The sequence below is a fragment of the Pogona vitticeps genome, chromosome 1 (assembly GCF_051106095.1).
Source record: "Pogona vitticeps strain Pit_001003342236 chromosome 1, PviZW2.1, whole genome shotgun sequence".
Taxonomy (NCBI): domain Eukaryota; kingdom Metazoa; phylum Chordata; class Lepidosauria; order Squamata; family Agamidae; genus Pogona; species Pogona vitticeps.
Genome location: NC_135783.1, coordinates 318,954,243 through 319,026,331, shown reverse-complemented (window position 1 = coordinate 319,026,331; position 72,089 = coordinate 318,954,243). Strand labels below are relative to the sequence as shown.

At 41.4% G+C, this 72,089-nt stretch overlaps 1 protein-coding gene across 4 annotated transcripts in view; it reads left to right on the top strand.

Annotated features, from left to right (window-relative positions):
- ISCA2 (iron-sulfur cluster assembly 2) overlaps window positions 1-1,902 on the top strand; it is an 11,881-nt gene extending 9,979 nt beyond the window's left edge. For all 4 annotated transcript variants that reach the window (XM_020793916.3, XM_072986420.2, XM_072986421.2 and 1 more), the window contains exon 4: window positions 1-1,902. This exon is cut by the window's left edge and continues 925 nt beyond it. The gene's annotated coding sequence lies outside the window, so the exon portion shown is untranslated.
- Window positions 1,903-72,089: the final 70,187 nt, after the last annotated feature.

Sequence of the window (72,089 nt, the reverse complement as noted above, 5' to 3'; positions counted from 1 at the left end):
AAAGAAATTCCTGGAAAAGGCACACTTGTGGAATTGAAGGCTTGAAGGATACAGGCTGAATGTGTATGGACTGCATAGGTTGGATTCTGATTCTAGGAAATGGTGAGGTTGTGGGGCTTTGGGGAGGAAAAGGAGAAGAGGGGAAATAAGAGGTACTTCAGAGAACAAGAAGGAAAAAAATGGAGCAGTCATGTGTTTGGAATTAAGTACCTGGGCTATAATGCCTAGGCTCCTGTTACTTTTGTTAGATATTTAGTTTACACTATAAACTATACAGCTTTCTCTGTTTTGCCAGCTTCTAGAGGAGTTTGTGTAGGAGGGAGGGTTAAGGCTCAAGGAGAGAAACAGGAGCTGCATTGTTTAAAGGGATCTGCTTGAAGTTCAGGGACTTCTCATCAAGATGGAGTGTAAAAGATTAATTTCCCCAAAAACAAAATGTCCACACAAGGACTCAATGGGGAAAGAGTGGGAGGAAACAGAGCAGGAGACTGAACTCTGCAATGGAAGAACTTCTTGAAGGTCAATCAGTGCTGCAAAGGTACTTTTCTTTTGAGTCTTACTACAGTATATCCTTCCTAAAGAGAAATTGGGAAGTGTTGAAACCATCTGATGTGTAGAAGGAGAGACCTTACTAAAGAGTTACGGGTTGGATTAGGAGGCAAAGCCCTGGGTGCTTTAGCTTAATAAGTGTTTTCTAGCTCAAGGTAAGGCTAGCCAGAGCTGCTGGTCTGTCAGTTATTTCAGCAACGGGGAACAGTTGGGAGTGGTAGAATTGTTGAAGTCTGGAAAGAACTGTAAATGATGGATGACACTCCTTGCCTATTTATACCTACATAGATGGTCCTCTGAATTCATCAGATGGCTGTCCAACTCCTGCACTGCATCTACAGTTTTTATAACATGCGTTTGTTGTGCCAGTTGGAATTCTTATATATCTCTGAAGACTCAAACTATTAGGGGTACCCTTTTGTGCCCGATTGTAGTCTGAACTACTTCTTACATGTTTCTGAAACCCAGACACACAATCCAAATTTAGCAGGATTGCTATTCAGGTTTTTACAGAGGCTGTGTCCAAGACAGTAATCTGGGACCTGTAAAATGGAAAAACAGGAGAAGTGTTCATACTTGTAAATTTCATGAACAAGCCCTTCTGAAGTAGTTTTATTGACATAAACTTGCCTTTCTCATTCTGGCTCCCTGATCAAGAATTAGAAAAGGTTGCTTATTGGTTGCTTTAAAGCAAAGAAATTTAGCTGCTAAAGGGTCACATAATTACCATGCTAATAATAATGCATTGACTCTAATTCTTCCTCAAAATCAGTTAGGTATTGAAAGTTTTCATATTTAGATTAAAACTAGATTTCGAGCAGCACTGTGTGTCTGAAGAGGAAATCTTTTGGTGGCCTTAGAGGAAATCCTATGTACAAGTTCAGTTCTAGAAGCTTACAAAGTGTTCAGCTGTGAAGGTTGCGCACATGTGTGTACATCACACATTGCATATTGTTCTTTGTACTGAAGTAGATATCAGTCAGGTGCTGCTCTGCTTTGAGTTGGAAAAGCCTGAGGATTTTTCCATTGCAGATGATTATTTTCCAGTGATTAGCTGTTTAAGGTAAACTATGTGGTTCCATGTGAGAGAACACCACATAAATGGATATTTATTTCACTTTGTTTGGAACAGTTCATGTACAGGAAAAATAAGTGGCTTACCAAATAATATTCCTAAGAACTATGGAACATGTTAAAAAAAGTTACCTTGGACTCTGTTTCTTATTGATTTTTGGCTACTTTGAAAAAATGCTGTGAAAATGATATAAAGGAGAAAACTGGAAAGGTTTTTTTTGTCATAACAAAATGAAGTATTTTGAAAAAGCAAAAAGCAAATAAAACTTCAGAATTCCCTCTCTTGAGTGGTGTCTTCAGTATAATTCCCCAACATTAAATCCACTTCTTTATCCCATCACCTTGGAATTCTGAACAGTGTCTTGTATCCATTACTATACCGCTGCATTCATGGGGTTGTCATTTTCATAATTACTGCTTTTCAAATTCCCATACATATGTGAGAATAAGTGGAACTCATAAATTATGAGATTGGGGTTGTAGGAGAGGTTAGAGTTAGGAACTGGTAGCAGCACAGAGTGGCATTATGCAACCATCATTTTGAATAATGTCATTCACAAGTGTTTCCTCATATTTGTTGTCATAAACAGCTTTCATTCCTGTTAGATTCACCAGGAATGTGTCTCCCCCCCCCCGTAGTTTAAAAACTCAAAAGTACCATTCATTTCAATGTGCGCGCAAGCACACCTTCCAAAGTAGCACACATTGTAATGACTACATACTGAATTTGCATTATTTTGCTGAGTTGTTTTGCATACACACACGGCATATAAGGGTGCATACAAAATAACACCAACATGCAAGGCATCTACTGTTTGCCTACTGTAATGAAACAGGCAACATTTTTCAGCTAATACTTGTTTGCGCAGAGGCAACGTATTATTATAAATGTTGTATCTTCGGGAAGGAAGGTGACTGTGACCTTTGTTATATTACTTTGAACCACAACACCTTTGATCATGGAGATCCCACCACTATCACTGTGTAGTGGTGGGATCTCACAGGTTGACCAGCTGAAAAAGAGGACATAGTTCCTGCACCTTTAATATTTTCTTAGAAGTTGAAATTTTGGGATGTGCTATTTTTCATGTTGAAATTTTCTCTACATGAATATTAAAGATAGAGGAACCATGATAACAACCTGTTGCTTCTATGTAAATCTTGCCTGTCTATGTAAATGTAGGGTGTAAGAATACTTTTATCACAATTATAGACAGGTTGGCAAGAATACTATACAAATCTCCTTCTGCCACCATTTAACATATATTCTTTTTGTTTAATTGTTTGTGGCCAGAATCCAGTTACTTGTGTATGCCAGCAGAAGTTAAATGGTATAAATCAGAGTGGCAAATTGCTGTTAAGAAGTCAACACTTGCATTTCTCACCATATGCTAACTCATAACCAATGTACAATGAAGATTACAAGCCTTGATTTCTCAACTACGGTAGGTGAAATTTGCTGCAGCTACAGTGGTGCCTCAACTTACAACCATAATCCTTTCCAGAAGATGGTCGTAAGTCGAAATGGTTGTACAGTAAGTCAAATCAGCATTTCCCATTGTAATGCATTGAAGCCTGTTTAATCTGTTCTGGCTGGGGTTTTTTGGTTGTATCTAGAGGCGCCTGTTGCAAGTCGAAGCATTCGTTCCCATAGGAACAAATGCAAAAGCGGTTATTCTGTCCTCTACCGCTAGGGGGAGAATTTTTCTTCTTTTAACCTAAGATGACTTAGGTTTAAAAAAAGGGCAGGAAAGGAGGAAGGGAGGGAACAATGGGGAAAAGAGGAAAGAAAGAAAAGTCATCATTGGGGCACACAGGCCCCTCAGACCCGGTGCTGGTCCGTGGGCTTCATGGAACTGGTCCACGGACGTGGATCTCCACCCCCCCGTGCCCGCATGGGGGGGCGTGTCGCGCTTGTAATTCGGTGGTGCCCCCTCCGTTCCTTGTCCCTTCCATGGCCGGGTATTCATTGCTGCCTGGGTGGTGCTCATTTCTTCCTTTTCTTTCTCCCTCTTCCTGCTCTACTTCCTACTTGCAGCATGGTGAAGCTCTTTGCAGCATGAGAGGGGTCGGGTGGCTGTTTGGCTGCTTTCCGTCGCCCTCCCATCATGAGTGCTGTGGTGGCCTGCCGGGTTTCTGCTGCCCTCCGCCTCCTCGCCACTGGAGGGGGGGGAGTTTGATGTGCAGTGGACGTCCCGGTGTTGCCTCTGCCACCAGGTGTGGTGCTCTTTTCCGCCCCTCCCCACCCCTTTTGCCTATCACAGCAGCAGGTGACAAAGGACCTTTTCAGCCCCCCCCCCCCTGACTGGAGCCGCCATTTCCCCAGCTTTCGGTGAGGGTGGCGGGGGGGAGACAAGGACATGGTCTCCCCCCAGGGGGGCTGTGAATGTGGATTTCAGGGGGGAGGGGGCGAGGGGGGAGTGCTTGGCAGGTGGCGCATCCCCAACCCGCACACTGTGTGATCTATCCCCAGCGGCTTTCCACACCCTTTCTGTGGAGGTGCTGGACAGGAGGAGACTGTTTGAGGGCAGGTCCCATTGAAGGGGGGTGCCCACCTACCCCACCCCTCTTCCACTCTCGGTCTGGTCCGCTCTCCCTCCCTCCTTGCGAGTGCTGGAGATTCCTCAGTGTTGTGCTGTGGTGGCTTTCCCCTTCTTTCTTGCCTCTCACCCCACTGGTGCCCTGGGGGGTGGTTCTCCCTCAGGGCAGAGAAAGAAACGGCTGCCTCGGTGCCCTGTGCGTCCTGGTTCCTCTGCCCCTTCGCTGCCCTGCTGCTGCCACTGCCTTTTCGTCCATTGTTTTTACACCTGGAGAGCCAGGTGCTTGCTTGGAGACTGAGGAACCAGCCATGGTCTTGAAAGAAAGAAAAAAAGATGCCCTTAAAGAGGAAAAGAGGGAATAATCACATAATATCTTCAGTTTGGTAATAATCAGAGCTTTGCATTCAGACGGCACCTTTGTCTTACTGGTGATGATGTGTACTACAATACCAAACAGGACATATAAAAAGCAGCTGCTTAGATATGTCCTAAATGTATTGATAACAACCTAGGAAATCCTATATAGGGTTTCCTTTGAGGCCAATGAAAGATTTCTTCTGCTAGCATGTGTGTGTATCAATAGACAGACAGACAGACAGACAGACAGACAGACAGACAGACAGACAGACAGACAGACAGACAGACAGATTTGTAATTGTCATCTGGGAAACAACATAGGTTTACCACAGCATCTGGAGAAGTTGAAAGCAAAAAATATTTTGCTGAAATATTTATTTGTTAGTCACTCTTCTTTCTGTCCCCTGCGACTAATCTTTCAGGTATGAAGAGAGGCTCAAGAGTAAGACTCAGTCACATAAAGGAAAATTGAAGGAGGCTTTAAAACCCTGTGAAACCTTCACCCATTCCAGTGAAGTAATTGTAGCATGCTATTACTATGCTTCTAATGAATGGTGACTCTTCTTCCCAACTTCCCACCTGCCAAATGAAATTGTCATGTTCTGTCCATCTCTACTGGCCTCCTGTTATAAACTATTTTGCAATTCCCCTCTTCATTCTGCTGCCCTTTCGGTTTAAGAATGCAGGTGCCCTTGTAGGAAGAGTGCATCTCATTTAGCAAACCCTCTGAACAAATTTGCCTGAATGACTTAATGAAGGAACCAAAATCTAAAGTGAAGGACAAATCCTCTCTGGGGAATAGTCAAAATGTGCTGGGTAGGGAACCTCAGCAGTTGGGAAGAAATTGAATTTGCTTGGTTAACACACTGAAGTCGAAAAGGATACAAAGCGAAATTTCTTTTCCTTGAAAAGTTGGTGGGTAAAGAAATATAGGCTTGCACAGTCTGAGAAAACTGTAAATGATAATGCTAACTCACCTTTCATTTACATAATGTCACCTCTAGCCATTTGTACGCAAATGTGAATAATGCTGGCTTGCCTTCCTGCTCCTCAGAGCTCCTCTGGTACAATGATAGAAGATCTGGATTTGCACTTCTCTGTGCTCGAAGTATAGCGTTACTTCACTAGAGGGCATCCTTACCTTTTCAGATGCAAATGGCAGAAGAAATTGATTATAAAAAGGGCAGAACAGATACTGGCTCTGCTTTTCCTCCCTGTTACTGGCTTTGAACCTGAAAAGTGGCGAAGTCTTTGCTTTGTGTTGGAAAATCTCTTATTCAGGAGGATATTAGGCAAATAGTTCAGCTCTTGCAAAATTGGAAAGCCTTATCTGCTGATGTTACTTAAAAGGGTCACCCCAGTAGTCCCAAATGCTCGGTGGATGGAGCCCGTGTTGCCAAGGACCTAAAGTCTAGCAATGGAAAATAGTAGCCTGGGGGAAGTTACTAGAGCTATTATCAAAGGAGCACAAATAGAGTTAAAATGTCTGATCACAAATTATTTTGGTTCCCTTGAGCTATCTAAATGCAGCAGGGGGGTGCGTCTGCTATAATGCGTTCATACACCCAAACAAACCTGAGAGTTTCTTGGTTGCTAAGTGAAAAGGAAGATACAAATAGTCTCTTAACTGAGATCATACAAGTTTGATAACTACTTTTGTTGGGAGCTCTCTGTGTTTTCAGATTCTGAATATCTGTTACAAAATATATCTAACTAATTTCCACTAACAAATATGACATTTCCCTTTTGTGGATATAGACTGGTGTAGATCTCTGCACCCTCTGAGGAATAGAGTGTGCAAATTGAGGCCAGTATCCCACTGAGGTAATGCAGAGCAAAAGGGCAAATGTGAAAACATCCATCCTGCTCTAGTAGGTTCCCCATTGAGTGCCCATTCTCGCATCAGCTGTGAGAGTAGTTGTGCAATTAGACACGTGATGAGGAGCCTGGTGGGGCAGGGAGGAATGCTTTTGTGATTGCTCTCCCACTTCATGTTTACAAAATAGAATACTAGATTATGTGCATATTTATTTTGCCATCCCTTTAGAATTTGGGGGGCTACTCTTGTAGGATTTTTTGGGGGGGGTTAGCTTAAAGTACATTGTTACTTATTGTTAAGTGTAATGGTCTCAGGAAAGTCAAAGAATTTCCTAACCTAGCACTTTGTACAAGGAAACCACAGACTTCTGCTGCATTTATATTCCGCATAGAATTGGAAGAAGAGTGACATCTGTTCTACAATTTTATATTCAAATTTTTAATAGTTTGCTTTGTTTTATGATGTCTTATTTGCTGGAGAGCTCAGTGGTTTGGATGAAGTTGAGAGTTCGATTCCCCATTGTGCCTCCTTGACAGGAGCTGGACTTAGTGATCCCATAGGGTCCCTTCCACCTCTGCAGTTCTAAAATGATGATGATGATTATCATTATTAATACTCTCCATGTGTACGTTAAGGGACGTGGTGGCACTGTGGGCTAAACCGCAGAAGCCTGTGCTGCAGGGTCAGAAGACCAAGCAGTCGTAAGATCGAATCCACGTGACGGAGTAAGCGCCCGTTGCTTGTCCCAGCTCCCACCAACCTAGCGGTTCGAAAGCATGCAAATGCGAGTAGATAAATAGGTAGCATCTCGGTGGGAAGGTAAACAGCGTTCCGTGTCTAAATCACACTGGCCATGTGACCACGGAAAGATTGTCTTCGGACAAACGCTGGCTCTATGGCTTGAAGAGCGGGATGAGCGCCGCGCCCTAGAGTCGGACACGACTGGACAAAAATTTCATGGGGAACCTTTACCTTTACCTTTATGTGTACATTATGGGTCTCTCAGTTTCAACTACAAAACTGATTTATTAGTTTTGTATTTCTTTAATTATATTCTGTAAACCCACAAAATGCACCATTGCAGTTAGAAATAAAAAGTATTTACTCTGTCTACAGTTTGAAGTACTGTACTGTATGGGGCCTTTTACACTGGATAGCAGATAAGGGAGAGTGTGTGGGGGGCAGATTGCTGTCCTCTGTTTTAAGAGATGAACCATAAATTCCAAAGTGCTATCTGAGAAGGTGCTTGAAAACAACTTGCACACTGCACTATCACCATATAAGAAGCAAACCTGGCTTCAACATAATCAGCCATGTGAAGTTGGGGTAATAACAGGATATAAACTGGAACTATCCACAACAACTTGATGCACAGCCTTGAAGAAGATGTTTTACCATTGAAGGCTTGCTGTTTGTGGTTTTCTGTTTTTTTGTTTTGTTTTGTATTCTTAATGGTCGATTAAAGGTACTGTATCACCTGTTCCTGTATTTGTATGTTTGCTTGGATTTCAGAAGAAGGAATACTGTATGTTTCAAGGTGGGACAGTTCAAATGTATGCGTATAAGATCTGACAGTGAAATTCTGTTTGGGGAAAATCTTAAAATGATTATTTTCTCTTCTAGTTCTTTACTTTTTAAAAATAGGACAGCTTAACAGCATTCAGCCAACATTAAAATCACAATAAGCACAAAGAGGATCAGATTTATTGTGTTTAGTATCTGGGCTCAATGTAGGTCACAACCTATATATTTTCAAACTTGCAAGAACTTATATAAACTAGCTTATTGGGCAACATGTTTTCAATCTTATTGCAGAATTATCAATATAGTAGATTCTTTTTATATATACTGTATAATACATTGAATAGAATGCTATATGGACACATTTCATATATTCAGGCCTTCCTGATTGAGCTTGAGTCCTATGTTAAAATGAAACCTCCCTTAGTCATTCTGAAGGTTAAAGTTAAGCTGGACCTTCTAGTATCAAGAAGTGGATTACAAATACAAGGTTTTTTGCTCTTGTCATATGTGTTTTTCATCCATATGCAATAGGACTTTAAAGCATGTGCTTCTGCCTCTTGTAACACATGCTGTTCTGTCATACCCATCATCTTTAGAACCCTTGAAGTTTTCTATGCTGGGCCCAAGGAAAATGATAAGAAATATTCTTGACAGGACTAATGGTAAGATTATTTTCTAAAACCTATCATCCTAGTCTTGATAGTCAACAGATTTTGCTCTGTTCCATTTGGAATAATCATTTTGATTGTTCAATTTGGAACAATCAGTTTGATTTGTTCAGTTCACCGAGGAACAATGTGCTGTTACAATGGTTCACCTAAGGCCTACCTTATTTGAGTTGCTCTACTACTGGGCCCTTTTCTGCAGCCCTCCCTCTCGTGTTTGGATAGTTTATTTTTAATGACTAGAAATCCTGGTTTCAGTCATGTACCCTATCAGCTTTTTTTTTTTTTAACTCATGTCCCTGTTTGGCTAATCAGGTCTCATTTACCTTTGACATCCTTTAGAAGAACAGAATGGGCTGTTACAGTTGCCTTGGAAACAGTGAGATTAAATGCACATCGCCATGGCAACCTGCCATGATCTTCAGTTTCTATCTGTGGGACTTATTTCTTCAAAATGGGGGGTGGGGCAAGATAAGAAGGATCTTCCATTGGAAAGACACAGACTGTCCTTTGGCCATGGGACAAGCACAGCTGGATTATACTTTCTACAGTAGAGTCCATAGTGGTTGCTATGAAGTTATCTTTAAGTCATTTTGCAATTTGTTGAAAGCTTGGATTAACGCCATGTCATGCAGAGCATGTCACGATGACATGTTCTTCCTCAATGGATATGTTATGTTCTGTCTCTAGATCAGCAACTCCTGACCATACCATAAAGGACCTGTAGTATGGAAAGTATAGCTTCAGTGACAGGAAAAAGAGGCTGAAGGAACTAAATTATAAGGCTGTTTCTTAGGAAATCCTCCCCTCTGGAGATATATAGAGCCACTGAGTAGGGTAATCAACTAGGTAACTCTCAAGATTAGTGTAATGCTAAGATCTTTGTCATAAGCACAGAAAATTGTAGCAGTCACTTTTGGTACCTCCACAGGTTTATATTGTCTGTCTCTCTGTGTCTATACTTTTAAAATGGAGAACACATGCTGCTTTTCAGAAGGTTTCACGTCCTCATAGTGATTCTGGCTGTGCCTCATAAACCAGAAGGGCAGCCAAATAAAACCTCTACCTTTTAATGCCACAAGTTTTAATTGTGCTCAGTATTTTTAGCAGCTATTGAATATGGGAATAGAAGATCTTGGTGCCTTGATTATTTTTCAGAATAAAAATAACAAAGAATCCAAAGTAAAAGAAAAATGCTATGTGGTGTTTTTACAGAATCTCAAAGCAAGGCTAGATAATGCTTTCATTTGCTTCATTTGTGGTACCTCGACTTACAAACGTCTTGTCTTGCGACCAATTCGAGTTACAGCTCTGGTCGCAAACTTTTGCTTTGAGATACGACCAGAAAAAAGGCTCCCTCCCTCCTTTCCTACCCTCTATTTAACCTTAGAGTTCATCTTAGAGCCTCGTGGCACAGTGGTTAAAACGCTGTACTGCAGCTAAAACTGTGCTCACGACCTGGGGTTCAAATCCCAGGTAGCCGGCTCAAGGCTGACTCAGCCTTCCATCCTTCCGAGGTCGGTAAAATGAGTACCCAGCTTGCTGGGGGGGCAATGTGTAGCCTGTATAATTAAAAAATTGTAAACCGCCCGGAGAGTGCTTGTAGCACTATGGGGGGGTATATACGTCCAATAAATAAATAAATAAATAAATAAATAAATAAATAAATAAATAAATAAATAAATAAATAAATAAATAAATAAATAAATAAATAAAAAAGACTCCCCCTAGTGGACGGATGCTTTTGCATTGCTTTGAGATACAACTAGCACCTTGAGATACAACCAAAAATGGCTGGAATGGATTAATTGCATTTCACTGTATTCCTATGGGAAATGGTGCTTTGATTTACAACCAACTTGAGTTACGACCATCATCCCGGAAAGAATTTAGTTTGCAATTCAAGGCGCCACTGTATTTAACCTAATGAGGATTCAAGTCTAAGATACATTATCCCACATTGGCTATAGATTGTGGCCTCAACAGCAGCTATTCCAGGAATTTTTCACAATAAAATGAAAAAAATAAAACACAGGAGAGATATATACCATCACTCAAGAAGGGCTACCCCATTTGAGGACATCATCTTCTATATCTGTTAGGTAATTCAGCTCCATTTCACAACTTTTCCTTCCTTCCTTCCTTCCTTCCTTCCTTCCTTCCTTCCTTCCTTCCTTCCTTCCTTCCTTCCTTCCTTCCTTCCTTCCTTCCTATCTTATCTATCTATCTATCTATCTATCTATCTATCTATCTATCTATCTATCTATCTATCTATCTATCTATCTATCTATCTATCTATCTATCTATCTATCTATCTATCTATCTATCTATCTATCTATCAGAGCATTGCATATACCAAACTACTATCTCTAACTTTTCTGATATGAGGATTGCTATATCTCTCTATGCCTTTACTCAATAGCCTTGTGGCACAGTTGGTTAAACTGCAATACTGCAGTCAAGACTCTGCTCACGACCTGAGTTTGATCCCAACAGGCTCAGGTACCTGGCTCAGAGTTGACCCAACCTTCCATCCTTTCAAGGTCAAGTTGCTCGGAGGCGTGGGGTGGGGGTTGCTATATGTAGCCTGCATAATTAAACTGTAAATTGAGTGTTTTGAGTGCTATGAGGAGGTATATAAGCAGCACACTTTGCTTTTGTTTTTACTCTCAGACAAACATATACAGTAATTGTTATATGATTCTACACAAGGAAATGGAGAATGTGTTTTGTGTTTAGCAACTCCTTGTCTTCAGAGATGGGAAAGACAATTCATCCTGCAGCATCAGAGGCAACACTCTGGAACTTTACTTCAACAGATCCTGAGACACTGACTGTAACATGATCAGAACAACTGGCTGACTTTTCTGTTTCTTCCCACCCTCCAGCCCTGTAATGCTCAGCCTAAAAAAGGGTTCCAGTGGATTCAGAAGCTTGTTCATTTCTCATACTTCAGTTAGTCCAATAAAGATCTTACTCACAGGGCCTTATTAACCCATGGCTGGGCCCCTAGGCTTTCAGGTATTTTGGGCCCTTTCCAGCACTTCAATCTTTCACCCCAGTACAGCTGATGGTCTGATCCTGGTACGGTTGGTACTAGACTGCAGTAAATAGCACTAGATTCATTTTGAAGGTCTCCTCAAGAATTCTATTGACAATTTAAAAAATATTTTTATTGCATGAGTAGAACTCTGCAGTAAAGCCCTTGTTTGGGGGGGATATAATTGTTCAATATTGTAACATTGCGATCAAGGTCACAACTAGACTGTATTGCTCATGGAGGTGGGAGGACAGATGGCGTAACGCCCGCAGCCCTGACATTAGCGCGCTGTTGGTCCACTGTCTCCCTCCCCATTGTCTCAAAACAAACCTCAGCTGACTACGAGTGTGCCTTGAAATTTCTCAGGGTCTTTTTGACATAATGACTGCTTGTTCAGCATGTGGCTGTACAAAAAGGGATTGTAGGGATTCTGTAACATTCCACAGATAAGATGTTTATAACAATAGACGTTGCATAGAAATGGAAGATAAATAATGGAAAATAAAATGGGTGGAAGAGCATATATGAAATGAAACGAAGCATATCCTACCTTTTATTACTCTTGCCTGGATATTGGAATAGAGGTATGGTCAAAAAAGGAACCAGTAGGCAATATGGCATTAAAGTACTATAATATATACAAATATACATTATAATATACTTTTGAGAGTATATATATTTGTATATACTTAGAGTATACAGTACTTATGAGTGTGTGTTTGTGTGTACACACACACACACACACACACACACTCATAAGTATACTATATATGGATGATATATATATATGGATAAATATTAAGTACATGTGCAGAGTGCAAAGTTTCTTTAACCATTGGAACCCTGAGGTGCCTCAGCAAAAGAAATTGAAGGGACCCCTAGTCCCTGTGGGGCCCCATAGGTTTCAGCCTAGTCTGCCTAACTAATAATATGGTCTTGATTGCTCACTTTGTTTTTGAACAGTCATATGACAACTTACAGACTGGCAAGTGCTGCTTGGCATACATTTTTGTGGCCTGTAGCCCACTTCTTCAAATGCATAACTGTAACAGAGACTTTTGTTCAGTAACATCTGTTTGGCTCTGAGCAACTTTCTTTTGTTTTTGGGGTGGCTATAAGGGCATTTGTCTTGCCTTTTGGTCCACTTAAGAGATGGTTCTGGAGAACTCATGGCCCATGTTCAGCCATTTGTCATTTTGTAGCCCAGAGAGCTATGGGGTGTCCCTTGATCACTTTTCTTTCCCATGCATGACACACCTTCCCTACGGGAGGTAGGGAACACATCTCTGGGTGAGGGGAGTGGAGAGACGATTCTGCCTCCCCAAATAAAGTTCATGCAGGTTTCTCATTTCCTGCTGGAAGTCTTAGGGAGAAGAAGGCCCCTTGATCAGGTTTGCTGGGGATGCTCTAACAATCCCGGCACAGATTACTCCTTACCTACTGGCTGTTAAGAAGCAAGGAAAGCTATCTTATTATATTGCTGGGATCAATGTGGACACATCTGTTTGGCTGACTGCCTCCCAGTTGAGCATCACCTTTGGCTATCAGGACCCAGAAGAAAGCATCCAATTTTTTAAAAAAAAATTACTTTGTGTATTTTTCTTTAAATATTTGTAGTTTGTACTACTGATACGGGGAGAATATGCAACTTCCAAAAGAACCATGTTGTTGTTCAAACTCAGACTGATCACTATAAACTGAGCAGTAATGAAACCTTGTTTCTGGAACTGGAATCTTTTAATTATTTAGAAACAGCATTTTTATGATGAGCATTTAAAACAGTTCAGTTATGTTGGGAATGAATTGTTCTGGAGCTCATATGCCACTGGGATATTTCCATGGATGAATTCAACAATAGTGTCTGAATCATTAGAGCGTGGTGACTTCCATCTTCTTACCCTATCTTTTCTGCTTTCTCTCACCACTAATAGACTCTAAGAATACCAAAGTTTAGCTCAATTTTGTGAAAGTATAGAAGTGCCCTTAGAACTTATTATAGCCTTGTGAGCCAAGAGGCGAGACGGTGTCACTGCTCGCGGGAGCGCCATACATTCTCACAAAGGAGACACAGAGAGAAGGGGGCTATGGACTCACGATGCCTCCAGAGGAAACCTCAGAGGAGTCCCTCCAGTGAGTGGAAGAGGAGGAACTGTCCCAAAGCTTGAGGAGGACGGGAGTAAGAGAAGAGCAGTTAGAAAAGGTGGGAAAGGGAAGTCAGGTGAGGAAGGAGACAGAAGCAGGGGAAAGAGAAGAGTTCGGAAGGGAAGAAACTTTACCTCCAGGTTGGGAATGGATCTGGTTACAAGATCCTTGGACCCACAAGTGGGAGAGACTGAAAGTACCCAGGGAGGAAGCCGACCATAGAAGAAGAGCAGTGATTCCCCGTAGACCATCTTCCTGGGGAGAAGCAGAGGAGAGACAGAGGAGAAAGAGATTAAGAGAGGAGAAAGAAAGAGTGGAACAGGAGAGAAGGGAAAGGAGTGAATGGCAAGTGTGGGAGATGAAGAAAAGGTCAGAGTAAAAAGGACCGGGAGATCTTGGAACCCGAGGAGCAGCCCAAGTGGGAAGACTTCCTAGGAGAGGCGTCTGTGTCCCTGTTGCCTATATAGACAGGGGCGATGATGAAAGAATGGTGACCTGTTGAACAGCCGGGCCCATGGAACTCGAGTTTTGGGAACCCCCTCGTTTTAGTAGAATGGAAGCCTCCTCCCACCCCCTTGGAGGGAGGAGAGAAAGACTATGTTCCAGTTTATGATAATTGTTTATTCAATAGTTCTAAAATAAATGTTCAATCGTTACCATTGCAAATGGTGTCTGTCTCTGATGAAGTTATTAGAGATAAAGAAGAACCACATAACCATCTAACCAACTTCTCACAATCCTCAGGATTTTGCACCAAAACAACTGGGAAGCTGTTGTCACTCACTGAATACAATGCTTGAGAGTCAGTCTTTGGGGAAATGCTGCCAGCTGGAGAACTTTATAATAGAATGCGATTTTTAGAAGCATACAGGATGAAACGACATCTGGGTGATACTTAAAACAAACTGACACCCACGCTTTGCACCAGCTAAATGCTTGCAGATATTAGATATGATTCTCTGGCGATGCTAAAATGTGGGGTAGCTGAAGTGAGTCAATGTTGAGTCGAACCTGACATCTCAGCTCTGTTTGTGACACGCAGAATGTTAATACTTCCACAGTTGGAAGGTGGAAAACAAGAGCAATGGAATGTCACAGGCTGGACAACTATTGCAGCCCAGATAGTGTACGTCTAACTCCAAAGTTTAATAAACATGGATCAGGGTGCATAATTATCCCTATTTTGTGATGCTATAGGCAATGAACAAAATTTATTTTGCTACCATCAATCTGTCGCATCACATGGTAGCTGCCTAGAATGGTCCAGTGGTTGCTCACCCAAAGTGTGGCACCTTGAAGATGCCTTAGAGTCCTGCTGTGATGTTGAAACAGGACAAGCCCGAAGTTGATAAGGCTCCCAAGCTACCCTTAATGCCATGATTACAAGAGTTATTACAAGAAAGCCTCCTACAGTGGCACTTCTGCCCTGAGGCCTGGTGACCCTAACTGCTACAGGCAATTTATGATGTAATAGCCAAATGTTTTAGGATACAGTATACAGTGGTGCCCCGCTTAACAATTACCCCACTTGACAACGAATCCGCTTCACAATGATTTTTTGCTTTTGCAAAATGATGTTTTAATGGGCAAAATCCACTTTGTGACGATCAGTTCCCTGCTTTGGGAACTGATTCTTCACCTTATGACAATCAAAACAGCTGATTGTCAGGTTTTCAAAATGGCCATTGGCTGTTCAAAATGGCTCCCCGCTGTGTTCAGGATGGATTTTTCACTGCACAGGCATCAGAAAATGGTCGCCCTGTGGAAGATCTTTGCTGGACACTGAGGTATTTTGCCCACTGGAACACATTGAACAGGTTTTCAATGCATTTCAATTGGCTTTTTTATTTCGCTTGACAAGGATTTCGCTCTACAGCGATTTCGCTGGAACGGATTATCCTCGTCAAGCGAGGCACCACTGTAAACTGATTTAGCTGGCTGAATAGCTTAGTGGTTTAGGTGTCTGGCTGCAGAGACTAAACCTGGGAATTTGATTTCCCATTAAGACTCCTGGGAAAAGAACCAGCCTGCGTAATCTTGGGCAAGCTGTACTGTTCCAGGATGACCCCAGAAGATGGGAACAGTGAATCACTTCTGAGTACTCTCTACCTGAAAAAGGCTTGTCATAAGTCAACATTATCTCGACAACACATGATGATTATTATAAATTGCTTTTCCTGAACACTTTTGTGCATTACCCCAATGCCTTGTGGTCACAGTAAACGTTTGGTGTCAAAATAAATTGACATCGCCTTTGTTCTTTTTTTTCTTTTCCTCTGTCTCATAAAAGAAAAAGAAAAGAAATCAGAACTACCAGATTAATGCCTATTGAGTAATTTCATGCTGAAAAGCGGGGGAACACTAATAATGTTTAGAAGGAGAAAGGTTTTTAAAAGAGAAAATTCTGCAGCTGTCTGTGACAACAAAGAGAGAAGTAACAGAGATACTCCCCATTGTGAGGAGAACTTTATCTCCCTGCAGCTTTTGAGCACAGGGAGGGAGGGATGGCAAGAGGACTGCATGGCAGATCTCTTTGCCTGTTAACAACACTCTGCTTACAACACCGCTGTCCTACATTCCCGGATAACAGGCCGAGGCCAGAAATAGGACTCACACAGTGAAAGAAGTTTCTTAATCCTTTCCGGGCTAAACAGAAATGTATGAGTGAACAGCCAATTCATAGAGCAAAGAATTATTACACAAGAGAAAATTGGGTCCACAAATCAAAAGTCAACTTCTCCTCTGTGAGGAAGAGAGGAAAAATCAGGCATAGGATGAGGGAGAGGGCTTTAAAAAAAGCTTGTTAACAATAGAGGCCTAGCTGGTGTAGTTAAATAGGTATTCTTGGGTTAAAGCTGACAAGAGTTAAAAATTAGAGTTGGTGCAGTACAACTAGAGTTTGAACATGCAAGTCTTTTCTCTTCAAAGCCAGCTGTTCCATTTGACTATAAGTGGCCACCTCAAGCAGTGACGTTGATATTTACAAACAGGCAGTAAATTATTTGTTATTTTAATTATTTCTGTTGAATTTTTACTTTCAATAAGAGGAGCTTGTCGATTTTTTTGCCCCAAGTATTGTTATTTTAATTATTTGATGCAATTCTTCATAAAAGCCTCTGGTTTATGAATCTGGAATGTTGTACTTTATCCACAATTCAAAAAGACAGAAATAGCCCAATATTGCTGCACAGAATCATTCCTATGTTTCCAGCAGGGAAAAGGATGCCTGAATGTTGATATTCTGTGAAATACCTTTTTATGTTTTTTTTTTCTTTTTTGAGAACTGTAGTAGTCTGAAGCTTTTAAGGAGAAAGCAGCTTCACAGTGAACCATAAAAGGATCACCAGAGGCAGAACCAGAGGAACAAATGATCAGTAGAAGGAAAGAAGGGGGATATGAGGGCTGGAGTGTGAACTGTATTGCATCCAGTATGAACAACAAACTTCCAGGTCAATCCACAGCCCCTTTGTGAGTGCTGCTTGTGATTTCAAATGTAATACAAACTGCAAATCAAACTGTAGCAAAGTTGAATCATTCGGATTTGGCTTTCTAGTGTAGTTGCATCCTTACACATGGTGGAGACTGCCTGCTGCGCCAGAAAAGCAATTGTGTATGTCACAGGCCCAACAGGACACTGGGTTCTACATTTTGTATGTTTAAAATTTAGTTTACTTCTAACATGAGAGATCATTCTGGTGTGGGTTGCATTTCAGGGGGACTTCTAGATAAGCGTTCCTAGGTCTGCCAGTCAAAATACACTGCACAACTATTACCTTTTTCTGTTTTGCGGCAGTCAGAAATACAGAAGAAGCAGATGGAAAACACAGCACACAAACTGAAGCTGATGATAGTATTATCATTAAATGATAAATTAACTACTGAACTTAAGATGAAAAGAGGCGAAATAAGTTCAAGGGTTTTTTTAATGCTATTTGGGGTAGATCTGTTGAATTTGTACTAGCGAAAGGAAAGGGGAAAGCCTCTAAACAACAATCAATACAATTTTGGAAAGGAAGATCACAATAAAAGTACAGTGGTGCCTCACTTAGCGAGGTTAATCCGTTCCGGATTAACCCTCGCTCAGCGAATCCATCGTTAAGTGAAACAAAAAAGCCCATAGGAACGTATTAAAACTGATTTAATACGTTCCTATGGACTTAAAACTCACTGTTCTGCGAGTTTCCTCCATTGCGGTGGCCATTTTGGATGCCTCATTAGCGAGGCAAAACAGCGGTCGCCATTTTGTTTTAGCGGCGGCCATTTTGGAACCGCCGATCAGCTGTTCACTATGCTTTGATCGCGTCCACGCGATGATCGCATAGCGAAAAAAGCCCATAGGGGCCATTGCTGAGCGAACACTCCAGCGATGGCCCAGGACCCCTCGTTGTGCGGTTTCATCGCATAGCGAAACGTTCGCTATGTGAGGCACCACTGTATTGTTCTAAGGAACCCCATGGGTATGGGGTGCACGGCAGTTTAGATTGTGTAGTAACTTTTGTATTTGTTTTTGTTCTGAAAAAAACAAAAAAGGAATCTTGTGTCATTGCATCTTTTTCCAGTGCAACTACTTTTTCATCTAAACCCTTTGGCATGGCCACTAAGTTCCAGTTCACCATCTTGAGCTAACACGAATGCTTTGAAGCTCCCTCTCCTTTCAGTTTATGCTGCCAACAGGTTCATTACAAAAATCTATCTCATAACTGGATTTCCTCTTTAACTGCTGCCTTCAAGTGTTCCCAGATTTATTGTCTTTTCCAGTTAATCTTACCTTCACACGATGTGCCCCAAACCAGCCGCAGATTCAATATTTTGGCCTGCAGATGTAGCTCAAATTTGATTTGATCTAGGACCCACTCTTTGGTCTTTCTGGCAGTCCAGGATATCTGCAAAACTCTCATCCAGCTCCATGTTTCAAATGAATACATTTTCTTCCTGTCAGCTTTCTTCACTGTACAGCTTTTACACCCATATCATATTTGCTGGTGTATAAGATGACTTTTTTGGCCCAAAAATATGCCTCCAAATGGGGGGGGGTCGTCTTATATACCGGGTGCACTTCAGTTAGGCCAGGAAGGAGCAGTTGCCATTGAGTGAGTGACGTGGGGCCGCACCGGTCGCGGAGGAAGGCAGGCGGGCAGGCAGGCGGTCAGTCCAGATGGAGGGAGAGAAGCAGAGCTGGCCATGCCTGAGCGGCATGGCCGGACAGCCACTTCCCCTCCTCCTCCTCCTCCACTGCCGCCGGCTGCCCGGCCGCTTCCCCTCCTCCTCGCCCTCCTTGCTGCTGAGCCACCTGCCCGCTCACCCGCCCGCCGCCGGATAGCCGCTTCCCCTCCTCCTCCTCCGCTGCCACCACCCGCCTGACTGCTTCCCCTCCTCCTCGCCCTCCTCGGGCCTTGTCACTGGCCATGAACTTCCAGGGTGGGCCCAGGCAGAGCCCCAGGCAGCTGCCGGTGGCACCGCAGCAGAGCCATCCACTCTATATTTTGAGTGGAAATGTTGGGGGGTCATCTTATACGCCCAGTCATCTTATATGCCGGCAAATACGGTACATAGGAATACAATAGTGTGAATGATCTTGGCCTTGCTCTCAAGAAATATGTCCTTCTACTTAGTGATATTTTCTAATTCCTTCATTGCTACCCTTCCCAGTCTCAGTCTTCTTTTGATTTCTTGGCTGCAGTCTCCATTCGGATTGATGATTGAACCTGGGTATACTAAATCTCTAACCATTTCAATTTCTTTATTGTCAGCATTAACAATGTGTAGTTCTTCTGTAGTCATGATTTTTGTCTTCTTAATGTTCAACTGCAATCCTGCCTTGGCATTTTCACTTTAGTTAAAAGTGGTTTCGAGTCATTGCTGCTTTCTGCCAGTAAGATGGTTACTGATATCTTAAATTACTGATGTTCTTCTGCCAGCTTTCACTCCTCCTTTATCTGAATCTAGCCTGGCTTTCCATATGATATGTTCTGCGTACAGATTGAACAGGGAAGGAGACAAAATGCACCCTTATCTCATACTTTTGCTTATACGAACTCATACTGCCTCTACATATGATTCCCCCCATCTGCTATAGACCTCCTAGGCTACTCTCCTCCATATTTTGTTTCATGACTCAGGCCATAGTTTTCTTAAAACAACAGAATTTATTAAACTTGTACTCAATTCAGGAACAGAAACATCTTTGAATGATATAGCACTTTTCTTTTTTATGCCCAAACCAGATTCAGTCTTTTCTCTATCATCATTAACTACTTCCCACACTTGTGTCTGGTGAGGTAGCCTCTTTTCTCCTGCTTACATGGAAGGACAACTCAAAGTAAGCCAAACAAGGGCTGGTATTAACACTTGGGGAGCAAGTTGGATAATCTTCCTTTCCCCCCCCCCCTTCTCTTTTCTGCCATGTGAGCCATTTGACAGGCCTTGTCCTCTGAGCCAGGGCTGAGAAACCGGAACTGAGGGTTCTTTCTCTTTTCTCTTCTCTCTTCCGAAGCACCCTTCTCGTCTCTCTTCTTTCTCTTTCTCCCCAAAAAGAGGGTTTGTATGGTGGCCTTGTGTTATACAGGCATTCAACCCTTATCTTGGGAACCCCCAGGATGACTCTGCTCCAGGGACCTCTCCTCTGGATGTACTCCCATTCTTCCTGAGGTTGAGATTCTCAAGATATCCACCTCAACCAGACAGGATTTCACCCTTGGTTCTTCTATAGCATCTCTGAAATTCTCCTGTTCCTTCTCCTCTATTTCCCCTTTCTGCATGGCTTCATTCCTTACCTCAGGTTTTCCCTCTTCTGAATTCTGGTTCTCCTTTTATATCTTCCTCCCTCTTCTCCTCTAGAGGTCTCTCTTCCCTTTCCCAGCTTTTTTTGTTTCCTTGCACTTTCTGCCTTTTCTCCCACTTCAAGTCCAACATGGCTCCAGGGGAGCTAGATGTGGGCAATTTTATTGGGTTTGGGGATTGGTGAGATGGCCTGGTGGCAGGGACCTTGGCATCTCTAGCCACTACCCTACACCATTTTCTGTCCTAATGGTAGATTCTTGTCCATGATACAAGTTACACATCAGGACAACCAAGTGCTGAGGCACACCCATTTCTTTCAGAACAACCCATAGTTTCTCATGATCTACACAGTCAAAGGCTTTGCTGATCATACACCAAAACAAAACATGCTTTTAAATCCAAATGGCTGGAAAGTAAAAGTAGGCAACAAAGTAGAACCAAATGTTATTGAAAAATTTGGCCTAGCCCTCAGAAACAAAGCAGGAGAACATCTCACAGAGTTTGTGAAGCCAACAATCTGTTTATTGAATGCTTCAGGCAACCAGACAACTGTACACATGGACATCATTAGCTGACCAATATAGTAATCAAGTAGATTGCATAATTGCAAGTTATAAATGGAGAAACGGTATTCTCTCTGCCAAAACAACATCAAGAGCAGATTGTGGTATTGACCATTGATAGTCAATATCAAAAAATTAGAGTAAGGCTCAAAAAGAAAAAGAAATAAACTCAATTGATTATGAACCAGAAAAAGTGTGGATTGAATCCAGAGATATTTACCAAGGAAGAATGCAAATGGACAATTCCCACAGTCGAAAAGAAGTACGGAGCCTATATGGATGACTGAAGAAATGCTTTAAATTGTTAAGGACAAGCAAGAAGCAAACATAAAAGGAGAAAGAAGCCAACTTTTCAGCGACTACAGTGGTACCTCCACTTATGACCATAATCCGTTCCAAAAGATGGATGTAACTCGAAATCGTCGTAAGTCAAACCACCATTTCCCATAGGAATGCATTGAAATGCAATTAATCTGTTCCAGCTAAAGAAAAAAATCACCAAAAAAATACACTGCAAGACTCATTGGAAATGTGATTAATCCCTTCTGGTCAAAGGGGGGGGGGAGAGAAAAGAAAAGCAATCAAGCATGCAAGACCCATTGGAAATGCACAGAAAACAAACGGAGCTGATTGGAAATGCACAGAGAACAAAGGGGGCAGGTCGGAAATGCAAAGAAAACAGGAAAAACAGGGAAAGCATGCAGGACCCATCGGAAATAGCACCCCCCAAAAAAGCAACCAACCCCCCCAAGACCCATCAGAAATGGGGGGGAGCAAAAAAACAAACAAATGCCCTGAGACCCATCAGAAATAGGGAGCCCCCAAAAAGCAACCAAACCTCCCAAGACCCATTGGAAATGGGGGGAACCCAAAACACAAACAAAAACACCCAGAACAGTTTTAAAAAGCAGAAAACAGTACCTTACCTTACAAGGCAGCCCGAAGCCTCCCTGCAAACACACACATGCTCTCAGAAGCAGAAGGAGGCAGTCCCAAGCCTCCTCCAACACATACTTTCTAACTGCTGGGTCAAAAGAGCTACAAAGAAGCAGCCTCATCGTCACCTACAGTTAGCAATTTGAATTTCCCACCCTTTCCCCTGCCTTTTTCTGTTCACAAGAGGAAGCTCCAGTCTCAAGTAGAAGCAAAATTTTGCGGCCGGAGCTAGTCGTAACTTGAAATGGTCATAAGTAGGGATGTTCGTAAGTCGAGGCACCACTGTATCAAAAAAGAGACAAAGAGAACTATTGTAATAATCAGTTTAATAATCAATAGAAGAGACCAACAAAAAACTTTGGCTTGTTCTAAAAGAAATGGGTGTGATTCAGCACTTGACTGTCCAAATGCGTAAGCTATATTGTGAACAAGAAGCTACTGTTAGGACAGAATATGTAGAAAAAGAACAGTTGTTCACAGTTAGAGGTTAGAGACAAATGTATATTTTATCCTCGCATCTGTCAATGTGTGTGCAGAACATATTGTACAGAAAGCTAGATAAGTTTCAGATGAAGGAGGGGTAGAACTTAGTGGAAGAAATATGAATAATTTAAGATATGCAGATGATACCATATTACTGGAGGAAAGCAGCAATGACTTGAAATGAAGGTGAAAGAAGAAAATGTAGAGATGGGACAGCAGTTGACTATTAAGAAGACAAAAATCATGACTACAAAAGAACTCCATAACTTAAAGGCTGACAATGAAGAAACTGAAGTTGTAAGATTTTGAAAACCTCTGTTCACTCATCAGTCCAAATGGAGACTGAAGCCAAGAAACTAAAGGAATACCGAAAACACACAGAAGGGCAACAATGAAGTATCTCGAAAAGATCCTCAGGTGCAAGGAAGTGTCACTGGAGACCATGACTGAAACTGCATGATGGCAATAAACTGCAGGAAATGTAGTTGATACAGGTTAACTGCAGACAGGCTTGACCCCACTTGTAACACATGCCCATGCTGTATAACTTTTTTCTATGTTTTACTGCAAAATTTTGATACAGAGGAGATGTGTGCACTGTCTTTGTGGAGTTATCAAGGCTGGGCACAATGTCACATGATGGGATCTTAATGACCCTCATTCCTGCCCCTCTTCCATGCTGATGAATCTTTAGAAGTGCAGTTTTAAGCATATGTGTGTTTTTTTTTTTTTAATGATCCTCTGCATGGGCAAATCCTGTAGATGCACAAAGGATGGGGGCAGGCAGGAAATCAAAGTCATGACAGCAGGGAGTGATCAAGGGAGGAGCAAGGGGGGATGGTGAACAGGGAGGGGAAACAGGGGACAGACAACGGGCAGGAAAAAAGGAGCAGTCCTGTACCCAAGATTGTAGCGTGTCTCTGAACAAGTGAACAAATCAGAGCAGAAAAGAACCACGCAGTGAGTTATTTCAAAGCCCTGTATGCCTTGGTGTGGTGTGCTAAAACAGGAATTGATGTGGATTTGATTCTGTCCTTTTGGACCAAGGCCAAGATCATCCACACATTTGTATTCCAAATTACTATATATGGTTGTGAAAGCTAGAGAGTTTTTAAAAAGTCCACGGGGGGGGTGGGGGGTGGGAATCAAAATACAGTGCTGGAGGAAAGCTTTGCAGGATACCCAGGTCAGCCAGAAAGAAGAGCAAGGTGATTGTAGATCAAAACAAGTACTAGAAATAAAAATGAGAAAACTGGAGCGGTCATATTTTGGTGCATCAAAAGAAGACAAGACTTGTTGGAAAAGACGTAATGCTAGGAAAAGCTGAAGGCAGCACGTTGTTGTTGTTTAGTCGTTAAGTTGTGTCCGGCTCTTCGTGACCCCATGGATCAGAGCACTCCAGGCCCTACTGTCTTCCACTGCCTCCCTTCAGGTTGGTAGCTTCAATGACACTGTCCAAACATCTCATCCTCTGTCGTCCCCTTCTCCTCTTGCTTTCACACTTTCCCAACATCAGGGTCTTTTCCAGGGAATCTTCTCTTCTCATGAGATGGCCAAAGTATTGGAGCCTCAGCTTCAGGATCTGTCCTTCCAGTGAGCACTCAGGGTTGATTTCCTTCAGAAAGGATAGGTTTGTTCTCGTTGCAGTCCAGGGGACTCTCAAGATTCTCTTCCAGCACCACAATTCAAAAGCATCAATTCTTCAGCAGTCAGCCTTCTTTATGGTCCAGCTCTCTCTTCCATACTACTGGAAAAACCATAGCTTTGATTATACGGACCTTTGTTGGCAAGGTGATATATCTGCTGTTTACGATGGTGTCTAGGTTTGTCATCGCTTTCCTCCCAAGAAGCAGGTGTTTTTTAATTTCATGGCTGCTGTCACCATCTGCAGTGATCATGGAGCCCAAGAAGGTAAAATCTGTCACTGCCTCCATATCTTCCCCTTGGTGGAGGGTGATGGGGCCGGTGGCCAAGATCTTAGGTTTTTTGATGTTGAGCTTCAGACCATTTTTTATGCTCTCCTCTTTCACCTTCATTAAGAGGTTCTTTAATTCCTCCTCACTTTCTGCCATCAGAGTGGAATCATTCGCATATCTGAGGTTATTGATACAGTATTTCTTCCGGCAATCTTAATTCCGGTTTGGGATTCATCCAGTCCAGCCTTTCACATGATGTATTCTTCATATAAGTTAAATAATATGATTTAATACCACCCAAATCTACTCATATCACACAGTCTAGCAGGAGGTGAGGCTGAGGAGCCTAATGCTGAGGGAGGCCCAGAAGGAAAAAACAAGAAACCGAGCCTTCTCGACAGTGGCTCCTTGCCTTTGGAATGGCCTCTCTTCTGAGATCCATATGGTCCCTTTGCTGGGCACTTTCAAATGCCAACTGAAAACCTGGCTATTCAGGCAAGCCTTAGGCAGGGCACAAATTCAATCAATCAATCAATCAATCAATCAATCAATCAATCAATCAATCAATAAGCAGGGAGACAATATACAGCCTTGTCGTATTCCTGAAAGCAGCACGAAGGAAGATTAAATATGAGACAGAGTAACTCAATGAAGGAATGCCCAGTCTTGAGTTTACAAGAGCTGAGCAGAGCTGTTAATGATGGGATATTTTGGAAGTCAGTCAGTCATTGGGTTGCCATAGGTTGGAGGTGACTTAATAGCAAAAGAGCAGCGGATGTGGAATAAAGCACCCCCCCCCCCCAAAAGTAGCATGTTGCATTCCATTCCCTAAACTGCAGAGGCTCTTTCTGAAAAATGCTCTCAAGGCAAGCTCATGACATCATATAAGCAGGTTGACCATAAATAACTTCATGGGAGATGTGAAACAATAGTACAGTAGCAGCTTAATTCATGTGCATGCAGCGTTAAAGCACTGAGGGTGGCTGACCCTTAAGGATCAGCCCAAAGATGCTACTAGGATTTACAAACCTATTGTAAATCCTGTGCATCTGATTATCCCCTACACATGCTTCCCATGGGGCAACTGACGCTCTATATCTACTTTTCTCACCTTCCCCTCTGCTTTTAGTCTTTGTTTTGGTTCATAGATCTTGTACCAACGGAGCATGACGACAGAGAGGGAGAGTGTAGTGGAGAGTTACACAAACTTGCAATTTATTTTTCTTCCTGATTAAGTGAAGTAATTCTTGGCCACTGAAGCATGTTTTGGTAAAGCTCAGCTTGAAACTTTATGAAAGGAAGAAAGTATGCAACAATCTAAAAGACTAATTTTGTCCACTTGGAATCTTTGTACTTAGTTTTACTGCTGGAAAATTCAGTAAATCATGTTTTTATTCACAGGGTTTTTAAGGTGTAAATTCTTCAGGTGTGGTTTACCATTGCCTTCTTAAGGACAGTACTAGCAAGAGTACTGTGATATAATGGCAGATAGAAAAAGAATTACAACAGAGCTTATTAAAACAGGAAGGAGACATCAAGCAAGGGCTGAAACTGTCCAGACATTTGGACTAGATCAGCACTTTTAGACTTGCAAAGGAGGGAGACAACAGGTGGAGAAGGAGAGGGAGCACTGAAGGCACACCAGTGAGTGGCAAACCCCACAGGCAGAATTCACCCTGAAAGAAGCATTCACACATGCCGATGTGATTAAAAATAAATTGATTTTACATCCAAATTAAAATAAATGACCCTCTGGAGGAGAAATATAGTACTTTGCTTCCAATCTAATTAACACAATTCTCTGTCAAAATGTTCTGCACTTCCATGTGTGTCATGTGTGTCATCTTTTAAAAAAATCAATTTAAATCATGCCAAACCTGATTCAAATGAAGCTTTTTCTCCTAGTGCAACTGCATTCTATTAATATTCCAGATGTAACTAAGTCCAGTGTCTTGATCCTCATCATAATTGAACTACAGAGCTGGAAGGAACCCTATGAATCGCTGAGACAAGCTCCTGTCAAGGAGGCACAGTGGGAAACTGAATTTCCAACCTCTGTCTCTACAGATAACAAAGCCTCTCTTCGTTTCACTGACACATTCAAGCTGCCTCACCATCTTAAAGTGTGTATCTAAGATAATTTTGGGAAAGTGGAAGACAGCAGGAAAAGAGGAAGACCAAATCTAAGATGGATTGACTCAATAAAGAGACAACAACCTTGAGTTTGCAAGAGATGAGCAGGTCTGTTAATCAGAGGCCCCTTTGGAAGCAGCAAGTGCATAACTCCAGGTAACTCCAGGGTGGATTTGATTTAAATCAAATTAATTTAAATGCCATTTTAAATCATGATTTCAATTTTTTTTTTAAAAAAACAGATTTTTGACAATTTAAATAGAAATTATTTTTAAAACATTTAAATCTGATTTAAATCAATTTGATTTAAAAATCATGGGTTTTATCCACCCTCTGGAACTTGGAAGCAACTTGCCTTAACAAGCGGCTTAACAACTACAACTACATCTTACCTGACAATTTCAAACACAGAGCTGAAAAAACCAATTTGTGTCAATACAAAAGAAGGCACAAATAAAGCCGTTACAAAGATGTGTTCTGAAGCATTATGGGAGGGTAGCACTTTCTTGAGTTCCCAGAGGATTATCTCTACTTTATTGAATAGCTGTGTGCTGCTTCATACTACTCAAGACATTACACAATGATATAGATTAAGTCATCAAGCTATGACTTGTTATCAGTGTGGAAGTATGAACCTGCCCTGAGTCATCCAGCAAAAGCAAGATCATGGCCTCTCTCTTGTCCTGTTTCCAGACATGCAGTTTCCCCCCAAATTATAGAGCAATTCGCTTGAAGTCTGTAGACAGATGGGCAGATGGAGTGCAAATTGTAGGGTTACCTTTGCCTCTTTTGCTTCTTCCCCAGACAGAGGCATTGTGGCTCTGACAGGTTCACTAAAGTGTGGTGTTTCTTGCCATGAAGATGCCACAGTCAAAGAGAGAAATTTCTCCTGTTGAATGCCTTTCTTTATGGCACCGAGACTGGATGAGGAAAAGAAAAGTTGTTGTGAGTAGCTAAGCCTTTGACCTATACCAAGACGTGGGGAAAGTTCCTTACCAGTGGTCATCCTGGCTGGGAGGCTATGGGATTTGTAGTCCAAAGAAAGAAAGAAAAAGAAACACTGATTTTCCAAAGCTCTGTTTATGATTATGAAACCTCATTGTGTCATATTCGTTGGTGATTTTTAAAAAAAGTTTCTGCCCTACCATCTACAAGGTATGTCTGATGCGGGAGAAGACTTTCTTCCTAGCTGCCCCTCGGCTCTGGAACTCTGTTTTAGGGATGCCTGTTTAGTCATCTCCCAGCTGACTTTCAGCTGGCTGGTAAATTATTGTTTCTCACAGATTTTTGTTTTGTTTGTTTTCTATTCATCTTTGTGTGACTCAGGTTTAATTGCCTATAGTTTGGCTCAGTAAAACAATGGGTCAATTACATTCTCATTCTCTCTCAGTTGGTGGGTACCTTGAAGCCTTCCATCTGAGGAAGCCTTCCTATGGGTAAAATCATAGAAAAGTCTGGATTGGTTGCCCTTTTTAAACTACAGGAGGGCTTGCATCATGTGCAGTGACAGGAGTTGCTGCAAATCCTATCTATTTTTTTTTTTTTTTGGAGTGTGTAATTTTGGTCCAGGTATTCTCATCAAAAAACAGCAGTTTAAGGCTTTGTAGCTCTGTTCTAACTATGGTTGTCTCACGCCAGTTCAGTTTCCTCACCTGTTACTACCTCTAAGCTCCTATGTGTACTTGTATTGTTTGACACTTCAACATCTGGTGAGTCTGCTGTGTTTTTATCAGCACGTTCCTGAAGACTTGCTGTGATATATGGAAATAGTGCCTGACATGGATGCTGTTCTCTTTGTGCAGGGATTTTTTCTCTCATCATGGGAAGAACAGGCGACTGAAAGCTCCCACAGAGGGGAAACATAACTGCATGAAAAATTCTGTACAAGGAGGCACTAAATTTCATGTTCACAGGGAACAAAATAAGAAGCATTTAACAAAGTGCTGAAAATTGATAGTCCAAAACCAAAACCATTATTAACACAAGTACACAAAATTGAAAACAAGCCTCCAGAATCTTCTGATCTCTTCATCAGGCTAGGTCAGGAATGCACAACCTTGGCAGAGTCTCAGGACCACCCAAAATGGGATGGAAGGAGGAAGAATTGCCTGGAGTACAGGTCCTTACAAACAATTGGTGGGTTTCAGGTGTTAAATACTGTGAATTGCTATTCCTGCAGGATCTCCCCACTCCCCCCCATGGGGAAAACCATTTTTGATGGTGGTGATTGTCTCATGGGACTCTGTATGCTTCCCTAGTCTAATGCTAAGGAATGGGATGAAGCTAATGTTGGAAGTCATCACGTCTGCAAATAGAATTTAGATGGGGTGATTTCTAGAGAGATGCCATAGTAGCTTTCTGTTGCATAAACAATGAACAGAGTCATTGTGAAGATTAAGAAATGCCTTATTATGGCATAGGTTTCAGTGAACAATGTCTCCTTCATCAGAGGGATAAATGTTAAGCTGAAGTTGACAATCCATCCCTCACTCTTGCCAAATGTGTATATATACACCTGCTGACTTCAGATGAATGTGTCATATTCTTGATGAAGTGATCAATGTACACACAGGCTTATGCCATAATAATCCATTTCTTATCGCTAAGGGGCCACAAGACACTTTGTGATTTCAGACAGCATATAGAAAGAAGCACAAGCTTAGGTGATATGCGTCCTTCAGGTTACATTTAGGGCTATTGATTGACACGCTCCCCCCCCCATTCACCCATTTCTGAATATTTTAAATTCACTTGTTACTCTGACCTGCTTCCAGAATCACATATACTGTACACTGAGAATGGAAACTAAATGAGCTGAAATCTCTCAGGAAAAGATACCAGGATCATAGCAGAGATCTCAGGGAAAATGTCAGCAGAGTGCTATAGCAGTGGGAAAAATCAATCTCAGTGTTTGGAATGAAATTAAAAGCAGAACAGCAAATATCATAGCAGGTCTATATAAATCTACAGTATGTTCACAGTTAGAATATTGTGTGAGGTTCTGGTTCCCCTTCTCATGAAGAGTATCACACCACGTTGACTGAAAAGGGCAACTAAAATCATGTACAGACCAAAGGCTTTAAAACATTGTGGCTTTCTAGTTTGTGGGGTGGGGAGGGGTCAAAGGGCAAAGGCTAGCCATGTTGACAGAAGCATTCTGGAAATCCCAGCCCTGGCTGTGTTTGTGGGCTCTGGAAAGAACTGGATCTTTATTCCACCCCTTTTGCAATTAAGCAGCCTCTGGAGGGGCCAGATTACAATTCCCACTGACTGCGCTGGCTGTGGATGTATTACTTTGGCACATACAGAAGGCACTGAGCTGAGGGTGGATGCTTTTGCTGATCGAAGGAGGCAGTCCTGATGTCCTTATAAATCTTGAGCTCCACTATCTTTGATAGTGACTTATCTGAAAGATACAGTAATGGCAGAATGAGCAGCTGCTTTTTCTCAGTCCCTCTTTTGAAGCTGGTAAAGTCTTTAGACATGCATATGCACGTAATCAGCAGGCTTCTTTACAAAAAGACAAGGAAGGAAAAAGGCCTCTTTAAGTTGCTTACTCAGTCTCTTCTACAATTGGGCTTCTCAGACAATTGACTTCTGATGTATGTTCTAGGAGGAAGAGGTAGAAAAACTTGAAAGTTGGCAGCAGGCAATTTTCTAAAAGGTCTGCACCTGGAGAAGAATTTGCTGCCCAGACTCCTCGCGCCTCCTGCAATTTATAAAAGCGAAGGAGCCAAGGGGATCATTTGTAGCTGATAATTGGGTAGTAGGCTTTGCAGCATGCGAGCATTCACCCATAACATCTCTATTCAGAAGGGAAGGTGACATTATTTGCACCTTCCTTTATTGGCAGATCTTGATGATAGCTATGCCACCCAGTTCACAGACCCGTGTCTTATCTGCCCAAAGAGCAGATTCTGTGTATTCTTTCTGCAATGTATCATGCACAGTAAATAAAGTCGACTCATATGTTACTCCCATCCTGGGAAAAAAAAGACAAGGAGTGGCATATTTCTCTTCACCAGGCTAGGGAATACAAAAAAGGGGGATAGGATGAGGAAAAATAGAAAAACAACAACAACAACAACAACAACAACAACAACAACAACAACAACAACAACAACAACAACAACAACAACAACAACAATAATAATAATAATAATAATAATAATAATAATAATAATAATAATAATAATAATAATAATAATAATAATAATAATAATAATAATAATAATAATAATAATAATAATAATAGATCAGCTATGTTCATGAGTTCAACTAGACCACAGCTTGGAAAAATTACTTGTTTACTACAACACCCCAAATCCTCCCGCCAGCAGTTGATCCTGCCTGGGGGTTTAGAGGAACTATAATGCAAAAAGGCAACTCTGAATTAGATTATCAGGATGGAGATCACAAAGGAAATTAATCTCTGGTAAATGTGTGCTGGTGTAAGTGTGGCACTGTAAAACAGTTGTAAAGTTCTTACCCAGACAGAGTTAATCATATGTAAATCTTGTTGGACTCAATAGAACGAAGTAGTTGTGGCTAATTTAACTTGATCTCAGTCAGTGCTTGGATGTGAAAAGTGATTAACTCCATTGGCAGGATTAATCACTTTTATAAGAGGAACCATTTTGTCATTCTGAAGAAGGGGAATTCCTGAATGAAAAGTGTAGGTTCCAGCCTACTGTTTCACAAAAACTCCCATAAACCTCAGCTATAACACTACCTGGGGAGTGTGGGAGTTTCATTCCATCACATCTACATTACATCAGGGGGTAAAAGCTGGTCTAGTCTTCTCTGTCAAGTCACATTCAATTTATAGCAGCCCAGTTAAAGGTTACCATAAGTTGGAATCAACTTGAGAGCATGCAATTATTTATTATTGTTGCTAATGCTATCCTGCTCCCCCCTGGTGAATTTCCATGGCCAAGCAGGGATTTGATACCAAAATCTCCTGGGTCTTAGTCCATCACTCTGTCCACTACATCACACTGGTTCTTCAACTGTAGCTTTTCCTAATAATAATTGCATGCCATCAAGTTGATTCCAACTATGCAGCTTGCCCATGGCTACACAGGTTGGTTCTTTCAGGAGGCACAGTAGGTATTCCAACCTTTAATCTCTGGTTCAACTGAAAGATACCTGAATACTGAGTCATTCAACTAGCTGCTCTAGTCATCCCTAGTTAGTTATGTGTCATCAAGCTGGCATTGACTTATAGCAACCCTAATAGGGCTTTTCAAGGCAAGTGAGATGTTTAGGAAGTGGTTTTGCCAGTTCCATTCCCCCAGTGAATTTACATGGCCAAGTGGAGATTCAAACCTAGTCCACCACTCTACACATTATGCCACACTGGGTCTTTCCTAGTGACTTCTAAATTGAGTAATTTCATTTTCCCTCCCAGAACATGGACACAGCACCTATGCTTTATTAATGATTTCGCTTTCTAATTTTCCCATCTCAAGAAACATCAACCTTTTATCCCAACTACATCAATGGAACAAAATGCACATTAACATCTGAAATAATTGGGTAACAAGTCATGCATACCGATGTAAGGCCAGATTTTATAGCCACTAGATCATACTTTGCTTCCACAAAATTGTCATGCTGAGCCTTGTGGCGCACTGGTTAAACTGCCGTACTGCAGCCAAAACTGTGCTCACAATGTGGGGCTCAATCCTGGGTAACTGGCTCAAGGTTCACTCAGCTTTCCATCTTTCTGAGGTCAAAAAAAGGAGCACCAAGCTCACTGAGGGAGTGGAAACGTGTATCCTGCATAATTAACTTGTAAACCACCTAGAGAGTGCTTTAAACATTATGGGGTTGGTATATAAGTAGCACATTCACTCCCTCCCCCTTTTTGCCCTGCAGAATTGAGAGGAAGCAGTGTCCCTCCCCATGCAACCCCTTGAGTGTTTTACAAACAAGCTGTAAGATGGGAAATCCCCCTAGAGCAATTTTTGGGGGCAACATGGAAAATGACAGGAGGAAAGTCAGGGAAAACAAGCTATATTGTACTAGTGACTGGGGGGCTTGCATGATGTTGCCTTTCAAACAAAATCTACAAGGAAATAAGAAATCAGACATATTCCATCCCTTGGTATGATTTATCTTCACAGCTTTGTCAGAAGCCTGACTGCCATGTTCTGTAGGTTTCAGAATGAATAATGAAATTTCTTGACAGTCTCCTGGACTGCAAGGAGATCAAACCTATCTGTTCTGAAGGAAATCGACCCTGAGTGCTCACTGGAAGGACAGATCCTGAAGCTGAGGCCCCAATACTTTGGCCATCTCATGAGAAGAGAAGACTCCCTGGAAAAGACCCTGATGTTAGGAAAGTGTGAAGGCAGGAGGAGAAGGGGATGACAGAGGATGAGATGGTTGGACAGTGTCATCGAAGCTACCAACATGAATTTGACCCAACTCCAGGAGGCAGTGGAAGACAGGAGGGCCTGGCGTGCTCTGGTCCATGGGGTCACAAAGATTCGGACATGACTTAATGACTAAACAACAGCAACAATGAAAGCCACAATCTGCAAATGCTATGGTTATCCACTGTGAAATTATGAAGGAAAACGTGATGTTTGCTAAGTCTGACTTTTCTCTGGAAGGTGTACCTCTGCTTGGCAGATGTTCATAAGATTGTTTAGGATTTGGAAAAAGCAAACACGGAGAAGATTTTCTCCTTTTCTTCTAATACTGCCCTTCAGATTCATTGATGATGGATGGATGGACAGTCAGGAGAAAACACATGGAGGGACTGCACTCCCCAGTGATGGCAGTGCTATATTCCAATGTCTGTAACTGATAGTCATGTGGAAAAGTAGCTTAAGAAGGGAGCAACTTCAGTCCAAAAAAAGAGTGCAGGAGGAAGTGGTGTTTAATGGTTGTTGTGGGTTTTTCGGGCTTCTTGGCCATGTTCTGAAGGTGATTCTTCCTAACGTTTCGCCAATCTCTGTGGCCGGCATCTTCAGAGGATAGCAAACTGTGTTCTGGGTAGGCTTGAGAGTGGAGTATTTATGGCTGTGAGAAAGCTAGTTTGTGAGATAGGCTATTGTCCTAATCAGGAGATGGTTGATTAGTGTGTTTTGTTGTGGGTGTATTGTTTAATAAGGAGGGGAGATTATCTGTCCCTGTGGTTGATGGGTGTCATTAGCTGGTCTTTTGTGTGTAGTAATCCCCTGACTTTGTGGCTGGGTGGAGTTCGTTGACCTTTTGCACTCTGTGTTTTTGAGAGCTGGGAGCCAGGTTTTGTTGAGCTTCATACTTTCCTCCTTCCGGTTGAAGTTTTGTTGATGCTTGTGGATTTCAATGGCTTCCCTGTGCAGTCTGACGTAATGATTGCTGGTGTTGTCCAGTATTTCAGTATTTTGAAATAAAATTTCATGTCCAGTTTGTTTTAGGGCATGTTCAGCTACTGCAGATTTTTCTGGTTGTTTTAGTCTGCAGTGTCTCTCATATTCTTTGATTCTGGTGTGGATGCTTCGTTTTGTGGTTCCAATGTATACCTGGCCACAACTGCAAGGTATCCGGTATACTCCAAGAAAACAACACCGAACTGAAGAAGAAAAACAGCCACCCACAAACAAAGTATTTCTGCCATACATCAAAGGGGCCACAGACCGCATGGGGAAACTTCTGGAAAAACACAACTTACAAACAGTATTCAAGCCCACCACAAAAATACAACAAATGTTACGGTCAGCAAAGGACAGAAGGGACCCCCTCAACATGCTTACTTAAAATTTCTACAAATAAGTTAATCCCACCAACACCAACACCATATACCCTAATCTCATTTTGTCCCTCATCATATGGAAACAAACCAGCAACAATGTCCTGATGATTTTCCTCTAGGCCTGACTACTTTCTATTATAAAAGCATGGAAGTAAATATAAGTGGTTTCCCGATCATGAAGCAGCTGTTTGCCAAGGGCTTCCGTGCCTGTAGAACACAGCCCAAACTGTGCTGAAGAAGATCAGTTCCCCTTTCTTGTCCTAACGGTTTCCATAGCAACAAGCAGGTATTAGTAATGAACCATAAGGGCTATGGCTTGGAAGAAATGTGTGACTAACGTGCTTCCATATTCTGCTCTTCCCAGCTGCTAGGGAAATTTTTTTTCTGTGTGGTTTGAGAGTAACACAACTGGGATGCGCACCAATTGGGCTGCTGTTGCTTCTCCCGTAGATCAAGCATCCATATCCTCTGGCCGCACATTGCACCTAAGTATCCAAAGGCACTTGGCAGATACCATATTGCCCATTTGCTCCAATGTATCGCAATCTCAGATTCATAACTTCCCTTTGGACACTCATTCATGTTCAAAGCCATGGAATACATATGAATAAGCTCTTCAGATACTGATTCAGAACCTTTCATATCTTGCATTCCACCAATCAGTGCATCAAAGAACCTGGATCTTACCATGATAGGTGCAAAAATCCACTGCCATTGTATCTCTTCACAGGTATTCTGTTACTTTAGTTAAAAATGTTTACAGTACTTTATTTTATTAAATATTTACAATATTTAAAATATTTACAACTCACCTTTCTTCTCAAGAGCAGCCCCTTTTTTCAGAAAACCTCTTTTCAGCAGCCAGTTACTGAGGAAAAGCCTGCATGAAGAGAAAGGTGAAAAGGTGCCTGTGGAAACACAGCACAGAGGAGGCCAGCCTTAGCTCCCGGGGGAAGTACCCTGTTTCCCCGAAAATAAGACCTAACCTAAAAATAAGCCCTAGTATGATTTTTCAGGATGCTCGTAATATAAGCCCTACCCTCAAAATAACCCTCAGGTAAGTGAAACCCCACCTTCCACCATTGTGCAGCAACCAGAAGAAAATGACATGACTGAATAAATGTAGATGGTTGTCCTTGAAAAAAAAACACATCCCTTAAAATAAGCCCTAATGTGTTTTTAGGAGCAAAAATTAATATAAGACCCTTTCTTATTTTCAGGGAAACACGGTAGTTCCACTGGTTGTTTTAGTCTGCAGTGTCTCTCATGTTCTTTGAGGGGACAGAGAAGGCCCTCACGAAACACAGCTGTGAGGGTGGCAGACTGAGAGAAAAGTCTCCCCTCTTTTTTTAAAAAAAACAGCAGATTTTATTTTTCAGGTAGCTTGGACCCAAGCCATTTAGGGCTTTATAGGTCAAAACCAGCACCTTCTTCATTGCCATCGCTGCCATGAAGGAGTGGGTCTTTCAGTGTGCTACAGCCCATGTTTGTTCTGATTCACTCCTTGTTTTCCATCATTGTTACTCCAGTCTTCATCCCATTCATTTCATCACCCCCAGTTCCATAGTAAACCAGAGGGCCAGTCTAGCTCCACTCCATGTGAGAGGACTTTAGAAGCAATTGTGTCTACTACCCTGCAAATTTTCCAATTTCAAAGGTCAACCAGGTCCTCAAAAGGATTGTCTGCCAAGGTGAAAAAAAAACCCTCCTTAAGAGCTGTAAGGAAACCATTCAGATCCATAAATAAAACTAATAAAACTAATAAAACTAACAATGACAATGACGACGACGACGACGACGACAACAACAACAACAACAACAACAACAACAACAACAACAATAACAACAACAACAACAACAACAACAACAACAACAATAATAATAATAATAATAATAATAATAATAATAATAATAATAATAATAATAATAATAATAATAATAATAATAATAATAATAATCCATCAGCCTCCTGAGACAACCATCTTAAAAGTTCCCCAAATGCTGAAGAAGGCCTGACTTCCAGTCTAAACCCCACCAGGTAGTGATCTGTCCATGAAGCTGGAACCACAGAAAGTTCATCTACACCCAGATCAACACCTCCCTCAGTTAAAAGAAAAGGTCTAAAGTGTCCCCTGCAGCATGGGTGGGCCACTTAGCTTCATATAGACTACATAAAGCTTGACTTCATGCCTCATGTCCTGGTGTCACAGAGATACGCCTTTTGGTGCCATTTGTTTCTATTTCTTTGATTAGTTATAAGTTCATTATTATATGTTTGCTTATTTTAATATGCTGTAAACCACCCAGAATAGTGCATTTCACTAATGGGGCAGTACATAAATCAAATAAATAAAATCCTGAGCTACTCCTAACAAAGTGGCCTCAGCATGGATATTGAAATCACAACAATCCTCAGGTACTCTAACAGCAATCCTGAGGCCAGCTTGGCTAGCTCAGGACAGGAGACTGTTGAGCAGCAGGATGGGATATACCAACAGAATCCATGTTCTTTCCTGAACTTGCACTTTGAGATATAAACACTCAAACCCAGATGTGAAGGAGTGGTAGACCCAAAGGAGAAAGAACAGAGTGAGCCTCCCCTCAGCTAGAGACATCTGAGCAGGAGAGAGATATAGAAGTAGGGAAGACAAGAGAAAGTGAGGAGCTGAATGTGGAGGAAGGGAAAAGAAGGGAATCAAAGGGAAAGAGGAGAAGATTGAAATCTGTCTGGTGGAAGAGAGAGAGGGAGAAAAAGAAGAGGAATTAATTTTTTCTATGTGGGAGGAGGAGATAAGGGAACAAAGTGGGAGGAGACAGTTCAATATACCAAGAGGAAGGAGAAGGAAGGAGGGAGAGGAACGAGAGGGAGAGAACACAAATATGATAGAATGCATGGGTTGTTGGAGAACTTCCCTAATTTGAAGGTAGGAGGGTTGCTGCCTGACCTGGACAAGTCTAAAGAAAAGAAGACATCGGCAGAAGCTCTAGAATGGACGGTCGTGATCTTTCCACGGGGACGAGGTCACTTGAGGAAGGTGATTCAGCTGGACCCTTCCTTCAGCCATCCACCGCCAGATGGAGATTGGGCCAGACACCTTTGTTGTGGAACAATACGTGCGGTCCAGATTGCTTCACTGAGGAAGCCCACCGATCAGGAACGTTTTGGGACAGCCCAAATGAATCTTGTCAATTTACAGACAGAGTTATCATCCTTGCAATTTGGACAGTTACCAGATCTCAGTTGTTTTGAACCAATAAAAGTTGTAAACTCACTTAATGTTAAATTAAATAAATCTGTTAAGGTTCAAAAAGAGACTCAGTCATCATTTCCCGCCAAAAAAAGAGGAACCGCTTCAGATCTTTAATGAACCCAGTCACACCAGAAAATTGGGGAATAAAAGAAATGGAATCACAACAGACCACTGCAACTCTGCCTCCTCGCCCCCAAGGGTCTTGCCTACTGCTGTACAGAGAACCCACTCATCCATCAGGTCTCAATAATACAAAGCAGGTCAGCATGCTTATGCAAGATCAAGTCCCAAGTGTCTGTTGTTTCCCCATGTACTGACCAGGCCTTGAGCAGCAGCATTTTCAACTGAGGGTGTTTGATGCCAAGGCTATCCAGACTATTTGAATCTGGGATGTTAGGGGCAACCAACACCCCCTTTCTCTTCTTTAACTGTACTGCAACTGCTGCCTCCCATCATGCACATCCCTCCATGAGCAGATGTTAATTTAAAATTTGCTCCTCAAGTACATACAAGAGCAGACTGCAAGTGGCAAGAAAACTAAAATAAAAAAACTGGGGGTGGGAGACAATTTAGGAAAGCTCCTTTTCCATTTACAATAAGTTTTAAGGACATTAAAAAGCTTTAGCATTGTTCAACATATACATAAACCAAAATAATAATTACATAAGAAGCTGAAACTGCATACAGATTATCATACACAATGCAGATGCATATGAATATTGCTGCTATTGCAATTGTAAAGCACAAAGATGATACATTGTTATTTGTTCTTAATAATCAATACATTCTTATTAATTCTAAGTAGCTGTCTTAAAAAAAAACTGTGTCTGACCTAGACTAGAAAAGCCAGACTAGATTTGGATGAAGGAGGAGTGAAAACTGGTTGAAGAAACATTAATAATTTAAGATATGCAAATGATACCGCACTGGCAGGATGCAGCAGAATGACTTGAAATGACTTCTGATGAAACTGAAAGAAGAAAGTGCCCAAGCAGGACTGTGGCTGAACGTTAAGAAGAATAAAATCATGAATACAGAGGAATTACACAACTTTAATGCTGACAGTGAAGAAACTGAAATAGTGGAAGATTTTGTATACCTTGGTTCAGTCATCAATCCAAATGGAGGTTGCAGCCAAGAAATCAGAAGCTGCAAGGCCCACAGATCCTATTTTGTGGAAGCTACAAAAAGAAATTCACATGATCTGATCTGGCTCTGCTAAATCAGATCAAAGCCTTACCTAATTCAGTGTCCTATTTCTCATGGGAATCAGCCAGATGTATACAGGAAGCCCACAAGCCCAACTAGGTGCAACTCCAATCTTTCTCCCACACTTAACACCCTGGTAACTAGGATCTAACGACTTGCCACTTCTGATCTTGCAGTTACATATAGCCATCCTCACTGGTTGCCACAGATAGCTTTTCCCCACTCAAATGTGCTTTAAAAGAATTAAAGCAAACTATGTAGGTGTTGTTAGTGGACCGCATAGTATTATGAATTGTGTGAAGACTTGCTTCTCTTCATCTTCCCCGAGTCTCCCACTGTTCATTTGCATTGGATAACCCCAGGTTCTAGTGTTATGACAAAGGCAAAAAAGCCTCCTCTACAGCATTCAAAATTATATACATCCATGCCATGTCCATTTCTCACTCTCCTTTCTTACAAACAAAAGGGGATTGCTCCAGCCCTCTATTAATCTTGGTTTTCCTTTCTCGTACCTTTTCCAGTTTTACAAAATCCTTTTTGAAGTCCAAAAGATGACTCATAGTCATCTTAGTGTAGTCATACCATAGTTTTGTATATAACACCACTATAAAGTAGGTTGTCTTATTTTTTCCATTTCTTTCCTGACAGTACCCTAGCCAGGTGTTATATGACCTAGCTTGGAAGAGACACCTAATCCCATTCCGCTTCCATCTTCATGTTCTTTACAGTTTCCATATTGGGCTTGGATAGGAGAGGCTTTTGCTTGCATGTAGGCACCACATGTGACTAGCAAACCTGGCAAACGTGTGTATGCCAGGCTGAGCAAGATAGGGATCAAAGGCAACCCTAAGCACCTGGCCACCTCCCCATTGTTTAAAAAAGAATGGGGGGGAAGGGTTCCAGACAGTCCATTGTGGCATATAGGAACAGTGGGGGAAATCTGCCATGTTTTGAGAAACTCCAGTACCCTTGGAGAGCCCCACTGCTCACCAAACAGTGTATTGGAATTTTTTTGGGGGGGGGTAGGGGGAAATCCCTAGACCACTAGAGGGTACAAGAGGTTTTTTTTTTTTTTGATAAATAAAAAAATGGGGTGGGCATTATGGGTGCAGGTGCTGATCTCCTAATGTCCCAGAGACAGGTTTATGTGTCCTGTGTGCTTCTGAGATTACTCCTTCTTGGTACAGAGCCTACACATGATTTTATTTTATTTTTTGATCCAGTGTGGAATTGTTTCATTTTACACTCATTTACACTGAACATTTATGTTGTAGTGCCCACACAAGTAAAAACTCACAACAATGGTACTATGGGACCCTGAAATAATAAAAATAGTCATACCTTAAATTCTTTTTTGCCTATCAAAAGTACTGTTTAGAATCTCCACCTCTGGAACAATTCTGGACTGCAAGATAGCACCCATGCTTTGGGCATAGCCGAGTGCCTCCCTTCTGCACTAGTGGCCCACTTTGCGGTCTGTGGTTCAACAGTAACTAAGCTCTTCACTCATCTCAGGACAAGTGGGAAGTTCCTTCTAAGGGCTTCTAAGTGTCTACCATCTCTGCACATTTTAACATCTAAATAAAAGACTAACAAAACAACTACAGTTATAAGTGCCAGTGTTTGTATAGCTCTTTAGAGTATTCAAAGCATTTCATGAATATTATCTTGTCAACTTGATAACAGCCACTTTAGGAATATATATTTAAGCAATAACAACCTTGAAAGAGAGATCAGTCATACGGGCTCATGTTACAGACAGAAGGCTTGTGAATCTGTGTGAGAGGTTCTGTGCTAAATAAGATGGCTGTGTGTCCTACTTAACAGTGGATAACCCTTTGTTTGAAGATGTTCATTCTTTGAAAGATGATCAGTACAAAGCCCCAATCACAAAAATTCCTAAAAATGGAGAGAGGGGGCCTTGAATGTGCTCATCCATGGTGACTCCTGCACGGTAGACTCAGGAGACACAGATTATAGTCTTCCACACTATGGTAAGACACCTTGTATTTCTACTGAAATAACATCAAATATTTCTGAATTCACATCTAAGTATCTAAATTAGCAGATACAAATTATGCCATCATTTGTTCTCTTCTCAGGTACTGCATTTCCTTTCCTTTTTCATTTTTTGTGGGGTGTATGTGTGTGCATGCGTGTGCATGTGATGTGTATTCACCCAGTATTCAGCCAGTCCAAAGCTATGTGACACATATCATTGGAATTTGGAATGTTGGCAATATTCATTTATTTATTTATTTATTTATTTATTTATTTATTTATTTATTTATTTATTTATTTATTTATTTATTTATTTATTTATTTATTTATTTATTTATTTAACTTATATGCCGCCCACTCTACCCAAAGGTCTCTGGGTGGCTTGATAAAAGATAAGAAGGGAAAAGTATTAATCAAGATAAGTTTGAAATGATAAAACAAGTTGTGGAACAATACTTGGTTTGAATGTACAAACGGGGCCTGGGAAATCTAATTTTCAACTACATAATTACATATAATATTACTCTAAAAATGACCAACTCTGAAGAAATGAGGCGGCTGCAATGGTAAGCTGTGATGTAGTACAAGCAGTTATGAACCATAATCAAAGTGTGACCAATTAATATCAATCAGACTTCATGGAAAGCCTACCAATATTACTACTCAAGTCTATGTTCCAACAGTTGAAGAAAAAACCTGAAAGCCTTTATGTAGATATCCAGATGGAAATCAATTATACACCAAAACAGGATGCACTGATAATCACAAATAATAAGAAGGGAAAAGGAAGGAATAAAGTAGTAATAAATATCATGAAATGGTTGGGCTTATGAGTTAGAAATGAAATCAGAAAGTGACTCATACAACTCAATAAAGACAGCAGTCTGTTTAATGCAAATACATGCTTCAAGCATGCAAATTATAGTACACATGAACGTTGCCAGATGGCCAATATAGAAATCAAAGAGACAGTATAGCTGGAAGTAGAAGATGGGCACTGGACAAGCTCTATTATCTCTGCCAAAACACGACTAGGAGCAGACCACAGTACAGACTGTGTACTATAGATGGAAAAAAAATTACAGTAAAGCTGAACAAAAACAGTAGAATGGTTGAACTATCAACTGTTCAAATAACATTCCTGAAAGATTTAAAGATCATATGAAGAACAGATCAGCATTTCTAATGAATATGAACCAGAAAAACACTGGACTGAAATAAGAAGTATAGTTAGGAGAGAATACAATAAACTATCCCTGTAGTCAAAAAGGGGGTGAGGGAGCCTTAATGTATGACTGATGAAGCTGTTAAATGTATTAATGACAGATGAGAATCAAATAAAAGGTGACATAAATACTTTTAGAATCCTAAATGCCATGTTTCAGTGACTGTCATATTTGTTAAGAGTCTTGTAAACGTTGTTAGAAGGGCTTCAGACTGAATTCTGCTGGAGAGCAAGATGGCATTCCAGAGGACAGGGAGGCATCAGCTATTGACAAAAAAGGATCAGTGATACATCACAAACTATATTGATTGTATAAGAACCTGCCAATAGAGGTGAAAAGACAACAAGGAAACAACTGGAGGAAATGGTCCACAGTTTCAAATACAGTCTCTATACATCACCAGGGAAGAAGTGATCAATGAAGTAGAAAAAGGGAACTTTATCTGGAATCCTTTTGGGATTTGTTACATTGAGAATACAGTATAGTACAATACATACTCTGGATTGCTGGAAAGCTGATTTCATTAAGTGGGAAAAAAAACTAGGTGAGATCCCATGGACAGAAATGTTCGGAGAGAAAGGAGTCCATGATGGATGGGGGTTTCTTAAAGGTAAGATATTGAAAAGGCCATCACATAACAATTCCTATGAGGGAAAAAGTGGGTGACATCTAAAGAAACCAGGTTGGCTGTAAAAAGAGCTTACAAGTGAGCTGAGTCTTAAAAGGGGCATGTACAGCAAACAGAAGGAGGGGAGTATTATGGCGGAAGAGTACAAACGAGAGCCAATACAATGTACGAGAGAAGGTGAGGAAGGCTGAAGTTAAAGCTCAAAACCAGGTCATACTTGCAAGAGAAGTTAAAAATAAAAAAAAGAAGAAAAAGGTTTTCAGGTATGCTCAAAGCAAGAGGAAGAGAAATGGTATAAAAGCTTTGCTGCACGGATAGCATGAAGAAATGCTAATATGTGACACAGGGAAGACATACCTACTAAACACCTACCTGCTTTGGTTCTGTCTTCTTCCAGAAGGAGGGTAGTAGCCAAGCAGGAGCAAATAGAATAAAAGAGAAAGCAAGGGAGCTGCTGCCAATGATATTATTTATTTATTTAATATATTTTATATCATATGATATGCAAACCGGCTGGTGTGGGAATACCTAACTGCTTTAAATGAGAGTTTGTCTACTTGTGGCAATTGGAATAGGCTGGAGCAGGCTAAGCTGGGTGGATAGGAGGTCTGATAAACCATTTGAGTCTTTTAATTTTGATTTTACAAGAATATAAAACACAGAGGGAAAAAAATACAAAACAAACACATAAAGAACTTAATACAGTACACACATACTGTACATATATAAAGTGCCTCCCTCTTAAAATGCACTGCATTTATTTCATTCATGATACCCCTTTCCCCTTCCAAAACTGCATTGATTCTTTTGATGGTACATGACTCTGTATTTAATTAATACAGAGTCAACAAAGAATCCCCAAATATCTCTAAATATATTTTTGTTTATTAGACCCTTTTAAAACTTAATATCACAAGTTAGTTTATCAATAATAGCAATATTTCATACTTCTTTATATCATTCATTTAACTGAAACTCATAAAATCATAAAATAATTGAGTTGGAAGAGGCTGATAAGGTCATCGAGTCCAACCCCCTGCTCAATGCAGGAATGCAAAGCAAAACAGATCTGGTAGGTAGTGGTCCAATTTTCTCTTGAATGCCTCCAGCATTGGAGCGCTCACCACTTCCTGAGGTAATTGGTTCCATTGTTGTACTGCTCTAACACTGAAGTTGTTGCTGATATTCAGCTGAAATCCGGCTTTTTGCAGCTTGAGCCCATTATTGCACGTCCTGTACTCTGGGATGATCCTGCCTTCCTCTGCTTTCAAGTATTTGAAAGGTACTATCGTATCGTTCTTCAATCTTCTTTTCTAAAGAGAAGGCTAAACATGGCAAGTTCTTTCAGTCTTTCTTCATAGAGCTTTGTTTTCAGTCCCCTGATCATTCTTGTTCTGTCTAGCCCACGCCTAGTTATCTTGCTAATCAGAACATCATGGAGCACTACGGTGGTGCCTCGACTTACGAACGTCCCTACTTACAACCATTTCAAGTTACAACCAGCTTGGGCCACAAAATTTTGCTTCTACTTACGAACATAAAACGTCAGGGGAAAAAGGCGGGAAATTCAAATTGCTAACTGTAGGTAGCGACGAGGCTGCTTCTTTGTAGCTCTTTTCCCCCAGCACTTAGAGTGTGTGCATTGGAGGAGGCTTGGGACTGCCTTGCTTCTGCTTCTGAGTGATCGTATGTGAGTTTGCAGGGAGGTTTCGGGCTGCCTTGTAAGGTAAGGTGCTGTTTTCTGCTTTTTTTTCCTGTGTGTTTTTCCAGTGTGGTTTTGGGCTGGGGGTTATGTTTCTCTGCTGTGATGGGTCTCAGGGAGTTTGTTTGTTTTCGGGTCCCCCCATTTCTGATGGGTCTTGGGGGGTTGGGTGCTTTTTTCGTTCCTCCCCATTTCCAATGGTTCTTGGGGGGTTCAGCTGCTTTTTGGGGTTTTCCCCCCATTTCCGATGGGTCTTGGGGGGATGGTTTGGTTTTGTGGCTTCCTCCCATTTCCAATGTGTCTTGGGGGGGGTGTTGGTTGATTTTTGGGTTCCCCCCATTTCCGATGGGTCCTGCATGCTTCCCTTGCTCTTTCCATGTTTTCTTTGCATTTCCGAATTGCCCCCTTTGTTCTCTGTTCATTTCCAATCTGCTCCATTTGTTTTCTGTGAATTTCCAATGGGTCTTGCATGCTTGATTGCTTTTCTCCCCCCCCCCTTCGGATGGAAGGGATTAATCATGTTTCCAATGACTCTTGCAGTGTTGGGTTTTGGGTTGTGTTTTTTGTTTGTTTGTTTGTTTTTGTGATTTTTTTCTTTGGCCGGAATGGATTAATTGCATTTCAATGCATTCCTATTGAAATGGTGCTTTGACTTACAACCATTTCGAGTTATGTCCATCTTCTGGAACAGATTATGGTGGTAAGTCAAGGCACCACTGTATTTAATGGCCTGCCCTAGAAGTTTACTGAATCCTATAGGATTCCAGGACTCCATGAGATGGATTTTGGCTGATCTGACTGGCGCTCCTGGCGAGGCTCTGGTTGATGGCTGGCTTGCCGCCGCTACCATAGTTGTTGACACGATCGCTCCTAAATGCCCTCTCCATTGCAGAGCTCATTCTGCACTTTGGTTTAACCAGCAGCTTTGAGCTATGAAGCAGAACAGGAAAAGGCTAGAGTGCAATTGGAGATGGAACCCAATGGAATATAATCAGAAAGCTGTCAGGATTGCTACTAACCATTACCTTACTAGGGTGAGGGCTGCCAGTCGAGCTTTCTTCACTGTCCAGATAAGAGACGCTTCTAATCAGCAGGTGGAACTTTTCTGTATAGTCCACAATCTATCTAGAGTTCATCACAGTGATTGGCCTCCCACTATCATCTCACCTGACCAATTTGCAGCATTTTAAAAATCTAAAGTTGAGGCCATCCACCGGGATCTTGTCCCCTATTTAAAAACAGTGGATCGAGCAGAGATGTCAATTGCTCTGTCTTGCCTGATGAGATGTAACCATTTTCTGCCTGTGACATCAGATATGGTGGACAAAGTGCTTGATCGCTGTTGTGCCACCACCACCTTCCTTGACCCTTGCCTGGCCTGGCTAATCCTGTAACAACTGAATGGGCCACTGCAATAATTAAATGGGTCTCTCCACGAGGGCAAGGTTCCCCTTGCTCTCAAGGAGACACTCATTAGACCATTAGGAAGAAACCAAGTTTAGCGGTGGACGACATTGGAAATTATAGGCCCATCACCAGTGTTTGCTTCCTTAGCAAAGTGGTAGAGAGGGTGGTTGCTGACTAGCGTTAAGCCCTTTTAGATGAAACTAATGCCCTGGATCCATTCTAGTTGGGCTTCAGGCCGCCCCACACCACAAAAACAGTGTTGGTCGCCCTGTTTCACGATGTGTTGAGGGAGGCTGAGAGGGGCAAAACGTCTCTGTTGGTCTTCCTCGATATCTCAGTCAACTTTAATACCATTGACCACAGTATCCTCCTGCGGAGACTCTCTGGAGCTTGGGAATCAATGGTCTGGTGCTTGCCTAGCTCCAATCCTTCCTGGAGGACCGTTCTCAGAAAGTACAACTTGGAGAGAGTGTATCGGCCTCATGGAGTCTCAACTGTGGGGTTCTGCAGGGCTCAATTATCTCCCCAATGCTGTTTAATATCCACATGAGGCCGCTGGGTGGGATCATCAGGGGGTGTGGGGCTTCGTGTCATCAGTATGCTGATGATGCCCAGCCCTACATCTCCTTTTTCCCAACAACAGCGGATGCCATTTTGTCCCTTCAGCGCTGCCTGAAGGCTCTACTGCGATGGATGCAGGAGAATGGACTGAGGCTGAACCTGGGCAAGACAGAGGTCCTGAGGGTGGGTGACCCTGCCATTGGTGGTTTGGGAAACTCCCTCTCTTTTGGGGGAGTGACTCTCACCACGAAGAGTGAGGTTGTCAGCTATGGACTGGTGCTTACCATGGAAACCCAGGTGACGTCAGTGGTCCGTTCCACCTATTTCCATCTCTGGCGGATTGCCCAGCTGGGTCCCTATCTTGATGTTGGGGCACTCACCACTCTGGTCCATTCCCTTGTAGTCTTGAGATTAGACTGCTGTAATGCGCTCTATGTGGGGCTACCTTTGAGATTGATGTGGAAGCTTCAAATGGTGCAGAATGCTGCAGCTGGACATCTCACCAGGGTGAGAAAATATCAGCATATTTCCCCCACTTTATGCAGCTGTTGCTGCCCACTCTGCTGAAGACCTCCAACAACTCATGAATCGTTTTAACAAGGCCTGCCAAGATTTTGGATTAACAATCAGCATGAAGAAAACGCAAGTCATGGGCCAGGGAGTGGACTCACCTCCCTCTATTACTATCTCCACGTCTCCACGCAAGAACTGGAAGGTTGTACATGACTTTGTGTACCTTGGCTCAACAATCTCTGACACTCTCTCCCTAGATGTCAAGCTGGATAAATGCATTGGCAAAGCAGCTACCATGTTCTCTAGACTCACAAAGAGAGTATGGCTTAATAAGAATCTGATGGCATATACCAAGATCCAGGTCTATAGAGCCTGTGTCCTGAGCACACTCTTGCACTGCAGTGAGTCCTGGACCCTTTGTGCATGGCAGGAGAGGAAGCTGAACATGTTCTATATGCGTTGTCTCTGACACATTTTTGGTATCATCTGGCAGGACAAAGTTCCAAATAGAGTCCTAGAACGAGCTGGAATTGTTCGCATGTATACATTACTGAAACAGCGACGTCTACATTGGCTTGGGCATGTCGTGAGAATGGCTGGCGGTCGGATTCCAAAAGATCTCCTATATGGAGAATTAGTGCAGGGAAATCGCCCCAGAGAGAGACCACAGCTGCGATACAAAGCAAAGCAAAGCGTGCTGCTTACATACCACCCCATAGTGCTTCAAGCACTCTCTGGGCGGTTTACAAGTTAATTATGCAGGCTACACATTGCCCCCCCCCCAGCAAGCTGGGTACTCATTTTACCAACCTCGGAAGGATAGAAGGCTTCGTCAACCTTTAGCCAGCTACCTGGGATTGAACCCCAGGTCGTGAGCACATTTTAGCTGCAGTACAGTGGTTTAACCACTGTGCACGAGGCTCCTTCTACAAGGATATCTGCAAGCAGAATCTTAAGGCCTTAGGAATGGCCCTCAACAGATGGGAAACCTTTACATCCAAGCGCTCAGCCTGGAGGCAGGCGGTGCATCATGGCCTCTCCCGATTTGAAGAGACTCTTGTTCAGGAGGCCAAGGCAAAGAGGCAGTCCCGAAACCAGCAAAACCAGGGAGCTGGACAGGGGACAGATTGTATTTGTCTTCAGTGTGGAAGGGATTGTCACTCTCAAATTGTCCTTCTCAGACACACTAAACGCTGTTCCAAGTCCTCCATACAAAGCACATTACCATAGTCTCCTGAGACTGAAGGATGGCTAATCTAATCTCTAATCTAATTCCCCACTTTAGCTGCCCTGCATTGGCTGCCCATTCATTTCCGCATTGATTTCAAACTGTTGATGATGACATATAAAGTCATAAACTGTTTAGGACCTCGATATCTAGCGGAATGCCTTCTTCCACCTAGAACTACCCAAATCACTCATTCTAGCTAGGACGGGCAGCTGAGGGGCCTAACGCCAAGGGAGGCCCGAGAGAAGGAACAAGAAACTGGCCCTTCTCAGCAGTGGCCCCTTGACTCTAGAATAGTCTGCCCGCAGAGGTCTGCTTGGCTCCCTCACTGGGTGTTTTTAAGAGCAAACTTAAAACCTGGCTCTTTAGGCAGGCTTTTCCTCTTGCCATCACCTAATTACTCTTTGCTCTCTTGAATTATATTATTAATGTTGTCTCTATTTTATTATATTGCTTTTATTTTTATGTGTTATTTTTAGCCGCCCAGAGTAGACTTCAGTCTAGATGGGGGGGATATCAATCAATCAATCAATCAATCAATCAATCAATCAATCAATCAATCAATCAATCAATCAATCAATCAATCAATCAATCAATCAATCAATCAGTCAGTCAGTCAGTCAGTCAGTCTGTCTGTCTGTTTGTCTGTCTGCCTCTGAGATCCTTTCCCTTCTATCTTTTTTTCCTTGATTTTTTGGGGGTATTCCCTCCTCATTTCTTTAATTTTCTTCTATTACTATTGCTGCTTCCTGGCCTTTGCTGCTGCCTGCTGGTTTCACAGAGAAGATAAGAAGACATCAAGTACTGGTAGGGGAGAAATCTCCCCTTATTCTGGTAGTAATAGTTGAGGAAGCTTTGTTTCAATGTGGTGGGGCTTTACAGTATTTTCGTTCGTTTAGTCGTTTAGTCGTGTCCGACTCTTTGTGACCCCATGGACCAGAGCACGCCAGGCCCTTCTATCTTCCACTGCCTCCCGGAGTTGTGTCAAATTCATGTTGCTTGCTTCGCAGACACTGTCCAGCCATTTCATCCTCTGTCGTCCCCTTCTCCTCTTGCCTTCGCACTTTCCCAACATTAAGGTCTTTTCCAGGGAGTCCTCTCTTCTCATTAGATGGCCAAAGTACTGGAGCCTCAGCTTCAGGATCTGTCCTTCCAGTGAGCACTCAGGGTTGATTTCCTTTAGAATTGATAGGTTTGTTCTCTTTGCAGTCCAGGGGATTCTCAAGAGCCTCCTCCAGCACCACAATTCAAAGGCATCAATTCTTCGGTGGTCTGCTTTCTTTATGGTCCAGCTCTCACTTCCATACATCACGACAGGAAAAACCATAGCTTTGACTATTCGGACTTTTGTTGGCAAGGTGATGTCTCTGCTTTTTAAGATGCTGTCAAGATTTGTCATTGCTTTCCTCCCAAGAAGCAGGCGTCTTTTAATTTCGGGGCTGCTGTCTCCATCTATTAAAGAGCAGGCCGGGTAGGTGGGGCTCATCAGCCATGGAAGGCAGCCCATCTAGGAGAAGGAAAACTCCGATTTCAAACCTCCACTGCCTTGTGGCTATATCCACCAATGGAAAAGGCTTCAGGAGTTAACCTCGAGGCAAAATTCAGAGCTGGAGTCCCGAAGGCAGTTCGTGTCGTTCTGCCAACTCCTGCGACGTTGCTGGAACCAGTCGTATTGGCTCTTGCCTTTCCATTGGACCATTTCAGCAATGTGGAGAGGGGGGATCTGCTGCTTGGGTAACAGCCTATCCTCCATATTACCTTACCCGGGCTTCATGCTCTGGAGAGGACACTCCTCGATTCAGAGCATGTTACCATAGTCTCTCGAGACTGAAGGATGCCTATGATGTCTCCATCTGCAGTGATCATGGACCCCAGGAAAATAAAATCTGTCACTGCCTCCATATCTTCCCCTTCTATTTCCCAGGAGGTGATGGGACCAGTGGCCATGACCTTAGTTTTTTTGATGTTGAGTTTCAGACCGTTTTTTGCACTCTCCTCTTTCACCCTCATTACAAGGTTCTTTAATTCCTCCTCACTTTCTGCCATCAGAGTGGTGTCATCTGCATATCGGAGGTTGTTGATATTTCTTCCGGCAATCTTAATTCCGGCTTGGGATTCCTCCAGTCCAGCCTTCCGCATGATGTATTCTGCGTATAAGTTGAATAAGCTGGGAGACAATATACAGCCTTGTCGTACTCCTTTCCCAATTTTGAACCAATCAATTGTTCCATATCCAGTTCTAACTGTTGCTTCCTGTCCCACATACAGGTTTCTCAGTACAGAGATAAGGTGGTCAGGCACTCCCATTTCTTTAAGAACTTGCCATAGTCTGTTGTGGTCCACACAGTCAAAGGCTTTTGCATAGTCAATGAAGCAGAAGTAGATGTTTTTCTGGAACTCTCTGGCTTTCTCCATAATCCAGCGCAAGTATTTACTTGCTTGTTTTCCCCCCTCCCTTTGGAAGGAGTTTCCTTTTTTTAATGATTTTTTTTAAAAAAACTTATTTTGGTTAGTTTACTGTGTATTTATTCTATGAAAAGTGAATGTTTTGGGAAAGGTGAACTATAATACTGCATCTTTGTGCCACTCGGCTGTGGCAGTGGTGGTTGGTGTTAGTGACTTTGGGCATTTCTCTCCTGCTCTTGGTGCTGTGTTGTTATTGGTTGCTTTAGTGATCAGGTGTCTCTCTGTGTGCCAAACAACCGGTTCCTGGCTGGCTGGCTGCTTCCTTGCTGTGCTTCTATTGTGGTATCCATGTCTGTTGTGCTGGTTGGGTGACACTGAACTCATATTGTTTTCTCTTTTTAAAATTTTGGATGATTTACTCTCCATCCCCACCACCTTTATTGATTTTTCTTTCTCAGGGACTGTTGCCTACTTTTGGAGTATATCGATTCTCTCTTGCCTTGCCTCTATCTTGTTTGGAGTAGCTTTTAAGCATTCTTTCGGTCTTTTGGAGTGCCAGAAAATAAAAATGAGGAAACATAAAATGAATTACCCAAAAGAAGCTTTCCCTTTCACTTAAAACAAAAGCATCCATATGTGAAAAATATGAAAACTAATGAAAAGGGAAGAGACATCCCCTGAAAGAATCTGAAACAAATGAAACATTAAAATTTTCATGCTGCACATTCCAGTGTTTCCTGTTTCTTCTCCTTGTCACAGTAGTTGAGAGAGAACAGTATGCTGTTGCGAGCTACCTCTATGATAATACAAAGTGAATGCTTTGATCTTGAATAGGCAATTAAGATCCATTAGTTTTACAAAAGAAATGCTCTATGTATATTGATATGGCTCAATATAGCAGCCTACCTTTTTATGGACTCTCTCTGGGGAAAGGGGGCATTTAATGTCATAAAAAGAACATACATATTCAATCTTAGTGCTACACTACTGGACCTAAGACAAGATGGAACAACTCAGTAAAGGAAGCTAGTGCAGTGGGGTCTTGACTTAAGAACGGCTTGAGTTAAGAACATTTTGACTTAAGAACCACTCTCATAGGAAAATATTGACTTGACTTAAGTACTTAGATTTGAGTTAAGAACTGAAAAAAAACCCACGTGGGAGGCAGGGAAAGTGCAAAATGTGAACTTTCAGTTAACTGTTGGCCAGTGAAAAGGGTGCCTATCTGCTTCCTCACTCCTCCCAGCATTTAGAGAGTGGATTGGGAGACAGTCTTCAGACTGCCTGGTACTGTACTGCCTGGACTGTATTTTCCCTGCCTTCCCTGAACCTTTCTTGACCTAAGAAAAAAAGAAACAAAATATCCCCCTCTAGTGGTCAAAGGCAGAATAGCAGCTTCCCATTAGTTTGTATGGACAGAAAAGAGCAGATACGGATCAAATGGTTTTCAATGCATTCCTATGGGAAATGCAGATTTGACTTGAGAACTTTTTGACTTGAGAACCGCCTTCCAATACGGATTAAGTTCTCAAGTCAAGACCCCACTGTGTCTTTAGTTTGTGGGACTTGAGCAGGGCTGTCCAAGATAGGACCTACTGGAGGTCATTAATTAATTGGAGGTCATTAATTCTGCTGTTAAGTAAGAAATGACATGACAGCACATCATAACAATGTGTTGCCACCTTATGCTAAGAGTGAATAAGGTTGAGATTCATGCCAGAAACTTTATGGTTTGAGGAACTGTCTCTTAGTCTCTACACTAAGCCAGATGTAACTAGAAAACATAGGATAGAAAACGGCAGCTCAGAAACAGGCAGTAATTTAGACCTGAAGTTTAGTCCATCTTTCTGTTCCTCCTTGGTACAAGGGGGTAAGATTCTACATCCTTGCTTTTCACAGAAGCCATCCTAGTCACATACAGTATAAAGAGAACAGAGCTGTGAGGGGAAAATATGGAAGACTTTTTATTTCCTGTGACCAAACAAGAATTTCTCTGTTCTTAATTCAATCAAGGGAATAATATCACAGGTCTCTTCTAGTACTTACGGTTCAGACTGATAACTTCTTCTTGATTGCAAAAGACAGTAAACTTTACATTGCCTAAGATTGTGACTACACTGACAAGGAAATTGGAGCAATACAGCTTTCTTGCAGCTTAATTGATAGTCCATTTAATACTTCTGTTTGGATTCGGTGATCACACGGAGACTGGATTCTTTTGGTGCCAGTGCCCACACTGGGCCCTCAATTCAATGCAGTTCAACCCCTGCCATAGCCCTCCATTCCTTTGATCTGAGTCTTCCTTTGATCCCTGCCTCTCCTTTTATGGTTCAACCAGAGGCCATTTAAAGTGTTTTAGGGTTTATGGGGAAAGAGACACTGTCTGAAAGTTCTCCATAATACACAAACACATGCTGCAGAAATATAGTTGTCTGCTGAAATTCATTAGAGTTGTTTCTATTTCATATTAGGGTTTCTTGTTCATCCAGGGGTGATCTAAGACTAAACTATTGCATCAATGCAATAAAAACGTGATCTAGTAGTAAATGTAATAGCTTGGATTTTTAAATACAATTTTATGGTGGCTGAAGAGAAAGATCATGGGGATGGATGTTCCTGTTGTCCGAAACACTACACCAGCTTATTAGGTCACCAGAGTACCACTCATGGAGAATGAAACACGTGATCATACAGGAAAACACGGTTCGAATTGCCCTCTATTTTAAAAAGTAGATGCCCCGAGCAGCAAGGAAAAGGGCTACACACTGGAAGCAAAAAGGGGACGGGCTGATTCATATTGGTCTTTGCATCATATAACTAGTTTTTAAAAGTTTGAAGTTTTTTGTTTTAATTCCTCAGCAAATCCTGTACTATTTGCCAGTGTAGTTTGTCCAGGTGGTTTATTGCTTCAGTAAATATACCCACTCCAACACTGGCAATTTTTTCCTGCTGCCTAGACAAAACAAGGGCTAATCAGTACCTTTCTCCCACTTTTTGTGCTTTTTTTGTTCTTCCCGTGGAGGCATTTTTCTTTTGTTCTGGGTGGTAGAAATTGCAGAGTTGATTTCTGTATCAGAAGCTCCCAGGTGAAAACTTTTAATTCGCTGTTACAATGGGGTTTTAAAATGGGGTGAAAGTTCTAAAAAGAAAAGCTGCAGTGGGGAAGTGGATTTATAAAGATTTCTTTATAAAGAACAAAGAAATTTGCACAGATGTAGCTTTGCAAAACTGCAGATGCAAAAAAAAAATTACATTAAACCCTTGCCTCCTTCAAGATGAATATAATAAAAAATTATACACATTTGTAGCAGAAGCTTTGCCTGTAAGATCATAATCTGAGTCTGCTCTGGGCATTGTCTCTCTGTGCATAGTCAAATGAAAGATTTAAAAAAGGGTACTGATGTTAATGGCTTCAATGTTGAGGTCGGTTTCACATGATATTAATTATTTTATGATTACTTGGGGTGTACTTGTTTTTATTCTTTTATGAAGATTATAAACTGCCTTGAGTGCTACTTTCTAGCTGAAATGCAAGGTACAGATGCAACAAACACATTTTAAAAAAACACCTTTACCCAGGAGATGAGCTACTGCTTGGTGCTGTTCTTCCTGCAACTATAAGAATTAAAAAAAGAAAAGAAAGAAACACTTTGAAAATCAAAGAACAGCAAATCTTGGGGATTTTCCAGGTCTAGGCCTCTTGTAGCTGTCTGGAACATCTTTTGTCACATGCCTCACACATCAACTGAGGCTGTTCCCATCAGATGCTTTTTTAGTGATTATACTAATATTTTCTCTGACTCAGAAGGGCCGGAGAGCTCCCCCCCCCCCGCTTATAATTGCTATTTTTTTTAACTGCTTGTGCTGCTGCCCTTTACGGCAATGAGACGCTGCAATCATGCCAGAGTCAAACACTGTGAAGAGGATGAGCTCCTTGCTTAGTTGCCCTTTTGGTTGACTCCAGCTTTTGGCTCTTTTGGGCTCTAGCCTATAGCAGCCCCAAGGAAAGCTACTCTGTGGCTTGTTTCTCACATCCATGTTTTTGGGAGATAATCTGACAAAAAAATGCTACTGGACAGAAATTTTCCAAATAAGGGGTTTGGAAATACTGTCCATTATTATAACTCTAAAGCAAACGGATTCACAATAAGGTGATGAAAACTCCCTGGGAAATCTGGGGAATAAAACTGAAAGGGAATTGAAAAACATTTTTACCTGAAGCTTCCAAAATGTTCATTGGAACTCTCAAAACACCAGTCATAAGCTAAGGGATGGAGTTATTCACAGAATAAGACATGTTCTATTAAAGTAGCTAAATAGCTGGCTGGATAGTTCAGTGGTTTAGGTACCTGGTCATGGAGCCAGACATTGGGGATTTTGATTCCCCACTGTGCCTTCTGTCAGTAAAGGTGAGTGTTACCTACCTGGAAATCCTGAAAAGACTTGACATAAGTCAGAATTGACTTCACGGCACATGTTTATTATACAAGTAAAAAATTATGTAGCTCCCCTTGCCTGGCTTCTGTATCTAACATTTAGCCAAATAGTTTGAATCTTCACATAGGATGCCAGCCTGGTATAAGCCTAGTTCAACGCCGGTCTGCTTCAAGCTTTAAGGGCAAGTCTATGAGTCATTGCCCTGCATCCCATCTGACTTTGTAGCTGACCGAGAGTGTACCTGGTGCTTTGATCTCATAATACCCAATAAGATGGACAGGTTTGGACAGACCCTAGTGGGACACTTCCAAAGAACACACAGGCCAGAATAATTATCACTTTCTGATATATGTTTACCCTTTAGGTATCTGATGAATTCATGTTGTGCTTATTCTAATAACTGGCTATCCTGTACTGTGTAATCCAATCTGAGCATATAGAAGCATGTGTTTATTTTCCTGCTGTTCATAACCAGCATTGTCTGTATGATCAGGACAGGTAACAATATAAAAGCAAAATGGCACCATAACATACTGTAATAAACTTAATTCTGATGATAAAGACCATGCATTTTTAAAAATTACACCCCTCTTCCAAACTTTATTTTATAATCAAGTAAGTGCAAATTTTTGGCTATGTGCAAATGCAAAAGTGGTGTAATTGTGCTACGAGATGTTATGCATCTCATAAGGGCTTCCCCCCCACCACAGGATTTCATAGCTGTCGTGCTCTTGAGCCATCAAAAAAAGCAACCTGAGCTGTTTACATCCTTACAGGAGATAAATGATTGGAGCCAGACAGCAGCACACTATATCTTTGCCTCGTTTTTTGACAAGTGCACTTACTCTCGAACAGTAAGACTGAGATGAAATGGAAAAAGGAAATTGCTCTTACTCATTCTGTAATCTGGCCACCACTCAGAACACCAGTCAGGGGAAAATGGCAGCTAAGTGCCTGCCAGACCAGCTCTCTGTCAGAGACCTCTTGATAGTTACTCCTCCCAGGCCAGTGCTCCTTCATGCCTTTCCACATCCCTTTGAATTTATTAAGGGCACAGAACCGTGCCTGGCTGCATGTCTATCAAAACCACCCACCCAAGCTAAAGCCACTGCTACTCAGTTTGAGGCCATTTTTAACCTTCTGCCATGAGGCTAATGCATTCAGTTAGTGCTATTAGCAACCTGTATCTTATTTCATCTTCTAAACAACTTAGCACTTGTGGATTAAGCCAAATGGTGTTCTCAGAAGCCCCAGATTCTACCTGTATCTAAGGCAGGGAGCATCTATGAGATGATCGACTTCAGCAAATTTTCTATTTCCACATCTTCAAGTCTTCTACTTCCTGTGGTTCAATGGAGGATAGGAAGGGGCAGGCAAAGGGACTGCAAGCAAAATGTATCAGAAGATGAAAAGGCCTCCTGTGATGTGAATATAATGATCTGCACATCTTCCTCTGCCTGTCAAGAAAAAGCTGCAGGATGAGTGTAATTCCCATGAAATAAGGTGCTCCTGGAAATATATTACTTAGGCATAGAATATGATACAAGTCCTGCAAAACTGCTGTAAAAAGTACATTTGAAGTTTAATACCTGATAAAAGACCCATGGAAAGGGGACCATGGACCAACATGGGTAGAGATGGATGTGCGATTCTGGTAGGTGTAGTCTAAAATGAAGTATTTCCTATCTCTCAGTGTGGAGTGCGCAGTTACCTAAGCATGGGATACACAACTGCTGGGATGTAGCTGTCCCATTGGATTTTCAATTATACAAATTTGAGGGAAGAGAGAAGATTTTTTATTGGCGCAGATGCATTAAATCGGACATAGTAAAAGACCCACAAATATATAAGTACCTCCGAATACTTATTGCTGAATTCTTCAGTTCAATTGCCATAACCAGAAGCTATCAGGGTTGCTTTCCCAGGAAGGAAAAGGATACAGTAACACAGAGAGAACTGCATAGCACAGAAGGAAGAACAGGCAAAAGTCCTACACAATGTCAGCATTAATTTTTTTAAAATGTGGCCATGTTAGTCTGTTTCAATATCTGTAGCAAAACAAAAACAAAATATATTGTGGCACCTGTAAAGCCAAGAGATTTATTTTAGTGGTTATAAGCCAATCGCACAGGCACACAGAGGAGGATAATTAGGTGGTGGTTGGTAAAAGAAGCCATGGTCTCAGGGTGCAAACAATACCCCTTTTTTAATCTGTAGATGCTCTTTGTTATAAAACAAGCCGACGTGTTTCAGCCCAGTAGGTTTTGTGGCCTTCCTCAGGGGCATAAATAATTTTTCCTTTTTTTTCTTTCTTTCACTGGTCTGTATGCAGCTCCAACCAGTTGTCTGAAATGCTTTGTGAGAAAAAAAAATCCCTTACTCATAAATACTCTCATATTCATCTGCAATTATGCCCATTGACAGAGGTGCTGCGTTACCAGACTACGCCAGGGGCGTAATGGTGAAGTGAACTGCCCAGAGATTAAACCAAACAGACACTGTTGTGGTGTTGAAAATATTATTTACATTAAAGTCCATATATACAGGGGTAAATACAGCTTCTCTTGGTCTTTATACAGTCCTGGTCATTCACAGTAGTTCTTCAGTTAGCAATGGTAAATTACAGTTTTCAGTAACCAAAGATTGTTACCAATGTAAATAGTCCAGCATCCACGAAGTCTTCTCCTCTCACCACGGAGATAGTCTTCTCCCAGGATCTTCTCCTTGCAATATGGCAAGTCTTCATCCAACGATGCAGTAAATACAGTTCTCAGCAACACGATCACCAAGCAACACAACAACCAACCACCCAAACTATCCAACAGCCCAACTACCCAAACTACCCAACAGTTTGTCTCTGTAAGCTTGGCTAGTTTTATTCTTAGTTTCTCCAATCAAATTGGTTGTCCCACAGCTGCCTCAATTAACTCAGCTGTGCTCCTTTGTTACATGTTGCTTACTAAATCTGATCCTGTAACAACTTATACACTGAATTGCAATGAACAATTCCCTAGGTTGACTTTGAGACCTGTCACCCATTAATTAACAAACACCTGAGCTGGGCTTTAAAAAAACCCAACCATCTACAGTATAAAACCATTTTTGTTTACATCCTGAGACCACTATTTCTCCTTTACCATAATTTCTAGTGGGTGTTCCAGTTCCATTTTTTTTTGAGAATATTTAGGAGACAAGTGTTCATGGTTTCAAAGTTGGGGATCAAATGAAATGTGATACAAACACAGGGGGTGAAATTTCAAAGTGACAAGTGCATTATTGACACAGGTGATGAACTTATGAAATTTTGTTTACTCCACCAAAACATAAACAGTCTGGCAATATGTGAAACACATTTTCTGTCAGCTGTTATATAATGAATAGGCTGTTGTCTTTAAATGACTGATGTACCATCTAATAAAATACTGGGCCCAAAGCTGAAGATTGGTCTGGATTGTGGGCCCAATGGTTATATAATCTCAAAGTAGGTTATATTTAGCTGAAACCCAAATGCTAGGCCATTTTGATGACTGAAACAGAAGAGCAAACAGTGTCTCCCTCACCACAGCAGGCAGACAGTCACTTGAACCCTGCTTATTGATAAAGCTAGTCTGTTTGGGCTCCTATGTTGATTGTTCTCTACCCATTTGGGCCAGAGCTGCATTATCTTTGTCTCACACACAAGCTAAATGGGTTACATTATTATTATTATTTGTTTTATTTATATTCTGTATTTCTTCCAACAAGGGACCCAACAAAGGCCTTACCTGACATCTGGATTGACTATGGAATATGTTTTGACTACAGTATCAGCAGGGAAAGACTTGACCAGGTCGTGGTGATGCAGGTGGCATTTTATGCATTTTAAATAATTCCCCTCCTCCCCCTTGTGTTTTGGTACAGACCTTTGCAAACACAAAATCTGATGCAGAATAAAATTGTGACTATAGGCTTTTGAGTGAGGTTGTCTTTTTGTCTATAACAAATGAAGGCTTTTTAAAGAAATGTTGCTTGTTCTGACATTTGGAATAGATTAAAAATCATTACGGGCTCTTCTGGAACATTTTAGAAGGTGAAGTTATTGATTTAGAAAACTCAGCATCAGTTTTGTATTTGTCTAGGATGACATTTCCCTTTGGAGCTTGGAAAAGTGGATGCTTGGACTACAGCTCCCAAAAATCCCCAGGCCAGCTTGCTGGGAAGGGCTTCTGTGAATTTTAGGCCAAACAAACACAAGAACAAACAACCCATAATTTTTCGCACCTTTGGTTTCTTCTCATGACCAGTGAGATCATTGCTCTGGCACGTGATACAGGGCTCTAAACCAGTGGTTCTTAACCTTTGTTACTCGGATGTTTTTGAACTGCAACTCCCAGAAACCCCAGCCAGCACAGTTGGTGGTGAAGGCTTCTGGGAGCTGCAGTCCAAAACTCCTGAGTAACCCAAGGTTAAGAACCAGTGCTCTAAACAACCCTTTCAAAATCCTGCCTTTGCTGGTCACCTGACTATATATAGTTGGTCATATGCAGCTGCCACTGCACAAACAATAAAACATTTTGCTCCAGATAGTTGGTATTTGCAGCACTAGGCAATAAACCTAATATTGCAGGTGTCTACTTTCGCATAGGATTTTGTGGCAGAGAGTTGGCATACACAGGATTTTTACATGAGTACTACAGACCTGGTACTCATTTGAATTGCAAAATTGCTTTGTAGGGCAGGAGATAACTTGCTTTACCATATTTGACTTTTCTTCAGTATATGTGTGTGCATGCATCCGCAAACACACTTAAAAGCAAGCAGCTATCCAATGTGGTATCTCCTGTCTGTTTCATTTCTCTGTGTTATATAGCAGTAGTGTGGGCTATTTTGAGAACCAGTGTGGTGTGCTTTACAATAATCCTGCTTGGATCATTGTAATGTGCTGTACATGAGGCTGCCTTTGAAGACTGTTTGGAAGCTTCAGTTGGTTCAAACTGGTACACCGAGGGTGCAGATAAAGGCTGATTACAGGAGTATATAACTTCCCTATTACAACAGTTTCACCAGCTGCTGGCCTGTTTTCAGGCTCAATTCAAAATGTTGGTTATGACCTATAAAGCCCTCTATGGATTGAATCCAGGCTATCTCAATGACCCTATCTCGCCATGTGAGCTTTCTTGGTTCCTAACATCTTGAGGGTGACATCCTCTTAGTTCCACTGCCGTCACAGACATGTTTGATAGGAAGATGCCCTACCTGGGAGGCTAGGTTGCCCCCACCCTCTTACCCTTCCTGCAATAGTTGAAGTGAAGACCATCCTTCTCAGAGAAGTGTTTTGATTTTGTATTCTGCACATCATTATTATCTTATTTGTGTTTTAGGGTATTTTAAGGTATTTTAACTGTTTTAACTAACAGCTTCAGTACACTATACTGTATGTTTCATTTGTTTAGTCATGCCCGACTCTTCGTGACACCATGGACCGGAGCACACCAGGCCTTCTTATCTTCCACTGCTTCCCATAGTTGTGTCAATTTCCTGTTGGTTGCTTTGCAGACATTGTCCAACCATCTTGTCCTCTGTCGTCCTCTTCTCCTCTTGCCTTCACCTTTCCTAACATCAGGAGTCTTCTCGTCTCATGAGATGGCCAAAGTCTTGGAGCCCCAGCTTCAGGATCTGTCCTTCCAGTGAGCACTCAGGGTTGATTTCCTTCAAAATGGATAGGATTGTTCTCTTTGCAGTCCAGGGGACTCTCAAGAGCCTCCTCCAACACCTCAGTTCAAAGGCATCAATTATTCGGTGGTCTGCTTTCTTTATAGTCCAGCTCTCACTTCCATACATCACGACAGGAAAAACCATCGTCATCGTTGTCGTTTAGTCGTTTAGTCGTGTCCGACTCTTCGTGACCCCATGGACCAGGGCACGCCAGACCCTCCTATCTTCCACTGCCTCCCAGAGTTCGGTCAAAGTCATGTTGGTTGCTTCGCAGACACTGTCCAGCCATCTCATCCTCAGTCGTCCCCTTCTCCTCTTGCTGTCACACTTTCCCAACATCAAGATTTTTTCCAAGGAGTCTTCTCTTCTCATGAGATGGCCAAAGTACTGGAGCCTCAGCTTCAGGATCTGTCCTTCCAGTGAGCACTCAGGGTTGATTTCCTTTAGAATTGATAGGTTTGTTCTCCTTGCAGTCCAGGGGATTCTCAAGAGCCTCCTCCAGCACCACAATTCAAAGGCATCAATTCTTTGGCGGTCTGCTTTCTTTATGGTCCAGCTTTCACTTCCATACATCACAACACGAAAAACCATAGCTTTGACTATTCTGACTTTTTTTGGCAAGGTGATGTCTCTGCTTTTTAAGATGCTGTCAAGATTTCTCATCGCTTTCCTCCCAAGAAGCAGGCGTCTTTTAATTTCGTGGCTGCTGTCTCCATCTGCAGTGATCATGGAGCCCAGGAAGATAAAATCTGTCACTGCCTCTATATCTTCCCCTTCTATTTCCCAGGAGGTGGTGGGACAAGTGGCCATGATCTTAGTTTTTTTGATGTTGAGTTTCAGGCCGTTTTTTGCACTCTCCTCTTTCACCCTCATTACGAGGTTCTTTAATTCCTCCTCACTTTCTGCACTATATGATTAATTGCTTTTAATGCACTAATTTAAGGAGTTTTTAGTCAGTTTGTTTGTTAAACATTTGTGAGCCATCTTGATTCCCTTCACTCAAAGAAAATGAAATAAATAAATAAATACATGCATGCATGCATATACTGTGGAGGTAAAACGTATTTAAAGGATGTCTATTTGAATAAGCAGTTCAAAGAGTCATATAGTATTCCCATATTCCCAAGATAGATGTACAGTATTAGATCTTCAATAAGGACATCAGTGTTCCCTTATTAGTATTTAAAACCTCCTTGGTAGATATGGACAAATGAGTGTGTCAGACAGTAAATTCTCTGTAATCTGTATTTGAAATGACAGTATCTATACCATGTGATCTTATTGTAAAAATTGTCATTCTTTTACTTTAAGTCAGAAGGGATTCCCATTCCTAAAACCAGTTTATTTCAATTTCTTAGCTAAAGACATGAAAATCTTTAATCTGCAATTTGCATGGTATATATGAGATACATAGGAGACCCACATGTTTTTCCCTCTCCCCTGTGATGACTAGATGACAACGCATGGTATAACATTGCTGCATTGTATATTATGCTGCTATGTTAGATGTTTGCAAAGAGAGGGAAATGCCATGTGGTGCCCATAATCAGTGGTGCAAAATGTATAGTATGACATTGTATGGGAGGAAAAAAATGAGATGAGTTGAAGTTTAAAGACATGGAACAGGGGCCACAAAAAATCAGGATGGTGGGGGATATATACCAGTTTCTCCTTTGAGAATAATTAATAACATGTTAGATAATGTGCTCATTTATTGCTATCCACCCTTTTTGCAGTATGTCTAAAGATGTATACAGAGACTTGTATGTAATGCTATGTATCAAATCAGTTCTTAATATTTACTGTAATCCTTATTTTGTTTATATTTGGAATCTGGCATAAACAATTCTTACAGAAATTTAAGATGCATAGCACTAAGCTCAACAAAAAGAGGAAACATATGCTTCTAGTAATTTATCCTCTTCCTCTTGTTTAACCTAACCTACCTTACATAGTTGTTTTGGAGACAAAGTGGTACACCACCTTGAGCTCACTGAAAGGACGTCTGATTATAAATGTAATAATTAAATACAGAACCAAACAAAAATGAGGTAAGCATATCTGGTTATGAACAACTTTGAGAAAATGCATGTTACTGATTACACACACACACTCCTCTCTATATACGGACTGACCTCTCTGAATGTCTTCTGTTGGGCAGACGATATGTCAATAAATAATGTATAGGCTTTCAGTCCTTACACATATCAGGCCATTCTAGATGAAATCACATTTGTGTTCCAAAGACATTATTCCAACAGATTTTCATGTCTGAAAAAGCAGACTTAAAAACAAAAGACCACAGTCCAAAAACCAATCCCAAAGTAAAACAGACTAATTTACAAATTGCAGCAGATATGGAAGGCTTCTGTTATGCCAAGCAGATGCTTGCAGCACTTGAGGAGTCCCTTCTTTTAATGACATGCTCTCTATAGTTTGGTCCTATGTTTTTGTTATTGTTATGCAATATTGCTGCTATACTATCTTGTTGCATGGTAGTGAAAGACATTGGATTAGTTAGAAACATGGAAACATTCTCAGTGAAACCCCCCATGGTCTATAAAATTAATAGGACTTATTACTGATTAGACATGCGTAGGTTCATGCTCATAACTGGCATCCCTGACAGAGCACATTCCAATGTAATAATAATAATTGGAGACTTTGAAATTCAAGTGTATATTTTACAGTGTCCTCAATTTAGTATAGAATGAAATATCTCATGAAAAATAATTTGGAGACTTGCTTGAACGGGTGGGCAAGCAGGAAGAAGGGAAGGAAGGAAGGAGGGAAGGATAGAAACTTCTTAATGCATGGCTAGGCAATCTTCAAATGTCCAGGGGCTAAACAGGCCTACATCTGGATTCTGGAGGTCTCAATCCACTCCTGTTATCCCACCTCCCAAACATTTTTCTTCTAGTTTTTTTTTAAGATACCCTTTCACCCTCTAGTGGCCAGAATTGGTAAAACTGGGGGTGTGAAGGGGTGCTTCGATCCCCTCAACATGTAGAAAATTAATCTTTCCCCCTTTAGAAGGCACAAGGGGATTTTTGAGTCTCTCTCTTTTTTTAACTGAGGAAACAGAATGCTGGGGCTGCTTTTGAGTCCCTGGGAGGTTTTTTTTTTTGCAGCTGTAGGCCACCTGCTACCCACCCCTGCCTTAAACAAAAAATGGGGCAGTGTTCCTGGTCTGCAAGAATGTTTTAATTTTTTGTTTTACTCTTCCCTTCTGAATGAATTAGATGGGGAACAAGGCTAAACATCTACCCTCAGAGACATTTATTTTCCCCCTTTAACTGCATCTTATCTAAGTAAAGAGTTGATGTAACCGAAAAGCTCACATACCGTATTTGAATTTTCTTGATTCCTCCCTCCCCCCAGTTTTCTTTCTTCACTGTCCAGTTTTCATATGTGTACATACTATTTAGAAACACAGTAGTGCTTATGATCTTGGGCTTGATTTCCAGCAACACATCTTTTTTATACTGAAAGGTCTGTTCTAGTTGCTGTCCTAGAAAATATACTTTTTGGATGGCACCCTCCTCAAATCTCTCATCTGCCATGGTCAATAGCTGTGCTCTAGAAGCTATAGTCCAAAAGGTACAGACACAAACCTACATTTGATTCTTTTTTCAGGCATCTCTTTCCCCCTTAGTATCATGGCTCACTCCATTCACCCAGACTCCTCTGACCCTTCTGTGCAGCATTTTCAGTGACCTACAGGGGCTGCTATGGTGAGGTGGGAGGGGTGGGTTCCCCTCTGCCATCAGATTCATGCATGTCAATCTGAATCTAACCCACTGCATTTTTAAAGTCCAAACTACCACGATCTTGGTTGCGTATCTAGGTCCTATCTAGTGACTGTTTTTAATTTAATGAAGAGCAGGAGCAGAGATGCCTGAGCCAGGCTGGGACTGCCGTGTGTAGAGCTGGACTGCCCCTGTCTCAGAGGGAATCTGAGAGGGCGACAGGAAAGTGTTCATTGGCGTTTGAGGAAGATTCTTGCTGAGGCAAAATGGAAACATAATAAAATCAGTGTTCTGGCTTATGTGGAAACTCTTGGTGGATAAAACGGGCTACCCTTTTCAGACAGGCCACTTCTGTTTGAGGGAAGAGATAGTGAGAGTAAGACTTAAGTGTTTTCTTCCTCATGAATATCTGGATAGGGCTCAGAGAGATGTGGGCTACTGTCCATAAAAGCTTCTCCTAAACAGGTGCTAGTCTTTCAGGTGCCACAAGCTTTGTTGTTGCTTTTGCAGCAATATAGTAACCTGGCTACCCCTTGAATTTTTTTATTGTTATTATTATGGAACTTGTCATAATATGGCGCAGGATATTAAAGTAACATGCTTGCCATGTTCAGTCTACCAACTTTCTCCACATATCAGCAGACGTGAAATGAAATTGCCTCTGCCGCTGCCTATGGAGAGCTGGTATCTCACTGCCTCTAATCAGGGAAGATATGAAATGTCTTATCTGTTAAGTAAAACGGCACGGCGCTTCAATCCATCCAATTATATTTTCCAATAAGTGTAAGTGAAAGTGTGGTGTTGGGGGTGAGGGGCTGACAGAACAGGGCTGGACAAGCTTATGAGAATATAAGAAGTACTGCACCTACCTTCACACTACACACACAACCTATTAGCTAGACAACTTGCCTTGAGCACTTAATTCATTGGAATAAGTCAACAAACCCATTAGAAATCAAAGCATGTCTGCCTAACTAGTCACTGAGGAGACTGGGTTTCTACACGGTTGGGGACTGTGAGAGGTGGATGAGCCAGAATAGTTGATAGGGTCAGGAACCTTCCTTGAACTAGACAACCTCATCAAAATAATTGAAATATGATTAAGGAAGGTACAGTCAGAAGGCATTTAGCATGCAATATATTATGGAGATGTCTTTGGAAGTCAGTGCATCTGCTAAGGGAATATTCCCAAATTTTGTTTCTAGGTTGCAGGGTTTATTTTCTATTAGCACTTGTTTTCATAGGGGAAAACCAGTTCACAGGAGTAGTTAATTACTTATGAAAGGCTACTATTTTATTTCATTAATTTTATTTCCAGCATTCAGGCTGCAAGTGTTGTAGGTTATCTGGCAAAAAAGCAGTATCCATGTACAAGAGGTAATCATAGCAGGCTCAGAGTAACCAACAAAGATTTGCAAAGTCCCCCTCTCCAAATAAAGAAATAATAATAACTATGTGCCATGAAGTCAATTCTGATTGATTGTGACCCTTTTCAGTGTTTTCCAGGTACAGAATACTGAGATATGGTTTACCATGCCCTTCTTCTGGGGGTGTCTTGGGACTGTGCAGCTTGCCCAAGGCCACACAGGCCGGCTCTATTCACAGGAGACACAGTGGGAATCAACCTCCCAACCTCTGGCTCCACTATCAAATACCTAAACCACTGAGCTATCCAGCCAGCCAAACATAAATACAGAGGGGAAGAATCTCAGGTCAATGAGGACGCTCAATGGCTACAAAAAATGATTAATGGGGGGGGGGGGAGACACAAAATCAGGTGCAAGAAGGACTACAGTAGTATTTCATGAGGAGAAAAGACATGTCCTTTAAAACAAAGAGTTGAATGAAGGCCAACATAATTATTCTGGTGATGACAGAGCGTCACAAGACCATCTGCTGTGAGGAATTCATCTCAAACCTGCCACCTTTGTTTCCACTCTACAGGACTGGTAACCAAACCACATGTGCATATGTGTATTGGGTCAACTGTAAGGTGCCTGAGGGGGGACATGACTGAGATATATAAAATTATGTGGGGGATAGATAAAGTGGATAGAGGAAAGCTCTGTTCTCTCTCACACAGGGAACATCCACTAAAATTGAGCACTGAGAGAGTGAGAACAGACAAAATTTCTTTCCCCAGCATGTTGTTAGTCTGTGGAACTCATGAGACTGGTATCTAGTTGTCTTGTGTGCTCCCAGAGGCATCTGTGGGGCTACTGTGAGATACAGGAAGCTGGACTAGATGGGCCCTTGGCCTGATCTAGCAGGGCTCTTCTTAGAATTTACTTTTGGCTGGACATGTATATTAGTGTGCTGCATTTTTTGAAATTTTGGGATTTTTGAAATGAATGAAATAAGAAGATACTAACCATGCATTGTGACCTTGTCCTACAAAATAATGTATGTTACTATATGGGCACTGGCACTATATTTAATTAAAATACAATATTTTATTCTGTAGTAAAAGGACAGATTTTTATTTACCACTTGAACTTGATTGACCCCCAAAGAATTAACAAGTCACATAAGCTTTCATAATGAAGGGGAAATTGTCCAGCTTGTAGCCTCTTAGGCAGAGAGCACAGTAATTATTGATCACTTCCCACTAAGGTGGGAAGCATGAATATGGTTCATTAAATTAACGAATTAATTTCTTAATTAATAAATTTCATAATCTTTACTGAATTAAAATTAATGACTAATTTTCAAGATCTGCCAAAACAACAACAACAATAGAGCCTATGGTGTTTTCAGGATTTGAAGTCAGGAGATTAGTAAGGCAAGGAATGATGGGAGTTGCAGGCCAAAATACGACTTTTCTAAATTCTCCCTTCCACTCAGTAGTATCGTTGGGTAACAGCTGCCCAAGATTTCAGACTGGAGTGTTTCTGAAGCCTACATAGAGAAACTGGGCACTCAACCTCAGCACTTTTGCATGTAAGCATGCATTCTACATTTTCTTTTCTTTTAAGGCCCTGAAAGTAAATAATTACTATTGGCCTTGCAATAACTTTTAAAAAAACGACTCCTTCCCTTTTTATTATTCACGAATAAGAAAAACTAATAAGTAAATACTCTTTGTTCAAATGCCAAAAATGTTGCAAGTTTTTGTCACTGGAAAGAGAGCCCACCACTATGCCCTTGATACCCCAGCAAGTAATGTTTTATAGTTAGTTGTAACACATGGATTTCAATCTGTTTCCTTTCCATAGGATGGTAATATATCATGTACTGTATGTTACAATAATCTCTTAAACAGAATTGGAATATTATTAGCATCAACATGGCCCATATTCATCAACTAATCACTGAACTGAGCACACCATTGATGACACCAATTTATCCGATTGTAATTTACATTGTAAGCAACTGTTTCTGATTGTAATTAGGCATATCAACGCCTACATACAAAAATGCTTCTCATTCTAATAAACCTTTCAACATTATATAGATAACCCTTTTACTAGTCAATAGTTTATTACAGAAATAAAACGTATTGTTCCCTTAATTCTAATCAAGATGTCTTTGTCCTGGTAGTCACTGAAGCCTGATATGTAGAGCCTTTAAACATCCACTCACCAAGCTTCATAATATTTTTAATGTGTCATGCATCATAACACCAATCTTACCAAGACAAACTATTTTCCTTCGATTTTTATTATGAATTTTTAAATTTGCAATATCCCTAATTGTTTAGAATATACAGCAGTTCTTATTAATTCTGCTATCTTTATAGCTATCTGTTAAACCAATAATTCCATGGATTTATTATTGGATTGATTTTTCTAAAAGTAATGGTCTTTCAGGTACAAGGTTGTACATTACATTGGATAATTATCAAACATCAAAGAATATTGTTTATCACCACTGATTTATTTTCATGAAATACTATCAAATTCACCGTAGTTTCCTATGTATACCACATTATGCAATCCACAGCTTTTTCAATAATGCTGGTTTAACCCTTTCTTGATGGAAAAGTTTAGAGAGTTCAGCTTGGGGAGGAACTGTCAGCCCTATGGACCCTTAGCTGTGGGTTGCCCCATGGGTCATCAGTCTCCCCAATGTGCCTTAATATGTATGTGAGATCAGTGGGAGAGATCATCCAGAGATTTGGACTGTGTTGCCATCAGTATGCTGATGTCATACAACATTTTTTCTCCTTTACATCTTCTACAGTGGATTCTGTCTGGGTCCTGGAGTGCTGATTGGTCACAATACTGGAATGGTTGAAGGCCAATAGGTTGAAGCTGAACCCAGACAAAACAAAGACCATTCTGTTGCCCCCCCCCCCCCGTACTGGGTTAAGGAGCTGTGTCCCTAAGTTGGATGGAATTATTCTTCCTCTTAGGGATCAATTTCATAACTTGGGGTGTTCCCCAGTCCTCTCATGCGAACAACAAATATTGGCTGTGTCTAGGTTGGCCTTTAATCAACATAGGTTGATTGCCCACCTGTGCTTCTGCCTTATAAAGGGATCCTTGATGACGTTGGTGCATGCACTAGTGATCTCAAAGATCAAGTACTGTAATACTCTCTATGTGGGGCTGCCCTTGAAGCTGACTCAGAAACTACAACAGATGCAGAATACAGTGGCTGAGCTGACCTCAGGTTTGAACAAGTTTGATCACATTTCTCCAGCATTGGCTCATCTGCATTGGCTTCCTGTCCCTTTTCAGGCCAGATTCAAGGTTTTTGTCTTAACCATAACTGTCTGGGTCCCCACTACTTATTTGGAATATCCTTCCTGCAGAACCTCGGCCTGTGCAACCCAATCTTCTCAGGCCTTGCTCTTATGGGTTGCCATGCCAAGAGGAACAAATAAAACATCTATGAGAAATGGAGTCTTCTCAGTCATGGCCCCATCCTTTTGGAATGGGCTCCTGTTAGAGATTCGCCAGGCCCCTTCCCTCCCAATTTTCAAGAGTATGTAAAGACCATGCTTTTTAAAGAAGCTTTTAAAGAAATCCCCCCCACCCCCCACCCCCCGGGTTACTTGTGTATATGATCTGCCTGGTCCCGCACTCATTTAGGTTTCAGTTAGGGTTTGATTTCTCTTTAATTTTCATTGGTGTTGTAAAGGGATGTTCATTTTGTGGTGTTGAGTTTAGTGGAGTAATTTTCTTTTTTTATTGTTAACTGCCCAGAATAATGCTGCTCACTAAATTAGGCCTTATATAAATACTAATAAAGCAGGATACATTTTGCCCATCAGTAAGCTGAATACTCAGTTTTCCAACTTCAGAAGGATGGAAGGCTGAGTCAACCCTGAGCCCGTTACCTGAGCCTGTCAGGATTGAACTCAGGTCATGAACAGAGTCTTGACTGCAGTTCTGCAGTTTAACCACTGCCCAACTGCCTCTTCAGCTCTTCATTCTGACTTCCCAGCAGCAACTGTTTTTCCTTTCTCCACACTGCTGTAAGCAAAGCCAAAGACAGAATTGGGAACAGTGTAATTAGGAGAGTTTAGGAATGTTACTCTCTCTTTTTGGACTAGAGCTCCCAGGATGCCTAGCCTATGGCCATGCTGGCAGGGGAGTTTGGCAAGCTGTAGCCTAAGAATGTAATAACTCAAAATTTGGACCATTAGCTACTAGAGACTTCATCAGTGTTTCACTTTGCTCTGGATCACATTTCTAATCCACTTAATATATTGCCCTCACTCTGTCCTGACTCATGAAGACGCTAACCTCTAACTAACCCTCTAGCTGAAAAAAGCTGCTTATCTCTCCTTTCAGGTACTTCAGTATTTGTGTAACATGATCTAAATAAGGAGTGATGTCAGACAGTAAACCATCATTGTAAACCTCTCTGTGCCACCAAAGTGTTTTTCTACTCTATTTCAAAGGAAATAAAGAGTCCATGGTGCATAACAAAGCTTTCCAGCTACTTGTGAATTATATAAGTGGTTAGCACCATCCTCAGCCCTCATCCTGTTCTAAAATTGGCGCAGTGGCTGGTAGAGCATTGCTGGTGTTATTACACCCAGAAAACATCCTCTACCATGACAAGCATGAAAAGACAAATCCCCTTGCATTTGGCTCTCCGACCCGTACATCTCAAGATATGGATTCATATGACCAAGATGCAAATAACAGTAATCCAGTACTCTTATGGCTTGTGGCACTTGCAGGTTTCATAGAAGTCTTTGTGGGGCTGATCTTGGACCAAAAGTTGCTGCTGCTTCCAGTAATGCTGAATCTCCCCTTCCTACCTCACTAATCCTGTGACTGTACACAAGAAGATAGAGTGTGAAGAGGATCGAGGAGGATCAATACTGGCTTCTCTGTTTTAAGCATGTTCTTGCCAGTCTGCCAAAAGGGTGTTTGGTAGCTTGTGGGGAACACAGTTTAAATGAGAAGGAAGACATATGAGAAGAATAATCCTCACATGTTGTCTCTCTCAGTATTACAACAATGAACCTTGTGTCATCTTAGACTAAAACCAGTTTTATTTGGTATGACTCCAGTTCGGATATTTTGGGCTGGAATTCACAAAAGCTTATGTCAAAGACTATGGTATTTATTATTGTTTAAGGTACTATTAGATGCTCCATTGTTATTGCTGTAACAGACTGACTCTGAAAGTACTGGGCATGTTTAGTCTTGAGACAAGAAGTCTGAGGACACACCTCAAATACTTGAAAGACTGTCATACAGAGGAGGGGCAGGAGCTGTTCCTAATCATCCCAGAGTGCAGGATACATAATAATAGGCTCAAATTACAGGAAGCCAGATTTTTTGATAAATATCAGGAAAAACATCCAAACTGTTAGAGCAGTACGGCAATGGAACAAATGCCCTCAGGAGGTGGTGAGTGCTGCAGTGCATTCAAGAGAAAACTGTACAACCACCCACCAGATCTACTTTGCTTTGAACTCCTGCACTGACCATGGGGTCAGACTTAATGGTCTCATATGCCCCTTCCAACTCCATTATTCTATGATTCTATGAACACAATTATTCCCCTGAACATTTCCATGAAAGTTATGTAGCAATCCCCACCTCCATCCCCACCCAGCTGATTGGCATGAACAAACATAGAACTCTGTCTTTATTCAAAACTTCCTGCATATTGTTCACAATGACTAGTTAAGTTTGGATTTAAATCAGGTAAATTTATTAGAAATGTATTTATTTATTTATTGTATTTATACCCCGCCTATCTAGTCGAACAACCACTCTGTTTCATCTGTAGGGAACCTGACTTTTATTCCAGGTCTGGAAATTTACAGATAGAACTGTAAACCACTTAATGTACTTAATGTACAACCACTTAATGTAAAGTAGTCTCACTGAAACCACTGGCTTTACTTTGGGAGTAAAGAGTTGGTGTCTCTTTCCTTTTTGACCAGTGCTGATGACATCAGAAGGAAACATTGGGCTGAGCAAAATCAAATGTCATAGAATCATTGGATTGATGGAGTTGGAAGGGGCTTATAAGGCCATTAAGTCCAACCTCCTGCTTAATATATGATTAAACTGTGGCTATCACACTTTGGTCACAGAAGACAACTGTTACTGGAAAGGCAATAATGCTAGGAAAAGTAGAAGATAGTAGAAAAGGAGACAGATCAAATATTAGATGGACTGGCTGTATAAAGGAAGCCATGACTATTGAGTTTACAACACCTGAACATAGCTGTTAATTATAAGACTTTTGAAAGTCAGTGACAGCACATAAAAAACTAAACACTACAATTCAGCACAATGCTCCCCAAAGCAAAGTTGTTCACATTTTCCTTCCCGCCCCACATACCAAAGAATAACTCTGAAAGCAAGTGAAGTTTGTGTATCACACCATTGA